The following is a 70,982-nucleotide window of genomic DNA, read 5'->3' as shown; positions in this document are numbered from 1 at the left end:
CTTGAAATTGCATATAATTTTAACTTAATGTGATTACAGTCTTTTTTAACATTTTCGTTAAACTTTAGATATTGTTTCTGATTGTATATAAATATAATAATTTTGTTTTGTAGTTTTAGCCCTAATAATTTTTGGCTTAGACATAAATACTATTATTTAGGTTAATATTAAAAAAAAAAAATGAAAATGGAAAATATTTTTTTTTTTTGTAATTTTAGCCCTAATTATTTTCAGCAGTTTAGACACAAATAATTTTAGTTCATTTGTTGATTGTACATATATAAAATATATGAAATTTGTACAACTTTTGTTTTACATATTTCTAAAATTGAAGATTTGAAGACTAAACACCAACTTTCTCTGGATGGTTAATATAAACAAAAATGTTTTTTGTTACTGAAGTTGCTTTTAAGTTATTAAAACAATCTTCTACAATTCAAAAAATGCCAGTAAGCCATAAATTGTAATATATTAATTTTATTCACATTAACATTAACATTTTTTAATTATAAGTATTAGTACTATTATTTTTTTTTAACAGTCGCACTATTTAAAAATTTTTCAAAAACTAAATTTTTAATGAGAGAGTAGACAATAATTGCTCGGAAATGAGTACAAGCAGAAGAAAATTCATTTTTGTGTATAATATAAATATTATTATATAATATATATTTCTAATATAATTTTTTTTTTAATACGGGCAATTCGCCGAGTTGAATATTTTTTGTGATTCCAGTTTAATATTAGCTCTGTCTTCTTGTTCTATAAGTGTTTTCCAAACATCTCTCAATAATACCAGTTCGAAGAAAATTGTAATATTCTCATTTTATATATATATTGTAAATTAATTATTATATATTGTATATATTTAGATTACTCGTTTTTAAAATGCGATAACTTTTACATACAGACAATTATATATGTACATATGTTAGTAATTAATTGTATTGCAAAGCAAACCAGAAATGTAAACTTTTTGTGCTTCTAATTTCAAATTTATTACAGCGCGTTATCTGCATAACAAGTTTTAAAAGCTAAATATTTTTGAACCCAAATAAATGAATTTCTACTTTCTACTTCGTCGCAATAATTGCTTATTTCATGTTTCTGTAAAAAATCTTAAAATCTGTTTTGAAATAAATGAATTTAAGCAAAATTAATTTTGTGCTCATTCTCTGCTTTATTGCTGTCGTATTTACACTCATAAAAAATATAATATTAATTACTTTATAATTATTAATACTCTTATTTTACTCGGGCAGGAAAAGATCATCGTATGGCCATTCATTAAAACATTTTGTCATGTATTCATGTACGACCACTGCAAAAACCTCTTGCATATTCGGACGCATGCCTTCGAATATTTCATCCGCATTGCCATTGAGGAAATCGTTCGCCGTTGCGCTCAATTCCGGGTTACCATGGTAGAGTCCATCAAGTTGGTAACGTACATTTTTCGGTTTCGACATCACCAATGATACATTATTGATGACTAAGTAATTCTTGCCACTTTTCTGCACCAATTTGGCATCTATTTTGCAAGTGAGGGTTATATCAGCTGGAATTTTAAGCAGAAAAATTTATACATACAGAAATATCATTAATAATGCTTTCTTTTATCAACATACATAGCTCTATTACGCAATTTCCTTTGCCTTGAAAATTCGCGCCAAGAATTTTGCCCTCGCCTTCATAGGCACCGCTAAATCTTGCTTTCGGGACGGTGCATGACAGTGATATCGGACTAGTGACATCGCGTGTGAAGCCTCTGCGTTGAGCAAAATGTAGTTTTTTTAAATACAAAGTAGTTTTAATTAAATTTGCTTTTTTAGGTAATAAATCTATGCTGTGCGCCTTGCTTAGTCTAGGCATTACTACAGACAGTAAACACATTTGCTTACTCGGTATTTCTTGCATTGCACTTACTCGACTTTGATGTTTTGTGCATTTGTCAAACCAGTTATGTCAACATTTGTGAAGGACAAGCGTGCATTTATGAGAGCTTTTGGATTCGGCGGCAATACAAGCGACTTAATACGCAATGGATCGAAGGGCGGTATATGTAGTGCACGTACACCAGTTGCGCCGTACTTTTTTATCAGTTCGTTGGTAATCTTTGTGTGGCACACCGAATCACCGTAGCGGCAGCGCTCAAAGTCCAGTGCTGTGGGGGAATAGAAGTATTTTAAGGGCTTACAAAATTCATAAAAGAAAATAGAAACACACCTTTTTGCGCCGTTGCTGATTGCATGTAAAGTACTGCACACGCGAATAAGGGTATCCAGCTAATCCGCGACATCCTGCTTGTGTTCACTTTGCTACCGAATTATTTTTGATTGACGAAATTTACTTTGTGGGAATGCGGTGTCTTGCAGCGCACTTGTTCGGTTAATGAATTTACAATGCGTTGGTGAATTTAACTTTTATATGATTTTCGTTTCGATTTTTGAACTGCGATTCGTTTTAATTAAACAAAAACAAGTTCAGCAGATCAGAGGCTATCTCACTTAATAGAACAGGGAGTTGCGCATGTTAATGAATTAACGAAGAAACGTGTCAACATGATAATATCTGTGATGGCAATTTGATCTCGAGCACATAAAGGCCTACAGGAGCTATTGCATTTTTTATTCGAGTAATCAGGAACGTGCTAAAATAATGTATGTATGTATGTATGTTTGTTTGGGAAATATATTTGCAACAAGATAATAAATTTTATACTTTCTTCATATGTACTATATATAAAAAGTGGCGCATGCATATATACATAGGTATGCATAAAAGCTATAAGCTATTCGATATATACATATATCTACACTGACTAATACCTGTATAGGCATTTTACAATATTCAGACAATTTGTATACTGATGTAACATGTTGCTTAAGAGTATAATGGCTTTGTTCATCTAAAGGTTGTTTGTATCACCTAGAACTAATTGAAATATACAGAGGCTGTCTGTCCGTGCGGTCACGGTCACAGCTGTAACTTGAGTAAGAATTGAGATACATATCTTGATGAAATTTGGTACACGTGTTTCTTGGCAAAAAGGAAGGATAAGTTTGTAGCTGGATGTAATATCAATGCCGCGCCCACAAAACGCCCGTAATCGGAATTGTCATAACTAAGACGCAAATTAAGATACCAAACTGTAATTTGTACATCGAATCGCAATAACGAAGGGCATCGTGCTTTGAAAATATATAAAAAGTGGGCGTGGTCTCCAAATTAGGTTATTGTATATACATGTCTGTCAAACCAATAAAGAAATGTCACCTAAATTTAAATGTCACCTTCTTACGATAGTGGGAAAATAATAATATAACGATTATGTTAAAAACTACTAAACATCAAGCACTAATTAATATAATATATTGCGATAAAAATTTACGCGAATATTGTATTTAACGTATGACATCTCAGGTTTAAAAATTGTCAAAATCGGGCCAAAATTATTCAAGCCTCCATATACCAGATGCTTGGACCCCTGTGCCTATGGCTGACTTTCTAACGAAAACAACTGAACTTTGCCCTTCCTTACTTCTTATTAAAATAATAATTTAAAGCCTGTACACTAATGTGTAAATAGATATGCTCATATATAAATACACATCTATTTATGGAATGTATGTATGTATCTTATGGAAGAAGGGTGTCAATGACTTGCAAACGCTTCTAATTATATAATTAATTTCTCTTATATTTATCTTTTTTAAAATCCAGTTGCAAAATTTGAGTACAAAATCGAATTTGGATAAATTAAATTAATTGTTTTAGATCGAATTTCTGTACAAATTTAAAAAAAAAACCAAGTCACGTTGCGAAACTTTATATTAAACAAGATAAAACGTTTACTCTAGTTGCACCAGAGTTACAGTCTTCTTTTTTATTGGCGTAGACACAGCTTATGAGGATGGAGTCATGTGTAGAAGTTCACGAAAGTGAGGAAAGTTCTCTGATCGTCATTCACTTGGGAGTGGCCAGAAACGATTCTTTTACATATGGCTCAAGCAGCTCACAACTTCCGGTCTTTGACCAAGTATCCTCTGGGTAGCCTAAGAACATCCGTTTGAAGGCGAGCTAAAGTGAGAAGTCGAAACATTCCCTACATAGGGTTGTGCGCTGGGTTTGGGACCCGCCACGTAAAAAACAGTACCAATGAAAAAGACAGAAAAGCCTCGGATGAGAGACCCCCCTTTTGAAGACGACCATGGCAAACGAAATAAGGACTACGAATTGAGGGCATGCACCAGGAATGTCCGGACCCTTAATTGGGAAGGTGCCGCTGCCCAGCTGGTTGATGTCCTCGTTAGAGTGAAGGCTGACATCACCGCCGTGCAAGAAATGCGATGGACGGGATAAGGACTGAGGGGAGTATATCCTTGTGGCATTTACTACAGTGGCCATATAAAGGAGAGCAAGTTTGGTGTGGGATTCGTGGTGGGAGAGCGACTCCATCGCCGAGTACTGTCATTCACACCGGTGGAGAAACGTCTAGCCACAATCCGCATCAAAGCGAAATTTTTCAACATATCGCTGATTTGCGCCGCGTGCGCTCAGAGGTTCTAACATCGTCTCGGACCACTAGCTTGTTGCAGCTAAGATACGTACCCGCCTCTGTGCTGCAAAAAAACGCACGTTAACAAATACAAGAAAGGTTCGACGTCGAGAAGCTACAATCACAACAGATAGCCGAACGATTTTCTACAACAACATCTGTCAACAACTCGGTATAAGAGAACTGTGAGACGGCATTTCAAACTCCTTACGTAGAGCTGCAACTGAAACCATTGGTTTCCTGAAAACGCAAAAGAATAGCTGGTACGACGAGAAGTGCCGTGTCACAGCAAAGAGAAAACAGACTACCAACCTTGCAAAGTTACGATAGACCACAACACATGCGGGTTGGGATAGTTACCGAGATTTGAAGAGGGAAGCAGACAGAAAAAGGAATAGGCCGAAATGCGTGAGTATGAAGAGCTTGACAAGCTGGCCATCAGGGGTAATGCTCGAAAATTCTACGAAAAAATGCGGCGACTAACAGAAGGTTTCAAGACCGGAACATACTCTTGTAGAACCCCCAAAGAGGGAACCCCATGGAGGAACACTTCTCCAGCCTGCTGAATGGCAGTGAAAGTACAACGCCAGGAGAAGGTGAACCCGATTCCCCAATCGATGGCGATAGAGCAGACGATCCTTTGCCCGAGCATGAAGTAGTTCGAATAGCAATTACCCGTCTGAAGAACAACAAAGCGGCGGGGGCCGATGGACTGTCGGCCAAGGTATTCAAACACGGCGGCGAAGAACTGATAAAGAGCATGCATCAGCTTCTTTGTAAAATATGGTCGGACGAAAGATTGCCCAACGATTGGAATTTAAGTGTGCTCTGCCCAATCCAAAAAAGGGAGACCCCATAATCTGCGCCAACTACCGTGGGATGAGCCTCCTAAACATCGCGAATAAGGTTCTATCGAGCTTATTGTGTGAAAGATTAAAGCCCACCGTCAACAAACTGATTGGACCTTATCAGTGTGGCTTTCTTCTTCTTCTTCTTAATTGGCGTAGACACCGCTTACGTGATTATAGCCGAGTTAACAACAGCGCGCCAGTCGTTTCTTCTCTTCGCTACGTGGCGCCGATTGGATATTCCAAGCGAAGTCAGGTCCTTCTCCACTTGGTCCTTGCAACGGTGGAGGTCTTCCTCTTCCTCTGCTTCCCCCGGCGGGTACTGCGTCGAATACTTTCAGAGCTGGAGTGTTTTCATCCATCCGGACAACGTGACCTAATCTGTCTTTTAATTCGCTGAACTATGTCAATGTCGTCGTATATCTCGTACAGCTCATCGTTCCATCGAATGCGATATTCGCCGTGGCCAATTCGCAACGGACCATAAATCTTTCGCAGAATTTTTCTCTCGAAAACTCGTAACGTCGACTCATCGGTTGTTGTCATCGCCCAAGCCTCTGCACCGTACAGCAGGACGGGAATTATGAGCGACTTATAGAGTTTAGCTTTTGTTCGTCGAGAGAGGACTTTACTTTTCAATTGCCTACTCAGTCCGAAGTAGCACCTGTTGGCAAGAGCAATCCTGCGTTGGATTTCCAGGCTGACATTGTTGGTGGTGTTAATGCTGGTTCCTAAATAGACGAAATTATCTACAACTTCAAAGTTATGACTGTCAACGGTGACGTGAGCGCCAAGTCGCGAGTGCGACGACTGTTTGTTTGATGACAGGAGATATTTCGTTTTGCCCTCGTTCACTGCCAGACCCATTTTCTGTGCTTCCTTGTCCAGCCTGAAGAAAGCAGAACTAACGGCGTGGGTGTTGAGGCCGATGATATCAATATCATCGGCATACACCAGCAGCTGTACACTCTTATAGAAGATGGTACCTTCTCTATTTTGTTCTGCAGCTCGAACTATTTTCACCAGAAGCAGGTTGAAGAAGTCGCACGATAGGGAGTCTCCTTGTCTGAAATCTCGTTTGGTATCGAACGGCTCGGAGAGGTCCTTCCCGATCCTGACGGAGCTTTTGGTGTTACTCAACGTCAGTTTACACAGCCCTATTAGTTTTGCGGGGATACCAAATTCAGACATCGCGGCATAAAGGCAGCTCCTTTTCGTGCTGTCGAAAGCAGCTTTGAAATCGACGAAGAGGTGGTGTGTGTCGATTCTTCTTTCACGGGTCTTTTCCAAGATTTGGCGCATGATGCATATCTGATCGGTTGTTGACTTTCCAGGTCTGAAGCCACACTGATAAGGTCCAATCAGTTTGTTGACGGTGGGCTTTAATCTTTCACACAATACGCTCGATAGAACCTTATATGCGATGTTTAGGAGGCTCATCCCACGGTAGTTGGCGCAGATTATGGGGTCTCCCTTTTTTGGATTGGGCAGAGCACACTTAAATTCCAATCGTTGGGCAATCTTTCGTCCGACCATATTTTACAAAGAAGCTGATGCATGCTCTTTATCAGTTCTTCGCCGCCGTGTTTGAATACCTTGGCCGACAGTCCATCGGCCCCTGCCGCTTTGTTGTTCTTCAGGCGGGCAATTGCTATTCGAACTTCTTCATGGTCGGGCAATGGAACGTCTGCTCCATCGTCATCGATTGGGGAGTCGGGTTCGCCTTCTCCTGGCGTTGTTGATGCTGATGCATGCTCCTTATCAGTTCTTCGCCTCCGTGTTTGAATAGCTCGGCCGGCAATCCGTCGGCCCCTGCCGCTTTGTTGTTCTTCAGGCGGGCAATTGCTATTCGAACTTCTTCATGGTCGGGCAATGGAACGTCTGCTCCATCGTCATCGATTGGGGAATCGGGTGTTCCCTCCATAATTTAAGTATGCTCTGGGCATCGATCACTAGATCACCTTTGGGGGTTCTACAAGAGTATGCTCCGGTCTTGAAACCTTCTGTAAGCCGCCGCATTTTTTCGTAGAATTTTCGAGCATTACCCCTACCCATTATTGTGGTCGATCGTAATTTTGCGAGGTAGGCAGTCTGTTTTCTCTCCACTGCGACACGGCACTCCTCGTCGGACCAGCTGTTCTTTTGTATTTTCCGAAAACCAATGGTTTGGTTGCAGCTGTACGTAAGGAGTTTGAAATGCCGTCCCACAGTTCCCTTATACCGAGTTGTTGACGAGTGCTCTCTGAGAGCAGGAGTGCAAGCTTGGTAGAAAATCGTTCGGCTGTCTGTTGTGATTGCAGCTTCTCGACGTCGAACCTTCCTTGTGTTTGTTGACGTGCGTTTTTTGCTGCACAGAGGCGAGTGCGAATCTTAGCTGCAACAAGATAGTGGTCCGAGTCGATGTTAGGACCTCGGAGCGCACGCACATCTAAAACACTGGAGACGTGTCTTCCGTCTATCACAACATGATCGATCTGGTTGGTGGTTTTCGATCCGGAGACAGCCAGGTAGCTTGATGTATTTTCTTGTGATGGAATCTAGTACCACAGATAACCATATTTCGGGCCCCGGCGAAGTCAATCAGCCTCAACCCATTTGGGGAAGTTTCGTCGTGGAGGCTGAATTTACCGACCGTAATGCCAAAGATACCTTCTTTGTCCACCCTGGCGTTAAAGTCGCCAAGCACGATTTTGACAACGTGGCGGGGGCAGCTCTCATAAGTGCGCTCCAAGCGCTCATAGAAGCGATATGTTGAAGAACCTCGCTTTGATGCGGATTGTGGCTAGAGGTTCATTCACCGGAGTGAATGATAGTACTCGGCGACGGAGTCTCTCTCCCACCACGAATCCCACACCAAACTTGCGCTCCTTTATATGGCCACTGTAGTAAATGCCACAAGGACCTACTCGTCTCTGTCCTTGTCCCGTCCATCGCATTTCTTGGACAGCGATGATGTCAGCCTTTATTTTCACGAGGAGATCAACCAGCTGAGCAGCGGCACCTTCCCAATTAAGGGACCGGGTATTCCAGGTGCATGCCTCAATTCGTAGTCCTTATTTCGGTTGGCATGGTCGTCATCAAAAGGGGGGTCACTCATCCGAGGCTTGTTGTTCCTTTTCATTGGTATGATTTTTTAAGTGGCGGGTCCCAAACTCTGCGCACAACCCTGCGGAGGGGAGGGGGGTTCCGCCTTCTCACTTTATCTCGCCTTCAAACGGATGTTCTTAGGCTACCCAGAGGATACTTGGTCAAAGACCGGAAGTCGTGAGCTGCTTGAGCCATATGTAAAAAAGGGCCACTCCCAAGTGAATGGCGATCAGAGAACTTTCCTCACTGGCGTGAACGTCTACACATGACTCCATCCTTCTTTTTGAAGATTATCTATTTCAAATGTTGGCCTCGAATACGTCTTAGACGGTCCATTCGTTGAGTCCAGTTTTTAATGACTCCTTCAATCATTTCGACTGGTAATTGGCGAATGAGACGCGTGATGTTTTTCTCCAAGGCCTGAATCGGAGCGAGATTGTTTTAGACTTTACATATCCCCACAGGAAAACGGTGTGATATCACACTAACTTGGTGGTCACTAACTTGGGAAGTGGCATCTTAAAATCACGAGCTTCAATCTCAGGAACAAATAGTCGGTTAGGATGGCGTGATAATGGTCGCCATTGATGGTTACGTTCTCACCGGCATCAATTTTGAAAAAATATGGACCGCAGAGATCGAACCGATGTAGCTTGGGAAGATCGGGCGGCTTCAGTTCCTGCACAAACAAAAGCTATATTTTATACGCTTTCAATTTAAGATATCGACGTAAAATGCGTCAGTCCTAGATGCTGCTACGGCTGCCATATTTTCTTCAGTGCGTGCTGGACGTGGCCTATTCGGTCGAATATTATGATTTAATGAATGCCGGGTCTCAAGATGGGTGATGGTGTTGTGAATAGTGCCCTCAGTAGGCTGATTATGTTGACCATAAGTTCAGCGAAGTTGGACGATTTGTAAATGTTGTTCAAGAGTAAGACTTTCCAAGATGAAATGCCAAACAATACTGTACAAGAATAACAGGACTGCTTGACACGAGTCACGCGTGATCTGTCAAAAAGAGACTTAGGGACAGCACAATTCATTGAAACACTGACGGCTCGAAAACATTTGAAGACATTGGTTCAATGGGAGAAATAAATCTCCAACGCTATTATCGTAATCAACGTATTGCCATACTTAGTGATAGTCAAGTGGCACTCAAAGCGATCTTAGTAGCCATGACCTTAAGGCTTTGGCACACGGCTATAAATTAATTTTACCTGGAGTGAATTATTTTTTAAAATACATTAGCGGCGCGGAGCAGCTGGAACTTTTAAAAATTAAAATCTTCATTATTTTTCGTCATTTCGTTTTAAGCTTATCGGCTTAAGAAGTCGAACCTACTTAACCCAATTTATATAAGAAAAAAGACTTGCAGCTATTTCCTCAAAACTGCATGCAGATAACAAAAGAACAATATACTAGATTTCTTAATTTTTATTCCGAAAAGTATTTGTCATAAGGATAAATGCTGAAAACATTATCAATGACGCTTGTGAAGATTTGAGAAAACGCGTTTGTAAAAGTTGCACGCACTTCTTGATATATCTCCTTCCAGTTTTCATTCAAGAAGACGTTCATCGTGTCACCCAGCTGTTTGTCACCATTGAAAAGATTGCCAAAATTGAAAATCATTCTTGACGGATCCACACTCAAACGCGCCGACTTCACACTCATATGGATGCCGTCCGGTTTTTCCACTGGAGTGCCAGCAAACTGAATCCGAATTTTAGAGTTAACTGCAGAAAAATGAGATGACGGGATACAATTTTTTTGTAATATTTTTTGTTAAATAACTTACGCATTGTAATATTGCTCGTGCCTGTGCCAGTGATAGGCAGTATTAATACGCGTCCCTTAATTGAGTAATCTCCTACCAAGCTGAGGATGGGAGCAGAAAAAATTAGATCGTGTTTTGTGGTCAAATCCTTGCCGAAACCCCTAAAAAGTGAATACAAGTAGATTTATTAACATGGATATTGCAGAAATTCATTGCCTTACTTCAAGTCAATCATTTTTACTCCACTAAAACCGTATAAGTCATTATTGGTGAAGGTGAGGTCAATATTAACGGGACTTTCAGCGCCTTGTTTCATAACGATTTTGGCAATTCTCAGTGGATCAGTCTTAGCCAAATTAAGCGAAGGAAACCCTAAATTGTAAGAACTGTGTGTTTAATTTATATGTACCGTTAGAAAGTACATAGTACCTTGGGATTTTTCTCGCATCAGGTATTCGATAGTGCTCATTATACAAGTTTTGTCGCCATATTTGCATGCCTTGGGATCCTCAGCTGAAATGAAAATACGCATTTATGTTTTACTCAGAGAATTTGAAATGCCTATCAGCGGAAGTAATCCTTATATATAGTATGTACATTTAATCTGATACTTTTTACCATATCTAACCATATCTTTGCAAAATTGAAGTGGATAGGTTAAGGGTAAAGAAACTTGGATTCTGCTTAATGGAGATCAACACAGTTTTCAAAAACGCACCATATATTTAACTCAGGTAAAAATAAATGCAATATTAAGCTGACCTTCTGGTCCAACAATATCATTGTACAATTGAACCATCTCCAGATCTCTGAACCTTGTGAATAAAAAATACCATAGAATTGGGACACAACATTTTATGAAGCAGAAGAACTGTTTAAAATGGGATCTAGACGTATTTGATACCCTAAGTCTATTTATACCATTTCAATCTGGAATTGAATAAGAAGGAGGGGTATCTGACTAGCAGATCTAGGTAAAGTTAAACAACGACGGAAAAGGATTAATAGTGAATATATTTCGAATGTATTAATAAGTTGGGAGTACAATCATTGTTTGAATGACGTTCGCGAACTTACATATGTACAAGTTGCGTTCCAAAGTAAACAGGACTTTTTGAATCTAGCGCCCCCTGTTGGCGCCATCTATATGTCGACTGGTGCGTTAGAATCTGCTATCTTCATCGATTGTCCAGTGAGAATTTCATGGCAAGTTTATGGCGATGATTGCCTATCTCGCAGCAGAGGGCACGAGTGGTTTCAACGTTTTCAAAGTGGTCGTGAGGACATAAATGACGATCAACATGTGGGCCAATCAAAATCCGTGATCACCGGAAATTCTATCGAAACTGTGCTTGAATTCATCAAAAATCAGCCGAAATCGTCATTGAAATTCATGGAAATGGAATTAAACATCTCCAAAACATCAATTTATCGCATTTTGACTGAACATTTGGGCTTACGAAAGGTGTATGCACGGTTTGTTCCGCCCAATTTGCTGACGACCAAAAATTGCTCAGAATCCAAAATTCGAAGGAAGATTATTGACCAAAAGTCACATTTTAACCATTAACCACGTCCCGTATTCACCTAATATGGCACCGTGCGACTTCTTCCTTTTCGGAAAAATTCATTTGCCCGTGAAAGGAAAGCGCCAACCGCCAACGAGCTAAAACACTCGTTCGACATGCTTTTGGACCGTGCAAAAAGCTGTATTGAAGCAGAAGGAGACTATTTTGAATAAAATAAATTGATTTTGCCAAAAAAAAAAAAACATTTTTTCCGCTTCTTTTTTAAGTCCTTTTTACTTTGGAACGCACCTCGTATATCCGTTCACGTTGATCAGAAATATCTGGGTGATAGATATCCTTATACTAAAGGAAGCATCATCCCCGTCCTTCTATGTGGAGCAGAGGCATCGGTGTGACGGTATTTCAGCGAATTAAGGGATAGCGGCTACGCTGGCTACGTCTTGTTGTCCAAATGGAGGAAAACACTTCAGCTCTGAAAGCATTGGACGCAGTGCCTGCCAAGCGAAGCAGAGAAAGAGGAAGACCTCCACTCCGTTGGAAAGACTAGGTGGAGAAGGGCCTAGTTACACTTGGAATCGCCAATTGGCGGCAAACAGCGAAAAAGTCGTTCATCCGTCGACGCGCTCTTGTAAACTGCATTATAATCGCAAAAGTGGTAACGAAGAAGAAAGGAAGCAGGACATCTTTTTCATTATTGTAAAAAGAAATAAATGAAGCCAAAAGAATATTGTAGATTTTTTTTGAATCTGATTTCGAGAATTAGATTATCACTACAAAAGGAGCGAACGGGCAAATAAGATTTTTGAACTTTTTAAGCTTTTCGTAGTCGTGTGTGTCATTTATGTACTTCCTTAAGTTTGGATCAGATCAGATTAATATACAAAAGCCTTAAAGCACTAATCTGCGTTATCAAAGAACATAGCTATCTCTGTGGATTGCTATCTAGAAATTACATAAATTTTTAAATTTTCCGTACATATTCACTTCAAAATCACGTATATTCTTGTACAATTATTTCACTTTGTTGTTAACTCGGCTATAACCGAAATTATAAATATAAAATTTCACTTCACCATCAATTATTTTGTCAACTTTTAAGACATTTTATAATATTTCTAAAAATTTTAGTATTTATCCTCAAATATTTTTATCAACACTTACGAAATTTAGCCAACACTTGATGTGCCAATAATGGCATTAAAGCTAGAAAAATTTTGTTTAACAGCAACATATCCACGAATATTTAACGAGTACAGACGGGGCAAACGGGTGCTGGAAGATACGTTAGCACGCTTTTCAGTTAGTCAACTAACTAAACTGTATTAAGTGTCGTGAGGCTTTATATCTGCTTAGTAAGTATGTATATTACTTCTTCAAGAAAAAAAAAAAAAAACAAAATAAAAATAGTAGGAATCTGAAAAAATTGCGCAACATTCGATATAAATTGTGTGTGGTATAAGATAGAAAAAATAAAAACATTCTGAAGTGTCAATTAAGTAGTAGTTAACTAAATGAAGGCGCTCAGACGACTTTTGTTACTAGTTGTTGTCATTTGTTGTTTATATTTTTCCAAATCCAGAATTTTATTTTGAATGAACAAATGAGATGAGTAATACTGAGGGCTACTGTATAAATATGATTATTTATATGTATGTTTATACTACAAATAAAGTGATTTATTTCACGATTTCGAAAACAGAGTGTAAACAGCGCTTTGTTACGAGGCCCCTTTGATATGGTAAAATAAATGACTTGTAAATCAGTCGAATTGCCTACAGATACTTCTAGTCTAATTTCATGGGAAGCATAGCGCTAATATACAACGTTTAGCCGCAAATATAAACTAAAGACTTTAAAGACTTTACTAAAGACACTCTCACTTATTGATTAACCCCTGTACTTTTACCTTTAGCAGCAATTAAGTGAACTCTCCTGTATGCCCATTAACGCGTGAGGTAATAAAAGTTGTTAATTGTTTGTATTTACGTATAATTAATTATTTGATGATATACTTGTATACATATAAATAAAATATTAAGTTTGAAATGTGATATAGAATGGTGTTAAAAAAGTTGGACATGGATTTTAATAAACTTCTAGTTAAATGCTGATAATTGATGCATAAATTATAAATTAACCAGCGACCGCGACAAAGTCTAATACTATAATATAAGTATTAGACTAAACGGAAGGTGACATTAACATTTGACAAATTCGGTCTTATACCAAGAATCATCCATCTAGCTCGGTATCACATTAGGGGTATTCTCTTGCTCTTGCAAGATTGCAGATTGCAAAAATACTATACCGAAATATACAAGAGCACGAGAGCACCCACTGCAGAATCTAGTGATATATGAACGGCTGATTCGGTCAATGTATTGTGAATGACTATTATGCATGGCTATTGTGAATTGACGCAGCTTCTGCATAAATTTTTAACAAAAAAACTGTAACAAATCTTTATAATTTAAATAGAAATTATAAAATCTATTTAAAACTTACCTTCCTCAAAAATTTAACGACGTAATATGTCTTTAAGTAAAATGACCTCAAAAACAGGGTTGCAATTATATTTTTGCGTGACATTGCACGCAAATATACATGGGTTTTGGTCTGACATATTTTACAGTTATTGGAAATAATTTTCTGCGTGTGTTTGTTGTTGTGCCGATGCACCAAGAGGAAATATATGCAATTCTTGCACCGTGCTAGGGTTTTGCAAGAGCAAGAGAATACCCCTATTATAACCAACGATCGGAACGAACAGAGGTAGCTCCATTAGGAATTAGTTACTTTATATATCTCTGATTGTGCTAATCAGACGAGTCACTGAGAATATTGAATTAAACGGAGTTATGAGCTTTAAAGTTCGCTGGACTTAGTTCAGCGAATTTGGTGACCATAATATTGGCTATTAGCTGCCCTCATAAAAGTTAAAGAAGAATATTTAATTAAATGTAAACATAATGCATTTATGAGAAAGATAAGATATTTGGAAGAGATTTAATCTCATTTATAAGAGCAAAGCCGTTCTAAGTAGTTCGACCCATGTAATCGAAAGGTATTCGGATTTAAAATTTTCCAAGGATTGCCAACGCGGCAGTATTCTGTCAAATTATTGAGGAAATATTACCTGCTATTTTAGCAATTACATTAAAACATACCATAGCTCGATACCTGGTCCGATACAGAAAAAAACAATTCTTTTAATCAAAAATCTTTCAGTCAAAAATCTGTAGGCTCAGAGTTTGAGGAAATGAAGTTGGTTTAAAGCTTGTAAGACCTTTCTATAAGGGGAGAAATTCGGTGAATAAACTGACAAGGTGAAAAAGCGATTTAAAGAAATAACCAATTGACCCCTGTCTTATAAGGTTATCAACTAAGGTGACGAAAACCAAATATCACATAAAAATATTGTACCATACCTAGAACAAGATAATATGTTGGCCACGAAGTTTGTAACACCCAGAAGGAAACTTCGGGGACCCTATAAATTACAAATATAAATCAGCATGACGATCAGAGTTGATTTAGCCATAGCCGTTTGTCTGTCTGTCCATCTGTCTGTATATAAGTGAACTAGCCCCTTCGATTTTGAGACATCGATGAGAAATTTTGCACACGCCACAAACTTATTTGACAAGATATTTTCACGAAATTTGACACGAATGCATTGTCCAAGGCAAGGGTACAATCTCCGAAGAAATTGTTCAGGTACTATACAGGTAGTTATAACCGTCATACAAGAGATCACTCAAAATGCAGTCCTTGTATGCAATTTTTTTTATTTGAGAAATCTTCTGAGATTTCGGTATGGATTATTGCCCAAGGAAATGATGCAATCTACGAAGGAATTGTTCAGATCGGATCATATAGCATATAACTACTACACAAACTGACCGGTCAAAATCAAGTTCTTTACGGAATCAAATATCTCTTGAACTTTTACCTATTAAAATTAGGAAGGACAATAAGAGTTATCCGAATTTTCTAATAAAGTAAAGTGGTTGCTTGATCTGACTGTTGAATTAACTTTTTTGAGCTCGGCTTTGACCCGATTAAAACAACAAGTAAATACCACATTTAAATTCCACATGTAGATGAAAAGGCCTATTTATAGTAGACCCACACTTCTACTCCGTATGTGGGTGTACGTAGGCCTCTTATATTTCGGAATTAGAGAGCATAAACAAATATTGAAAATCGAAAATCGCTTTATTGTTTTTAAAAATATTCTCCACTAGGTGCTAAATACTTCTGCATCTGTTTGAACCAAGTGTCGAAGCATTTTTGTCACTATGATTGAGAGGTCTCCTAAACATGCGTTCTGAAGAACGTTGATTTCCTAGTTTATTGTTTCCTTACGGAAATAAAAAGAAGTTCTTCGATTCCAAGTCAAGGAAAGACGGATGACCTATCAAATCGATGTTTTGAGTGCTCAAGATTGAAGTTGCTTTAGTCGATGAATGAAAACTCGCATTGTGAAGAGAGTCCATCTTCGGCGGTTGGTTTTCCTGATTTCTTGAATAACAACTTGCGAACAAACGGTTATGTATCACTAAGAATTTACTGTTCTGCATTCTTCTAGTGGTTTGGTTGCGATATATTCAGTTTTTCCAAAAAAAACCAGAAAAAACTGTTTTTGTGCGGGAACAACTCTTGTTGGATTCGGCTTATACCCATACAATTTACTGCTGTTTACTTTCGGTCTTATACAGTACGAGTAAATCCACGATTCATCCCCTGTTACGATGTGATAGACGTGTTTGAAGCACCGCAATCGTATTTTTTAACATTTCTCTCAACCAATCAACATGAGTCTTGTTTTGAGCGATTCACAAATGGTATGGAACCTAATGTGAACAAATTTTTTTTACAGTCAAATGCTCATGTAATATTGAATGTGTTTTGGTCCCACTAATGCTTATAGTTGTCTCAATCTCATGATAAGTCAGATGATGATCTTGCAATATCAGTTTGCACAGCATCAAAGTTTCCGAAAGTACAGCTGAATTTGAAATTTCATCTTCGAGTGATCGACGAACTTTAATGAAACTTCGTCGCCATATATTTAATTAAATTCTTCGATGTACTGTTGCTCAGTTAAACCACGTCGAAAGTTGTTAAACATATTCGAGCGGAAATGTTCGTGACTTAAATACACTTTTTGGCCATGATGAATATTTTACTGTAAACAACGTAAATAACACTCGTATGTCAAAACGTTCGGAATGTCTGTAACATCAAAATTATCAAATTTTGCGATAAAGTTTTGCTAGATTGAAAAACTCGGGTTGCCAAATCCCAAAATGTAAAAAGCGACCCACATATTTATAGCTAATCTCTGATTGGCAAATGTCTTTTTGTCTTGTCGATAAATCAGGCTAAATTCAATTTGGTTCAACTCATTTCTGAGGTATTGTAAATTCCAATTGTAATACATCTACCAGATTTTTGACTGACTTCTCAACAAATGTGGGTATGTGGGCATTTATGTTGGACCCGATACCAAAGAACCTGATTGGCTGATGAAGTTTATAATGAGAATCTGCTTGAATTGGAAATCACTTATCACAACCTTAACTCAATATCGCTGCACACTACACATTGTGTGAGATCTTCAATTTTGCAAAGTGTAGCTCAACTAGTTGTCTGCTATCGATACCTATGTATAACGATTTTTAGAATAGTAAAAAATCCATTCATACATATTTACACAAATAACTGCATTAGTTATTTCATATAGTTAAATTTAACAAAACTAGAACTTGATGAGTTACTTCACTGTCGGAACTTGTTTGAAAAAAAATCCGGTAAATCGTCGCATGTACCTATCAAACCACCGGCCGCCGACAATAATCGTACATATGTATATGTATTTTTGTATATATATGTATGTGTATACATATATGTACGTATGTATATTCGTATAATTTGATCTATATCTATATGTATGCCAGTATATTCTGATCTAAATGTACATATGTACATATGTATTAAAGTTGTATTTGACGATGTGTTACCTTGCAAACAGCTGTTAATTTACTTATGTACCATATGTGATCATTTATTTACGATTAATCGTTTACAGTTATTTTTCGACGGCAAACGAGTTTAAACATTCAATCATCACAAAGCATGATGGCAATTAACAAATAAGAGGCCGATATTGTCCATACTCGTATAATTAAAAACTCACACTGTGTGATCGGTAGCAATGATCATGAACATAACAATAAAGCATACACATACACACATACATACATAGGTCAATAAAAAGTTATTAAAAATTTAAATTAATGTTTACCGTGTAAGCACCGCATTGTATTTATGGTCTAATAATGCTAAATATATATATGTATAAGTATAATGGCAAACATTGGCGATCTAAGCTTACAAATGACGACTAGGCGGTTCTCGAGTCGAGTATTGGTAGTATTAGAATTAAATCTATTATATAATTTTAGTAAGCCTTAATCTTCGCGTGTATAAACAGAACATCCTTGGCCCCGGGCGCCCGAAGTTGTAGCTACGCCACTGGATCTGCCCCCCGTGACTATTTTCTGTTCTCATATCTCAAAAGAGTGCTTGTTGTAAGATATTTTCGTCAAATGAAGAGATGATTGCTGAAACTGAAGCCAATTATGAAGCAAAGGACAAATCGTACTACTCGTATAATGGTAGGGAACTATGTTGAATAAAAGAACCAAAAAATTGTATTTTAGTGTGGTATGCCGGGGCTTTTTCCATTGACCTCTTATAAATGCATATATCATAAAGTTCGATATTTCGCATACCAAAGCTTTGACGCATTTGAAACGATTACATATTTTATTTTAGAATATGAATCGCATGTTATTCTAGGAATGGATAGAGAAAACGAAAACGTTTATTTGGTAAGACAGATAGGACGAAGTGATGTTTAAAATACTAATGTAATGTACGAGGGCTGCTATATATATTCTGGCCTAGGGCAACACTAAGTGTTGTCAGGTGCAATCTGACATTTCCACTGGAAAGTTTGACATTTTTTAGCATAACATCACCCAGAACGTTTTGTCATTTAATCGTGAATTGTTTTATTTACAGGGAATTAAAAAATTCATCTCGGCAAAAAATGGAATTAACTCGTGAACATTTTCGTGCGATCATTTTTCACAACTTTCGACGTGGCTTATCACGACAAGAGTGCATCGATGAACTAAAATCTTTGTATGGCTATGAAGCACCATTCTATATCACTGTGAAAAACTGGTACAATGAATTCAATCGTGGCCGACGCTCGCTCAAAGACGAATACCTCGTCCAAAAACAGCCGTTGTGCCAGAAAACATCGATGCCGTACGTGAACTGATAATGCTAGACCGTCATGTAACATACCTTCAGATAGAGGCATGCCTATGCATTTCTCCCACCAGCATACATTCGATATTGCATGAACACCTGGCCGTAAAAAAGGTTTGTTCTCGTTTGATCCCGCACAATTTGACAATCGCTCAAAAAAAGGCTCGGATGGATTGGTGTAAAGAAATGCTGAAAAAATACGATCGCGGTGCTTCAAAAGACGTTTATAAGATCGTCACAGGTGACGAATCATGGATCTATGCGTATGAGCCCGAAGCAGAACAGCAATCGACAAAAAAAAAATAAAATAAAAAAAAAACATTTTCGTTGATAAATATGCCTATTTACATTATTAGGCCAGAAATATATGTATATAGCAACCTACGTACAATTTTGTGGTACGATGTATCAAATTCATATTCTGAGCTAAAGCGGCAACTGGGCATTGGCTATTTTAGTTGATTTCATTCCTTAAAATAAAAGTAAGAATAAACAAGTAAGAAAGCGCTAACTTCGGGTGCAACCGAACATTTTATACCATAGCAACTTGCTGTAATCAAAGCCAGGGAAATACTTTAGGATGTAAAACGTCAACCAGAGAATCGGAATCTAAGCAATTTTATATGTATATACATAGACCATATACATATAACTTTTACACTGACCCATATTCGGCATAAGATTTCTTAGAAAAACCAAAATCATTATACATACATACCCATACATAAAATTAGCAAAATACGTTCTGCAATTTTCATTGAGATAATTTAAATTCCTATAAAACCTTGTCATACCATCCCGGGGGAAATTACGTTTCTGGCGCATTCATTTATCGATTTATCGCGCTTTTAGTAGTTTTGAACAGTACCGTTATATGGGGAGTAAACGGGGTTTTCATCCGATTTCATTCATTTTCACACTATCGGTGAAGTTTTTGTAATAATCGTGATGGGCGAATTTGGTTGTTGTAGCTTTAGGAGATATGCACATTCAACTTATTAGAGGGCGGGGCCAAGCCAATTTTTTTTAAATTTTTTATGCACAGGTGCTCCTTAGTACTGCGTTGCCATGTGCCAAATTACAGTTTTATATCATAATTTAGTGCTTAGTTATGGCCCTTTTTAGGTTTTCGGTTATTGGCAATTTGTGGGCATTACAGTGGTCCGATTATACTCATCTACGAGCTCGAATTTTTTTTGTACTAAGGAACCAGCATACCAAGTTTTATCATGAAATCTCAATTTTCACTCAAGTTACAGCTTGCACGGACGGACGGTTGGACAGACAGACCCGGATTTCAACTTTTCTCGTCACCCTCATCATTTATATTTAGGAAACCCTAAATATATCTCGATTAGGTTTAGGTGATACCTACAACCGTTAGGTGAACAAAGCTATAACACTCTGTAGCAACTGGTTGCGAGAGTACAAAAATAGTTCTGAATTTGGTTTTATATATAAAAAATGAAGATATTCAACTTAATAGAAGTACACAAAAATGCTACATACAAATAGTTTATTAAAATATACCGATCCTACATTTAGGATTCATTTCTGTATTGATTATTTTAAGACTCCTAAAACTAACTAATTAACTAAATGAGAATGCAACATCTGAATATTTGAGATATTTTATAATACTTCTGATGATGGAGAAATTCGCAATCATGTCAGTGACCAGCTCGTCATAATTGTCAGCCCTAAGGTTTTCAAGGAAACCATGCACTACTGCCTTAAAAGTGTTCCGGGATTCTCCTCATTGCTAAGAAATTTCGGGAAAATATCACAAATCATAACTTTGTTTTCCTTAATTTTTGACACTGAAAGGTTTGGAAAAAAATCTCCATACATATCAATATTTCGGATTCATGATTAGAAGCCTTTACAAATTCTTTAATACAATTCCATTTTCCCAATTTGTATTTGATAAGTACGTACCGGTCAATGTTGATGGCGGTAGTAAGCAGCATCATTCCTACTCTATATCCCACAGGCAAAGCCTACCTTGCGTTCCAGTCAAAAAAGCCACCATCTTGAAGCCTCAAATAACTTCCCTCTTGTACACCATATATTTAATGGACGATGCCTTTGATGTCAGAAAGACAATGACCATCGTTTTCACTTTGGATTTACTAATTCTTCTGGTCTTCATCAGCGACCTCTTCCCGGCACTCCAAAAAGGAGTGGAGGTGTTCATCTTACTCTGCTTGCACCGGCGGGCACTGCCTACTCAGTCTAGCACCTGCTGGCAAGAGTTATTCTGCGTTGGATTTATAGGCTGGCACTGTTGTTGGTGTTAATGCTGGTTCTAACATAAACGAAATTATCTACGACTTCGAAGTTATGACTGTCAACAGTGACATATGAGCAAAATCTCGAACGGTTGTTTGATGACAGGAGATATTTCGTCTTGCCCTCGTTCACTACCAGACCCAGAACTAACGACGCGGTTATTATGGCCAATGATATCGAAGTCATCGGCGTACGCCAGCAGCTCGTACACTACTATAGAATATTGTACCTGCTCGATTAAGTTCTATCGAATTATTTTCTTCAACTGTAGATTGAAGGAGTCAAATGATAGAGAGTTGCCTTGTCTGAAATCACGTTAGGTATCGAACAGATTTAAGAGGTTCTTCTCGATCCTGACGGTCATATTATACAAAAAGCTGTGTTTTGCATTCACTACCATTCAGCAGCCTGGAGAAGTGTTCCCTCCATAACTTCAGTATGCTTTGGGCATCAGTCACTAGATCACCTGTGGGGGTTCTACAAGAATATGCTCCGGTCTTGAAACTTTCTGTTAGGCGCCGCATCTTTTTGTAGAATTTTCGAGCATTACACCTGTCGGCCAGCTTGTCAAGCTCTTCATACTCATGTATTTCGGCCCCTGTCTTTGTTTGTCTGTAAATGCGTCTCGCATCCCTCTTCAACTCTCGGTATCTATCCCATCCCACGTGTTGTGGTCGATTGTAACGTTGCTAGGTAGGCAGTCTGTTTTCTCTCCGCTACGGCACGGCACTCCACATTGTACCAGCTGTTCTTTCGCATTTTCCTGAAAACCAATGGCTTCGTTTGCAGCTGGACATAAGGAGCTTGAAATGCCGTTCCGCAGTTCGCTTTCATCGAGTTGCTGATGAGTGCTCTCAGAGAGTAGGAGTGCAAGTCGAGTAAAAAATCGTTCGGCTGTCTCTTGTGATTGGCACTTCACGACGTCGGACCTTTCTTGTGTTTGTTGACGTGCGTTTTTTGCTGCACAGTCCCGAATAAATGCTGATGTACTTACTTAGTGAGATATCGCACCTTTAGTAGTTTTCAACAAAACTATTATATAGGGAGTTGGCGTGGGTCAAAGTGAATTCCTGACTTACATCCACACAACTAAACAACAACAACATAGAGAAGAGATACACATATGCATATAACATCGTTCGCTCATTTTCTTCTGAACAGGTTTTCTTGGTGAGAAGCGTATTAGTAGACCGTTAGGCAGATTTGCTTATTCATCTTCTGAAAAACTATGAGCGTGATGAGAAATATTCCACTTTCATTTTTCTTGGAATTTCATTATTATATTTATTCGACCAGAATTTAAATGATATATTTATTTACTATTACACCTGAAACTCCGTTGACCACGAGATCGATGTTACCCTCATAAACACAACTGACTATAAAAAGGTAATTTACAATATAATGATTTTATTAAAATTCAATTTACTCTACGAATAATTTATTATATGGTGTTTTATCAAAAACAGAATCGATAATACTTGACATCAACTTAGATAGTTCCTTGGAAAAGGTTATATCAACTTCCTGATAAATTTCCTTCCAGTTTTCATTTAAAAACAAATTCATATTATCACCCAAAGCTTTGTCGCCATTGAAGAGATTTTGTAATTCGAAGAACACCCTACTGGGCTTAACAATGGCTCTGAATTTGTCGGTTTTCATATAAGTTTCGCCATCCTTCTCAACGGGCGCGCCCACCCATTGTAGTATGAATTCTGCATCAACTGAAAGCGAAAAGCATTTCATTATAAATATTTGCTCTAAGTGGATGTCGAAATTTTAATTTACTCATAGTGATATTGTTTTTGCCGGAACCGCTAATGGGCAATATCAGAATGCGGCCTTGTATTTTATAATCGCCGATCAAGCTGGCCACTGGCACTTTGAAGCGTAGCTCGTGTTTTTTCGTGAGATCCTTGCCGAAGCCTCTGTGCAGAAGAAAAAAACGAAATAAATGGAATAAATCAAATTTAATATTAGTTCAGTTTTTAAACGTCCACTTACCTAGCTTTGTACGCTGTGGCATTGGCGACACCATAAATTTTATTATTGCTAAAGGTTAAGTCAATATTTACGGGATTGTCAGCACCTTGCTTCAGTGTGAATGTGCCGGCATCAATAGGATCGATTTGTCGCAGATTTATCGAAGTATCTCCTAAACAAACAATAATATGTTATGGATATTTACATATTTATCTGTATGTACAGACTCACCTTGATTTTTTTCACGCAAATAAAAGTTGATCGCCTTCAGTAAACAATCTTCGTCTCCGAATTTACATGGCTTCGGATCATTGGCTGAAAGTCATAAAAACTATGTTCTTAGAAAACAGAATGGCAGAATATATTTATACACATGCATGTATGCGGTAGACATTCGATTCGCCTAGGGCCATGGAATAAAAATAATGATCAAGACCATTTTTTAAAATACCAGATAAGCACATGTATTTTGAGAATGTGGTTAGCAAATTTCTTTGCGAGTATTGCTGGCGTAAAACTTTTCTGATAAAATACCATAGCATGATCGGGGCGTTTTAAAATATGGCGGACGTTCCGTTTGTTGGTAAACTTCAATACATTATTTATAGATTATAAATGGACTCCCTTTTCTAATACTGAATTCTTTAAGCCACATAAATTTGACCTTATTCTTTTTTAAATTTTTGTTCGGTAATCTGTTTATGTTTAAACATTTGCACCTTGGGGAATAAATTGAAGAGGTCGGAAAAAGTAGCGTGTATCGTACCGCCTAGCGATGTATGAATACCGTCCCCAACGAAAATTGAAACAGTCATACTCGTAATAAATTTCTTACTAATATATATATATTACAAAGTTAGATTTTTGAAGATAAACATCAAAATACAAGAAGGTTCTATTCATTGAAATCTATTCAACAAAAGTGTAAGGGTAATTAAAATTTTATACTAGTTAATACAGATAGGTTTTTTTGGAGGAGCGCAATGTATACTTAATATTTAAAACTCAAAACTGATACGAAGGATTAAAGAGCACAAAATACTACAGAAGAACCCATATTAAAAACGGAAAAATGTTGCCCCGATCACAGAGTCTATATGGTGAATGGTTATAAGCCTCTACGGCAGTATAATTAGGATGTGGCGATATTTGCAATCTTAGGGCCGTTTCCTCAATGTCTGGTTAGCAATCATTTGTCAGAAAAGTTCTGGTTAACCTTGCCAAAAGAAAGAGGCGGTTCGCTTCGGACAGCCCTTAGTTTTATAGTGGACTTAAGGTTTGGAGAGACATTCTTGTCTAGAAATGTATGCTAGTCACGATAAATTACAAATAAGTAGAATATAAGGAGCTCTTATTCGATTTACAATGCAAAAACTTGAACTTGAGCTATTTTCACGCAAGTATAGTATTTGCTTGAAATGTTCAAACGATCCTGGTTAACAGGTCATAGTTATCGAAAAATCTAATAAAATATGTTTATAAATGGTATATGCCAGGTTCTGAATCGTATTTGTGAAGAGTGACAAAGTTTGAAGCCGTATTGGTTCGACATGTTATGCATAACAAAATGTTTCGACATACGAGCGCTAATTGTGTTGTTTGTAGTAACTTAAATATTCATCTCGGCCAAGGAAATGGAATTAGATCGCGAACATTTTCTCGCGGTTATTTTTTACAACTTTCGACGTGGATTATCTCAGCACAACGAGTACAGTACAACCATGCACTTAATTCAGTTTTAGCCCTAGATCAAGTCGTTCAAAATCAGTTGTTATTCCGGAAACCATTGATGCTGTGCGCAAAATGTTTTCACGTAGAATTCCACACAATTTGTCAAGTGCTTAAAAACAGACTCGTGTGGATTGGTCGAGATAAATTTAAAAAAATACGATAACGGTGATTTGAAAAAAATAGCAGTCGACTCTACAGTCGACTGTCTGTATTATCCACCGAAGAAGGATCTCTCTTCACCACGACAATGCGAGTTCTCATACATCGCATTTTTTAGCACTTAGAGCATCGATTTGATCCTCCGTATAGTCCTGATTTGGCATCGAAAGGCTTCTTTTTATTTCCGTACGAATAAAATAAACTAAGAGGTCATTGTTTTCCGACACCTGAAGAGACGGTTGATGCGCTCAGAGCGCATGTTTTGAAGATACCTTCGACAATTAATTCAAAACCATAGTAAAAGTGTATAGATTTTAATTCAGAATATTTTGAAAAACAATAAAGCAATTTTTGACTTGCTCTGATTCTGAAATATAAAACGGCAACTTTCGTAATTGCACAAAGATATGGAAGCTTCTAACTTTTTATCCTTTTGTAATTTGTTGCACAGATTATACGCTGTCTATCTTGAAGTAGTGACCCCTAATAGTGGGCTTCAAAGAGGTAAAAAAAAATAATATTTTCAACAAATTTTTAATTGAAATTCCATTTTCCTTTAGAATCAACTGTTACTTTTCAATTTTACAATTCCCTTTTTGCTTAATTTAATTTCTTTCAATATTTTTTATTGAACACTTACGAAAATCCGCATTATTAAATTGTAAAAAGGAGCAAACAAGCGCTGCAGTAAATGCAATTCGGATATACATTTTTCTTAACTAACGGTGTTTTTTTTTCAAATTTGTAATTGTTGACAATGACTTAATCCTTTCTCTTATTAGTTTTGAAAAGTTGTTGTAAGTTCTCCGCTACTTCCGTCCCGATATTGATGCGAAAATGTTTTAAATAAAACTAGGAGAATTGATGAAATCTCGCTGAGTTTTTATATGAGAGAAGCAATTATATTTTGCATTATATGTAAATGTATCTATACACACGTAATTATATAATCAATAGACAATAATGAGTGCAATTTACTTTTTAGCGTACTTCGAAACATTTACTTTTTCACTCAATATATTTTATTTCTTACGATCAGTTTACAACCCATTTACTTCCATAAGATATGTGTAAGGAAATACTATAGTGTTATGTATAGAAAAGCGTTTTTTACTACCAGTTTTGTAACTTGTACACACACGTGTATTAATGCCACTATATATGCAAACAAATAGTTGTAAATAGAATGCGCCGTTATATCATGTTATATAGGGTGCTTTTTTATATGTGAAGAGTTTCGTAGAGGATAGCTATCAAAACAGCTGTAAAAGTAAAGGTAGGTGTTTAACATTTGTAAAGGTAATATTTTTATTTAATTATTTAAAAATATTAGACATTTATACAAGGTGTTTTCCAAAGTAAACAGGACTTAAAAAAAACAGAACAAATGGTTTTTACGGCAAAATCAATTTATTTTATTCAAAATAGTCTCCTTCTGCTTCAATATAGCTTTTTGCACGGTCCAAAAGCATGTCGAATGAGTGTTTTAGCTCGTTGGCCGGTATGGCCGCCAGTATGCCGGTGCAAGCTTTCCTTTCATGGGCAAATGCATTTTTCCGAAAAGGAAGAAGTCGCACGGTGCCATATCAGGTGAATACGGGAAGTGGTTAATGGTTAAAATGTGATTTTTGTTTAAATAATCGGTCACAAGCGTCGATCAATGAGACGACGCATTATCGTGTAACAAACGCCAACTTTCATCTTCGCGATATTCGGGCCGAACACATCGAATACGGCGCACCAAACGCTCCAAAACTCCAAGGTAGAATACCGTTTCCATGAATTTCAATGATGATTTCGGCTGATTTTTGATGAATTCACGCACAGTTTCGATAGAATTTCCGGTGATCACGGATTTTGATTGGCCACCATGTTGATCGTCATTTATGTCCTCACGACCACTTTAAAAACGTTGAAACCACTCGTGCACTCTGCTGCGGGATAGGTAATCATCGACATAAACTTGTTTCATCAATTGAAACGTTTCAGTAAAAGTCTTACCAATTTTAAAACAAAATTTAATGTTGGCTCTTTGTTCGAAGCTCATTTTCGCACAGATAACACAAACATACTGACACTTAAAACGCAATAACTTCACTTCCAATCAATGAAATGTCATGAAATTCTCACTGGACAATCGATAAAGATAGCAGATTCTAACGCACCAGTCGACATATAGATAGCGCCACCAGGGGGCGCTAGATTCAAAAAGTCCGGTTTACTTTGGAATCCACCTTGTATTCTAATCTCACGTGCTGTGGGAAAAAAATTTCAATATATTTTAACTGCCATTTAATGCTTAGAGGTAAAGTACATTTCTGGCTGGGAATACATAAATGAAATAATTGGGTGTGCGAAAAGCTCTGCGCTATCCACGACTTGCATTCAGAAAATATTACTCCGTTTTTCTTGCCAATATTGGTCCATATTTTTTAAAACATATTAGTTTAGATTATCAAGCGTTTAAGTGCTAAATGGTTTTAGCAAAATCGTGCAACAAGTTTCATACAAGGCTACTTTATTGAACATCACTTTTGGTAATAGAATCATCCCAAGAAATCGGCGTGTTAATTAAACCCTCTCTGTTATTATGTTAAATCAGTCATATATACTGATGGACCAACTTTGACTGACCAATTGGAAATTTTCACATTGCGCGAATGTCAACGTTATTATTTATAACTTCGAGTTAAATCTGTTTTAGTAAACTAAGAAACTATTGATCCACGTTCATTAAGTAACAACGCGAAGGTTGCGGATTTAAAATTTATAGATATAGATTTTCTTATTCTAATTCATATATGCACCACATGCAAAGTACATACACATATCTTAATACTAATCTCCTGTACATATCAACAGTAACAAAAATATCTTATTTACAATTGTAGCCGTTAAGAACTGTTCAGAAATCTGAACACATGTTTAATTTCATTCCAATTAATGGCTTTATTTCTATATCAGTTTAATAATTCATCAAATCACAGCTGACGAAGCCTTGATAAACATACTTCCCTTTAAAAATTGCGTCTGAGACCTCCCCTTCTCAAATAATGTCGCGTAAGAGTAAATTAAGAAAGTTTTTTAGTACTCATATTTGCGAAAGAGGACAATGCGCTATTTATGCATTTAAGTAAGTTGTCAAATTAACTATCCCGTTATATCTCGGAGCGGCAAAAGTAACCAGTCTGCTGATTTTACAATAATACAAAAGTTTTTTGGTTTTGGTAGTTTTCGGAACTTAACGATTTTATGTATTTTGGAACACAGAAAGTTTAATCAGTGCCTTAACTCATTAAATCGCTTCAAGTCACTTCCCTTTGAAGACTATCACTATAGAAGCTGTAAGGGGTTACATCCATTTGCAAGCTAGAAAAAACGATTTTTTTGTGATATGTACATATATTATATATTTATATTTTTTTTAAGAGGCATGTTAATGAATATGTAAATTAAAAATTAACATTAACAGAAATTCAGGTAGTTTAATAATCGGCGATTAGTTAAAAAAATCTCCAGTAGTACTAGATGTCTAGCGGCGAAAAGGATTTTTCTATTTAAAATAATCTGAAAGTCAAAAATCGAGAAAACTTATTGTTATTGCAGATGAATACAGAAAATGCTCGAAGCACTAGTCAAAATTTTGATTTTTGACAAAATGCGGCTTCCATAAAATCATTTTTGTGACAGGTGATACTTTGCACAATCATATTTCTTCGATCATTACACGAAAAATATATCTAAGAAGCCGAGTAGTCCAGCCGCTTTGGTGAAATTCTGCTCACTGAACCTGAAAATATCGCTTCGAGAAAAACGCGGTAATAAATTGTATTTTCTGTTGGTCGAGTTCCATTGTGGCCATGTCCGGTTATTGATACGTACTCATGTCCGGTTATAGGAATTGCTTTTTTCACTGTGTAATTTTTTCACGTGTGTCTATTTTATTGTGTATAATATTCAAGACTATAGTAACCATCAATAATGATATAAACAATGAAATGAATTGTCAAAACTCAATTGTAAATCCTGTAGTCTATGATGCCACGAACAATTAAATTTTCTTGCAAACTCATTCTAAGAAAAGATGGGGGCGAAACTATAGTTATCTCTTCTTTTTGAGAGATCGTTTGGTATCGGGATAATTCAACCACAATCGAACTATAATTATACCATAGAACAAGAGCGCCATTATAATTCAATTTATGTCGAGCTATTGGGTACTTACATACAATTTTGGTGGTATACGTATTGTTCCGTTCGGAATTAGACAAAGTCTTACTCACAACCTATAATATTTGCATTAACACTCTTTCCAAAATTTCATTTGTCAATCTATGCTCGCAATGGTTAAGCTTTGCTTTTTACAAGAGAAAACAATTTTCTTATGAAAATAACAACAAAGTGACTAGGCAGAATTCAATGGGAGAGACCTCGTAAAAACCTTCTTTATTATTTGGATTTGATTCAGTTGTATTGTTCGAATCGCGTATCCAAGTGTAGGCGAATCAAATCAGGTGTTATTATATAAGAAATATCATACATGTAACTCTGGTGTATTGATGAACGATTTTTCTTCAGAGACTTCGTATTTCACCTACATACTTACATAAGTAAATGCAATATAGCAGGCAATTATAGAATCATGTAGACATAGTATGTACGTGATTAAGATTGTAATGATAGTGAAAAAAATAACATTTACATGCAACATATTTAATTGCTCAACTGTCAATATTATTGATTGCCTCATCATAATTAACAAACAAAAACAAATTACGTAGAAATTTTTACATTTGTATATCTAATGCAAAACAACTGGACTTAGCGTACTAGTATTTTATATTTGAAATATTTCATTATAAGGAATCGTTTTGAAGACTTGCTTTGCGGCCGCGTTCATTGCATTGGCGATCGCGTCATAAAAGGGTACTTTCAGCTCAGCATAAATCTCCTGCCAGTTTTCGTTCAAAAAACTATTGATGTTGTCACCCAGGGCTTTGTCACCGTTAAAAAGGTTATCGAACTGCATTATCATGCGTTTCACTTTGCATTCAATGCGAAATTCCTTAATATCCATAAATGTGTTGCCATTCTCATTGCGTGAGGTTGCGTCTATGCGGATTCGTATCACAGGTTGCACTAAACATAAAATAATTCAAATATATGTATGTATGTATATGGTTATAAGTAGTTTGTAGCGGCACTCACCTAATGTGATATTGCTTTTGCCCTCGCCTTGTATGGGCAGTATCAGTACTTTACCATCAATTTTGTAATCGGATAACAGCGTTAGCGCAGGTGCCGCTATTATGATTTCGTGACGGCCATCTGGATTTTTGCCGAAACCCCTGCGGAACAGCAGTGCTTGTGGCAATTCTTATTGTTATTTGGGGCAATATTATTTCATACTCACTTCACTTTTCTTGCTCTCAAGTCCTTGACGCCATACCCGAGGGGGTTACGCAGCGCGAGATGAATTGCTAAAGGACTCGTCGACTCTTGACTAATTATAATATCATCCATCTTGAAAGGTTCCAGCTTAGATAAACCGAAACTTTCATCGCCCTCATATTTTTTGGCGAGTACAGTGTTTATATTCTCAATAATACATTTATCATCCCCTGCAACACATGGTTTGATGTCATCGGCTGCAAATGATTGCGAATTCAATATTATTGAAACAAAAAAAAAACACAAAAAAAATAAAAATCCTTATCGATTTTTATAGTGCAGTGAGAATTGGAATTTATTTTACATGACATTTCATCGATTGGACTGGTGCGTTAGAATCTGCGAAACGTTTCAATTGATGAAACAAGTTTATGGCGATGAAAATTGCCTATGAAACAAGTTTATGTCGATGATTGCCGATCCCGCAGCAGAGTGCACGAGTGGTTTCAACGTTTTCAAAGTGGTCGTGAGGACATAAATGACGATCAAATCAATCATAAATGACGCCAATTAAAATCGGTGATCACCGGAAATTCTATCGAAACTGTGCGTGAATTCATCAAAAATCAGCCGAAATCATCATTGAAATTCATGGAAATGGAATTGAACATCTCCAAAACATCGATTTATTGCATTTTGACTGAACATTTGGGCTTACGAAAGGTGTGTGCTTGGTTTGTTCCGCACAAATTGACTGACGACCAAAAACTGCTCAGAATCCAAAATTCGAAGGACGATTATTTGGCCAAAAATCACATTTTAACCATAAACCACTCCCCGTATTCACCTGATATGGCACCGTGCGACTGTTTCTTTTTCGGAAAAATGCATTTGCCCATGAAAGGAAAGCGTTATGCAGACGTACAGGCCATTCAAAAGGCTTGCACCGGCATACTGGCGGCCATACCGGCCGAAAAAACCATTTGTTCTGTATTTTTTTAAAGGTCCTGTTTACTTTGGAACGCACCTTGTATTAATTAAATTATGAATTGTTGGCAACCCTTTTCGAAATATTTTCAACTTGAACCTTTTATAAACTATGTTAGTTTCATATTCAATCAAATTACTGAATAAAAAATTGTAATCAAGTAGCGACACACTTCGTAAAAATATAATAAATACTATATAGTATTTTAAACTTTTGGATTATGTATATTTTACACAACAGTTTGTCTGTATATACGCGAACTAGTCCCTCAGTTATTTAGATATCGATCTGAAATTCTGTACACGTCCTTTTCTCCCAAAGAAGCTGCTCATTTGATGTAACCGCCGATATCGCACCACTATAGCATATAGCTGCCATACAAACAGAATGATCAGAATCAAGTGCTTGTGTGGTGCTTCATTTGATGAAATATCTTTATGGAATTTGGTTAGGGTTATTATCTAAAGCAATGGTATAATCTCTGAAGATATTGTTCCGACTGGATCACTATAGCATATATCTACCATACAAACTGACCGATCGAAATCAAGTTCTTGTAAGGCAGCTTTTGTATCTGTGAAGAATATTATAGTTCCGAAAACTCCAACTTCTTTCCTTCACTCTTATTTCGTTTAGACTTTCGGGAATCTGAAAGAGAGAAACTCCTCTGTGGGGTATTTGAGGTGTCCTGATTACGAATTTGAGTTTAAAATTTTCCATCACGTGGAGCTATTTTTGTCATTTTAGTAAATGGTCTTGGTTTAACCCCTATTGACTATAATACCATAAGTCCAAGTGTTAGGAAATTTTTACTATAAATTTCGGTTTTAGCGTTTACGTGGGTTTACGGGTTAAAAAAAATCAATTTTTTATTGTCTTATTAAAGTCTGCAACACATCTAGAATATTTTCCTAAATTTTCAAGTTGATCCGAGTAATAGTTTCGGAGATACAGCCTTGAGAACTAGTGCGCTCGAGGCTAGCTAGACTAAGTGCGCCGCCTTTAAACGCGATTTTCTTCAAAGTGTGTTTTTGAGATACAATTCTTAAAGACTTGGAAGAAGATTTTTTTTCGATTACAACAATTTGAGAAAAAAAATTCGCGAAATTTTCACTGAACTCTCTACCAAAAATCCAATTTTCAGTTTTTTTCCTTCGTCCAAGTTAAAAGTTAACGTTTAAACTAAAACACGGGCGCATTTTTTTCCGAGGAGTCACCGTAAATGGCGTCGCAATGGCCGAGTTTAAAATATTTTTTTCCAAAAACTTCAGAATTTTTTTTGTTAATAGTGTATGTTTGTAACAATAAAAAATACGAATAAAATATTTACATAATTGTTTATATCAGAAAAAAATTGTTGAAAAAATGCTGAAAAGCTAGGCTTCATACTTATATGGAAGTCAAAATTAGAATTGCTCTTACCGTCTTTGATTACTACAACATTTAAGAAAAAATCTTCTTGAGCTTTCATAAACACTAGCTTTCCTATCTTCCACCTACTTTTCTATAAAACTTGTATATTTGTTTTAAGGCACAATTACAACAAAGATTGTTATGCGTCATAACTACTTCGGGAAATGCAAACAACATTTTATTCATACGTTGTTGAGAATATATAAAAGCGGGTGTGAGAAAGAGGAATCCAAGGGTCAATTATCATGTCATAAATGTGTTGCTCTATTAACTATGATTACATTTAATTACTATTTATTCTAAAGTATTTATCCAATATATTCCTCTATAAGTATTTAATAAGGTAATCGGTCAGGTTTTAAAGTAACATACAATAGATTTTTAAGAAGCGAAGATTAGCTTTTTGATTTTGAATTAGCACGCTATTTTGTTTAAAAATAATAATATTTTAAAGTAATTTCTCAGTTTAGGTAGAGTTCTCCAATTTGAACATGAAATGAATGAAAACAAATATAATGCTTAAACTACGTAAACTATTTTCAATTGAAAATCGTTGTGAAAAACTTAGTCTAACTTAAATGTATTTACTCCAAAAGATGTTTCTTTCTGACTAGCAAAAGATTGTACGGTAATTTTGTTGCAGATTTTATGGGAAAGCAAAATTCCAATATTTATCCAAGTTACGAGAGCAACTATAAATATGAAAGATTGTATTAGCAAATGGCAACAAAATATTTTGTAAATATTTTTTTTATCTCGAAATTTTTTAAAATTTTCTGCTTTACTCGTACATGGAGCGGGGAGACGAAAATCATTCCGATCACCCTAACATGTACTTTTGTGTATGCGTGTTTATAAAACCCATTAACTATTATCAGTGTGATTTTAATGATCCAATTAATAACTTGCCACAAATCATATTAAATTCTTAATAAGCTAATTCGCGCAATTTGATTAAGAATAATTTTATTTGCTTAAAGGTTAGCTTAGATGTTATTTAAAAGAGATAAATGTAAAAATAGAATATTCAAATTGTTTACTATTGATAAACATATTTAATTTTACTTTAATCTATTCAGTCCGGTCAAGAAGAATTATATTATGAAGTTTTTTTTAACTTTTCTGTGTCTCGAGCAGGAAGTAAACACAACAAGTAAGGTTGTCCTTAACCCTTTCGACCCCAATGTTGCCTGAGGGCAATTTCGCTAGTTCATAGGCCTACCACCGCGCGTTATTTTTGTTTTCCAGTTTATTGAACCGATATGATAACGGTTTCTTATGAGTCAACGTGGTTTGATCAAAAAATAAATCACTAGTAAATCATTTTGAAGTCATAGATAATTTGATAAAGACTGTAGCAGTAAAAACGAAAATTTATTTCTGCATGAAGGAGTACATTTTTAAAAGAGAGATTTTTTATATAATTGTAACAAAAATTATCAATCTGTAAATGAACTACTTTTCAGTGATTGTTAAAAAGTGAAATATTTTTGCAAGAAAATTTCTTTAGTTTTAAACCAACATCAGGTGAGTGATTTTTACATATATTTTTTGAGTTGCTTGTGCAAATTAATAAACAATTGTGGTATAAAATTTTGTATATAACTTTAACTGTTATGAGGCCTCAAGATAAAGGTTTGTCAAATGAGGACGTTTTCAACGAATTTTAAACTTTTTGCTTTTCAAAAAAAAAAGAAATATTGCTTATGAGAAAAAATAAGGATGTGTATGCAGCTTTCTGAGATAATTTTTCGCAATGTACATTATGGAAAAAAAAAGAATAAGAAATCGGAAATTTGAAATATAATTACATGATGACAAAGCATGAATCATCAAAAAGAAGGGTTTTGCATTTTTATAAAAATTGATTCGAAACATTAAAATGGTTTAAAAGTACTTTGAAGCTGCTGAAAGTTATGGAAATTGTTTATGTCGACTTGGAAATTCAAAAAAAATGATGAAAATTTGGAATATTTTTCACAATTACTGTCTGTTGCTATTGATTTTGATTTTTTCGCAAACACTCACGAAAGTTTCAGCTATGGACTTCAAGAACTGGGCCTTGAACTTAAATTTACCATTAGAAATAAACCTACGATATATTCACTGTTTGACTCTACTGTACTTAGGTGTTTTAAAACTACCCAAGAAAAATGGCATGGCTAAAATATTAAGCATTACCGCTATAACATGTGTTCAATACCTCGTATAGATTTGACAAAATTAAACAGTGTTTACATTTTAATGATAACAATCAAGCAGCCTAAAAAAGAATCTTAAATTATGACAAGCTATACAAGATACGATCGTTCACTGCTCAGATATCATCAGAGAAAACTTCAATAAACTTCCTCAAGAAGAACATCAAAGCGTTGATGAGCAAATAAAAACGTTCAAGGGAGGTATTCCTATATATACAGACGTTGTATCCGTATTTTTGTTGACATTAAGGATGATCAACGTACAAACAATATATATACTTTAAGCCTCCTTCTGGGGGTTATTTGGGAAAATGTTTAATGCTGGAACATAATATATGTATATATTTATTGTATTTGGTGAAGGTCACCAATGTCAATCAGACTAATGAAACTTTCCTCGGATATAGTTCTCTAAAATAATAAAATTACAATAAACAAGAGATAACTTAAACAAAAAACAGAATTATTTTGATAACTAGAGTGAGAAATCAGTAAGCCTTCTGATTGCATTGAAGGAAATGGGCATATTCGCAAAATGGTACTATACGTAATAAATCGAATAAGCAACTGCCAGTTTGAAATTTTTCCCTAAGCGGAACTCAAAAAACATTGTGGAAGAGGATCTTATGACATGAAATATGTAAACCAATCATAATATGTATACGATGGTTTGACAATGCCGCGTGAGACATATATCATCGCATTTAAGTCATCGAACCAGTTGGCATTTGCAAACGTTGGAACCCAAAAGAAAAAACACATGATGTCCAGTAATTTTACCTGTGTAAGGGTCGAAAGTAGAATTTCGACGGACAACTACAGAAAAAGATTTTGAAGGTGATCTAGCGGATGTGTTATGGAACTTTATAAAGTTAACCACCGCTCAAGGAAGTGGTATATACGAATTTTTGGTGTCTGGGAACGTCTGTCCCCTACAAATGCGTGGCTGCTTTATAGAAAACATTTAAATTTGCTTCATCCGAAACAGAAACACATTCTCCTAATAAAATTTCAACTGGAAATAGCTGATGCCCTTCTGCAATCTACGTCTTCTGCAGTTTCTATGCAAAGAAAGCGAGGCAGACCGTCCAATGCAGAGAGGAATGATAGCGATACAAACTCTCCATCGAGCAGTGTGTCGTCGCATAACACCATCAACAGTGACAGATTCCAGCCGAACCCTCCAGAAACGAAACGATATGATAAGACGGAACATTGGGTAGTATTCGGTGAAAAAGGGCGCAGCAGGTTGTGCAAGACAGGAACTTGTCCAAATGTCTTAAATGTAAGGTCCATCTTTGCTGCAATAACAATAAAAACTGTGTTTTGTCTTTTTTACTGCATACCTAATTTTTCCTTAATAAATAAAATAAAATGCGATTAGAAAAAAAAAGTTTAAAATATTAATAAATTCTATACCACCATTGCCCAACGTTGCTCACAGGCAACATTCTGTAGCGCTCAAACGGGTGGGAGTGGCGAGTTGAAAATTTTACTATACCTTTCTAGAATAAATATGAGATTAAAACTAAAAAAAAATTTTAAGATTACAGGAAGAAAATAGGGGTCGAAAGGGTTAATTAGGGAGCGACCGAACACGATCCTCAATCTTTTATAAGAGTATGCAGCTACTGCGGTATGCCGATGATATTGATATCATTGGCCTCAACAACCGCGCCGTTAGTTCTGCTTTCTCCAGACTGGATAAGGAAGCGAAGCAAACGGTTTCGGTAGTGAACGATGGTTTCTCTCGTTATCAAAGAAACAGGTACTCGCAACTTAGCTCCCACGTCACTGCTGACAGTCATAACTTTGAAGTCATAGATAATTTCGTCTATCTGAGAACCAGTATTAACACTAGAACAATGTTAGCCTCAACGGCATTGGCATAGTTCAGTGAAAAGATAGCGGCTACGCTGGCTGGGTCATGTCGTCCTTATGGACGCTGTACCCGCCAGGCGAAGCAGAGGAAGAGGAAGACCTCCACTCCGTTGGAGAGATCAGGTGGAGAAGGACCTGGCTGCACTGCAAACTCGGCTATAACAGCGTGAGCGGTGTCTACACCAATGAAGGAGAAGAACCGAAATATTTTTTTTTGAATTTTGTGCAAATTAATAAACTGTATTATTAAATATTTTGTATATAAAAACTTAAACGGTTATAAGATTAGCTTAAGCTATGTTATTAGGTATACTTAGTTCGATTAGTTGATCTTATTTAATATTCGAATAATCAAGCTTACTCATATATGGGTCATTCCATCCAAAACTTACATTAAACAATGTTTTTAGTACAAGCTATTTGTTTGTGTTTTTTGAAGCATATATTTTTTATTTCGGCCCATATGAAAATTTTTCGATTTATGAATTTTCAAAATTTTAGCTTTTGAAAAAAAAAATTCTAAATATTTGCTTATACGAAAAAAATAATTCCTACTCTTTACTATTTTTTGCAGCTTTCTGATGAGATATACGTTTTTCGACTTGATGCACATTTTTATTAAAAAAACTGAATAAGATTATTTCCAAATTTGAAAAAAAAAATTGTACATGATGTACAAAATGTACATTTCATCAAAATGCAAGAAAAAAATCGTTGTCATTTGGCCTACCAGTTATTTTTATAATGAAATTATTTTCTTCATAACTATAAGCAAGTGTTTAAAAGTACTTTTTTCAAGAGTTGACATTTTGAAAATTTATGCGTCGGAAATTGTTTATATTTAGTCGAAATAAAAAATACGTGCAAAAAATATATTTTGCATAAAAAAAATTTTGAATGAAAATTTAAATTTTACATTTTAGATGGGATGACCACATTTGTATAGTAGGGTGTCTGTTGTTTCCCAAGTTGATTTTTTTTCGCAAACACTCACGAAAGTTTCAGCTTTTGTCCGAAAATCAAGGATCCAACGTAAACAAGTTTTTTACTTACAATTTAAGCCATACCTAAGACATATTTCATTCTCAATTTATATAACATGGGATTTTGCATTTATTTTGCATTAAGCAAGTAAACCTACTGCTTTGAAAAAAATTGTATTCACTGTTTGAATTGAAGGGAACTGTGACTATAGCTGGCGTTTGCAAAAAACACAAGAAAAAACGTTAACTTTGGCTGCACCGAAGCTAATATACCCTTCACAGGTGCATTTCTTTTAGTAACTATGTGTTCAGTTTATATGGAAGCTATATGCTATAGTAAGTCGATCTGAACAATTTTTTCGGAGATTACATTGTTGCCTTAGAAAATAATCATTACCAAATTTCGTGAATATACATTATATTGTCCAATGTGAAAGTTTTCCATACAAGTACTTGATCCCGATCGTTCAGTTTGTTTGGCAGCTATATGTTATAGTGGTCCGATATCGGCAGTTCCGACAAATGAGCAGCTGCTTGAAGAGAAAATGACGTTAGCAAAATTGGAAAACGATATCTTAAAAACTGATGGCGACGCAGGCGGCGAGCGAATGGAATTCTATATATACAGACGGACGGACGGCATTTTTAGACACAAGAAATCTACATCTGCCTGTGATAGATTCACGCTCGACAAGTGATATTTGATATATTTATAACCAATCTATGGGTGAGCACGGTCAACTCTATGCCCGCAAACACACGGCATTAATAGGGAAATAATGAAAAAAAATACGTCAGTACACCACTCATATATATGTATACATATGTATGTATATATATGTAGGGGTTTTTAGAATATATTGACCATGCTCACAGCTTGTGTACTTATGGTATTTATAGTTCACCGAAAGTACTGTACTGTGTATCGAAAAGTACTGATTCGACCATCTTTGAATCAGATTTGAGAACCAACAACATGTCAAGAGCACTATTTGTGCTACGTCTGTTGTTATATGTAAAATTTTGGGCCCTTTTGGATATCAAAACACTGATTTTTATAACTAAAAACATTGTCATATTTATGTAGAGAGGTTATCAAAAATTAAAAATAATTTCTCACTTATTGTGAACAGCTATTTATTTTATTTAATTGTGGATAAATACTTTTGAATGTCGCCTAAATGTATGCAAAGTTCAATATATTTAGTCGTTACTATTTGCCTCCTGAATTAAATTATTTTATACCATGTATCTACTGTTATCTAATTGATACATCGTTAAACATTTCTATTATACTTGTACATATATGTATGTATGTACATAGATACTTATATTATAGATTTGCTTCTAAAGACATTTGCAACGCTACAGGAACAGATGAATTGCATACTGGGCAACCCGAATGCATAGTAAAAGCGGCGGTGGAGGAAAATGTGTCATAATTTTGAATTGAAAGCAAATTACTGAGGGGCCACTGCCACGCCCACAAAACGCCATTAACCGAAAACTTATAAGCTGCCATAACTAAGCATTAAATAAAGATATAGACCTGTAAATTGGCAGAGAGGATTGCAGTGGTAAGAACCACCTGTGGGCTGAAAATTTTGATGAAGTGGCCGCGACCCCGCTCTCTAATGGGTTTAATGAACATATCTTCTAGACCAAATTTGCTTGGGACAATTCTAATAAGAACTATTACCAACAGTGTGAAAAAGAATGAAATCGCATGTTAACACCGCTCTCTCCCCCTATAACGGTACTGTTAAAAACTACTTATAGCGCGATAAATCAATAACTAAATACGCCAGAGACATTAAATTTTACCCCGGAGATGTTATGAGAGCGCACTCTTAGGTGAAATCACATATCTCAGAACCTGCTCGATCGATTTCAACCAAATTTGGTATACTTGTATTGCATTTCTCTAACGCTTTAATTTCATAGCGCGAAAATGGGTGAAATCAAACTGCAACGCCAACTTACCATACAACACAATTTTAAATTTCATATGATTCTTTCACCTTCCGGTATACAAATCAAGCATAAATTAATAAAACGGCATAAAACAACGTAAACGCACGAATCTTTAGATTGTTCCACATTGTGGCCAAAAATTGTTCAAATCCAACAAAACTGTTCAAACCCCTAGGTACAGAATATTTGGACCCCAGTGTATGTACTTGACTTTTTACCGCAAAATCTGTCAATGTGTGAGATATATAATTGAAATTCAGGGATAATCTTTGCCTGACATTGGTATGGTATATATGTATATTAGGGTATTCAAAAAAATTTTTTTTTTTTTTTTCAATTGGTACTCGCAAAAATAGGTTCCTAGACACCTCTAAGAAAGCCTTTCCAAATATGAGTTTTTAATTGTAACGGGAAGGTCCTCCGCCTAACGGTTTTCTATTTTTTCTTATTATCAGATAGAAAAATTTATATCTCGCTTCCAACTACTTGAAAAAATATTTTGTTAATTAGGTTTTGTAGGAAATTGAATGCTCTAAAATATGGTCTCTTATGATTTTTTCGTAAACCCAACCGTTTAAAAGATATTAACGGTTGAAATTTGACTATTTTTGGAAAAATTCTTTTTTTCTTATTAATTTTATAACTCAATGAAAAAAAATTATTATGAATAGATTTTTGGAGAGGCTTACTTAGAGGTGTCTAGGAACCTATTTTTCAGAGTACCAAACGAAAAAAAAAAATTTTTTTTTGATCCACCCTTATACATATGTATGTATGCATTGATGTTTGACGATGAATATCTCGTAAACGCTTAACTTAATCGAAATATCGTAGTGGACCATTTTTATAGAGCAGTAAATTTCCTACAAAACTATGTGTATCATCATTCATAATAATTTTTTTTCATTGAGTTATAAAATTAATAAGAAAAAAATAATTTTTCCAAAAATAGTCAAATTTCAACCGTTAATATCTTTTAAACGGTTGGGTTTACGGAAAAATCATAAGAGACCATATTTTAGAGCATTCAATTTCCTACAAAACCTAATTAACAAAATATTTTTTCAAGTAGTTGGAAGAGAGATATAAATTTTTCTATCTGATAATAAGAAAAAATAGAAAACCGTTAGGCGGAGGACCTTCCCGTTACAATAAAAAACTCATATTTGGAGAGGCTTTCTTAGAGGTGTCTAGGAACCTATTTTTGCGAGTACCAATTGAAAAAAAAAAAAATTTTTTTTGAATCACCCTAATGTATATACAGTTGAACTTCCATAACTCGAATTCTTGAATTGCCAATAAAAGTTAAATTTCATACAAATTTCCTTCCATACCTCGAAGTCTTTCTAACTCAAAGTTTTTTTTTTTTAAAATTATGGTAATTCGAGTTAGGTAAGTTCAACTGTATATGTAATTGCTTGGATTCCGAACCTCTGGTCAACGTTTTACACCTTAAGGTATTTACCTGGCTTTAATCCTTTAAAGTTGCAAGAGTATAAAATGTTCGGTTGCTCCCGAACTTAGCCTTTCCTAAGTTGTTTATTATAATTTATATGTAGAGTTTATGTATGAAAGCCTACCGTCGATAAAATGGTCAACTTCTGAAAACGCGTTGGAGAAAATCAACGGCAATGAATGTATCATTTTTACTGATGAAAAAGCTTTCATTCTTGAAGAAATATTTAGTAAGCAAAACGACAAAATCTATGCAAAAACTTTTCCAAAGGAGAAAAAAATGTAATTTCATGGGCTCAAAATGATCACCATACAGTTGCTGTATTGATTTAATAGGAAGTTTCCTCTTCACTTCAATCAAAAAGTGTACCAGAAGGATGGTTTAAAAGGCAGGCAAAGTGATAAAGCAGTTCAATACAGAGCTTTAAATTCTAATCCAGCAAGCAAACCAAAAACCACATAGCAGTAACTTAATATTAATAGTTTTATTTACTTTGATGCAGATCTTTGGCGGTCTGGAAGTCCAGTTGTCAATAGAAATTGTAAATGCTGCCATTGATTAGTGCTCGAATCGTTTGTGAGCTTGTTAGAAATATGTATACTATATAAAATATAATTTAAGATATGCAAAACTGAGTATATGCAATTTAAAAAAAATTAACTTTATTAAAAAAAATTTATTTTAATTTAATTTTTTTATGTGCTGAACGTGTAGCAGAACTTAGGGCAGGACTAAGAATATACTTTCGGTACGACTTTTAAGAAGTTGCTTAGGTTGGAAGTTAACAATCTTTGGCTATGTCACCCGAATCACCATTGATGTCTAAGCACTTGAATTGGACACAAGAGATAATAATGTAGCTTCTCTTGCTTCTATTTGTTGCCCACTTGCAAGCAAAAAAGCAATGGTCGCGCACTTGGAATGAAGCTGTTATGACAGACATTCGTCACTTAGGCAGCTTTAACACCACTTTTTAAAGTCTTTTAGCCGAATACCAATTAACTCAGCAAACACTTTATTGGTAAAAATATTATATTTTTTTTTTGCACACGGCTCACACTACATGCAATTACCACTCCTTCAGTCAATTCACATTCCCCTATTTTAGAATATTTTCCCTTTTTCATACTTTTTCTTTCCACATCCTTTTAAAACACAGTCACTCAAAATTATCGAAACTTACGAAGTTTCGCTGCACTGCAGAACATCAAAATAAAAGCGCAGGTGGCTTGTAGCACGATTTCACAAAGTTTAGAAGAACGCATCCTTACAAAAACAACAATACTATAAATAAATCGCACCGCTTTACAAAGACTTAGCTCAACTTCGTCTAGTTGAAAATAAACATTTAACTTGCTTTTGTGAAACTTTTATATCGGCGGAGGCCGGCTAAAACCTTACCTTGGCGCTAATTGTCGCCTAATCATCTGAGTCGCATTTGATGCTAATCAAGGCAATAAATTATTGAAAGAATTCAATTATCGATTACATAGTCGGTAGCCGTAGGTGCAAAAAGCGATCGCGCACATGGGTGGCACGAGTATGACTCCGCAGGGAGCTAGCAAGTTCCCGGTGCAGAGGTGTTGTAGCAAAAAAAAAAAAAAAGCAGACAAGTACAATGTATGAATGAAGCATTGTCAACTATATGTTTGCCAACAATTCAGATAAATAATATAAATTCAGTCAGTTGATTTAATATTAATTTAACTCAAAGCAAAAAATTAATAGAGATTTTAATTCTCACACACATATTAATATATTTGCCCACATTTACATAAATGAACCGTTTTGTTCCATATAGATATGTTGCATAACACCGAGGTTGAACTAAGGTAATTAAGTGGTTATTGACGTGTATAAAGAAAAGCAATAATTCATAAAAAAGTTATTGAAAACGTTGGCATTCAGCACGTGAAAAGTTGAAGTGACATTTTGTACCTGGCTTTGTTTAACCCTTGTACAGGTATATTCACTTTCGATTGTATGCGCAAATATTGTTTAGATAATGCTTAGTTGTTGCTTAAGAGAGACTACTATAGATTTTAAGTAGTCGTATTATTGTGTTTTACATTTCATTCTCTAATGGATATGTTTTCGATTTGCTTTATCGAACAAGCAGGATTAGAAGTACGGCTACAGCTACTCTGCTGGCCCATCCTTATAGAAAAGTTAGGCAATTGCCTAGGGACACGAATTTTAGGGCGTCACAACTAAGCACTAAATAAAGTTATAGAACTGTAATTTGTCACAGGGGATGGCAGTAAAGAGTGATAACTGTCGACTAAAAATTTCGAAAAAAGTGGGAGTGGCCACGCCCTCTAATGGGTTTAAAATACATATCTCTGAAGACGCTTAGGCCGCAATAACCAAATTCGCTTGAGATAAATCCTAAAAGAACCCCTATCGACAGTGTGAAAATGGAATGATCGGGTCAATACTTCCCTGAGACCCCATATACCCAATATAAAGGTTTTCGAACTTCCGGGAGATTTTATACCGCATATACGGCCAATATTTGAGTTATCTCAATAAAAATGATAGAGCGTGTTATGCTTATAATATAGTATATTTGCGCTTAAAATAGATAAAATTGGGCGTAAGCTTTACCTAGCCCCCATATAACTAATATCACGATTTTCAACAACCGGGCACAGATATTTAAATAAAAGGAATGTAAAATAATAACACCAGATATTATTAATGGAAAATATTAGTGAAAACTGTCAAGAATAATTTAGAAACAAATATATAAAATCAGTTTAATCAATTCAATTCAGGTACAACAATAGTAATGATTAAACCAATCTTCTTCTCCTTCTTTACTGGCGTAGGCACCGCTTAGGCGGTTATAGTCGAGTTATCAACAGCGCGCCAATCATTTCTTCCTTTAGCAATTTGGCGCCATTTGAAGATACCAAGTGCAGCCACGCCTTTCGCCACCTGATCTCTTCAACAGAGTGGAGGTCTGTTTCCCCCGGCGAGTACTGCGTCGAATACTTTCAAGGCTGGAGTGTTTTCACCCATGCAGATGGCATGACCTAGCCCGCGCAGCCGCTGTCTCTTAATTCGCTGCACTATGTCAATGTCATCGTATAACTCGTACAGCTCATCGTTCCATCGAAAGCGATAAATCTTCCGCAGAACCTTTCTTAGGAAAACTCGTAACGTCCTTTTGTCATCGTCCATGCCTCTGCACCATATAGCAGGACGGGAGTAATGAGTGACTTATAGAGTTTTGCCATTGTTCGTCGAGAAAGGACTTTACTTCTCAAGTGCCTACTCAGTCCGAAGTAGCACCTGTTGGCAAGAGTTATTCTGCGATGGATTTCGAGACTGACGTTGTTGTTTGTTGTTAATACTGGTTCCAAGATAAACGAGATTATCTACATCTTCGAAATTATGAATGTGGAAGCCAAGTCGTGAGTGCGACGACTGTTTGTTTGTTGAGCCATTTGCTTTGCTTCCTTATCCATTCTGGAGAAAGCAGAACTAACAGCGCGGTAGTTGAGGCCAATGATATCAATATCATCGGCATACGCCAGCAGCTGTACACTCTTGTAGAGGATTGTACCTGCTCGACTAAGTTTGGCATCTCGAATTAGTTTCTCCAATAGCAGATTGAAGAAGTCGCACGATAGGTAGTCTGAAACTTCGTTTGGTATCGAACGGCTCGGAGATGTCCTTCCCGATCCTGACGGAGCTTTTGGTATTGCTCAACGTCAGTTTACACAGCCGTATTAGTTTTGCGGGGATACAAAATTCAGACATAGCGGCATAAAGGCAGCTTCTTTTCGCGCTGTCAAAAGCAGCTTTAAAATCGAAGAAGATGTGGTGTCAATCTTCTTTTCACGCGTATTTTAACGGATCGTAATTAAAAGGGGGTCACTTATCCGAGGCTGTTTTTTTCTTTTCATTGGTAGAGTTTTTTACGTAGCGGGTCCCAAACCCAGCGCACAACATTATGTAAATTTAATTTTCAATAATTGAAACTTATTTGAAACATAACACGATAACACACTATAGAATTTGAGCATTTTTTGAGATATTTAAACGTTTTAGCATTAGACAACTCGTACCGGATACCCATTTTTTTTTGGTTAATATGCATATGTATTAGTGGAGAATTTAGGGTTGATTACTTGTGGGTTTATACAATGGTATGTACATACAATCAAATCAGAAACGACAGCAATACTCGATTGAAGAAATAATAAAGACAATTCAATTATGAGGGGGAAAATGAGCCGATTCGCGATGTTAAGCAAAATTTTCAAATCAATTTCTACTTTACTCTTGCCATTATTGATACTGTATTGTCTTCAGTCTATGAAAGATACGATTCATTGAAGAAAGTTATTCAAACTTTAGGAATTTTGCTTAATGTTGACCAGTCATTATTGAACAATATAAAAAATTAGAAATGTCATTAACTCACGTTGGGTTGTCGGATATAAGTAGATGCAACGGAAAAGTTCCCCATTGAACTATGAAATTATATTTGTTCAGACGAATAAAATATAGTTATATCGTTCGAAATTTATTGACGACAATGTGTGTAAAAGGATTGACAAGCTTAGCAACGTTATCGATTGAAAATGGAGTGCTACAAATTCTTAAAACAGTTGTGTGTGATTTTTTCAAATTAAATAATAAAAAATAATTAAATAACAAATAATATAATGCATTATGACACCACTTAAACTTTGAACTGCACTTTTTGATTTTTTAGGGAATCTCTGACGAGGTTCGTGTTCTTTTGAAACATTAGTGGATCATCGATCTTTCTTGCCTTAAGTTCTCAACTGCTTGGAAATAATCTGTAGATTCATTGAAGTAGCACTAAAGTGTGGTCCCAGTGATCAGTATTATGCAATTATAATTAAATAGAAGTAAAAATCACCGTTTTCTTATATTTGAATATATCAATCATGAATTATAAATACTCAGGTTAAAGTGTTAATCCGCTACATTAATTACGACATGTGGATATACTTGTAAACTTGCTATGTAAACGTTGACATATCGATTAGCTTTAACTACCTTAATAGCCATGTATGGTAATTCTGTAATCCTAGTCATGTGACAAACGGCTTATAACGACATAAAAAACCTGTCATGAGTTAAACGGTAACAAGAACATAACTTCACGCATGACTATCCTCTGTGTGAAAATTAAGTTAAGTAAAGGCGTGACAATTTATTAACTTAGATATGAATATTTACTTAAGGCTGTGAAAAGTTTTCCGTCATTTTCTTAAATCCATGCTTCGTTATCAGAAATTATGCGTTTGATGAATGTTGGATCTTCAAACCCTTTGTTAAGCATTTTTCGTGAACCTTTACTCGACATCGTTTTTGCAAAAACTTCAGGTCTTTTGGTAAGGGTCTAGCATTGTCACGCTCTATACCCAAAACCTTAACCAAAATGTGCTGAGTCGATCCATAAGATCGATATCTTTCTGATGTAAACGCGACGATTTTCCAGTACCTTTTTTTTAACTTTTTCGATGTTATCGTCATTAACAGAGTTGGCATAAGTTAAGTTTTCGATGAGTTGATGATGATGAGCTCGGCTCGTTGTTAATCTTTTTATGATAAAAATCGCCAGACAAACATTACGCGTGGTAAAGAAATTGCTGGCAAATTGTAATGCCTGATATAAGGAGACCGAACTTGACACGAACATTAAAAGGTTGTATCAATTTTGGGAAACAATTATCGAATGGGTTTGCATGTGCAGTTTAAATGGACTCCCAGATTAGATGATCGCACCATTGCATTGTCATCAGTAAGGTCGCTCCTCATCATGGATGAATATAAGCACAAAGTCAGTAAAGATTGACGAACAATCTTCTGTCCTCCCAGTAAGAGTTAGTGTTACCTTTCTTAAATGTAGGCTAAAGTTCCAATCTCTGTAAAATTTAGCAGGTTCGAGCTCAGTTAAAATAATATTTGCGGCTGTTTCCGGCTCTGGACGACTAATTGCCGATATTATTTATGTAAACCTTTGAGTGAGTTTTATACATATAGGCTGCATATGTAAATGATCTTCATGGTTATATATATTAATCGTATCAAAGACTGAAATTTCAAATTGGAACAAATGTGTTCTGTAAATGTAAGATATTGCTCCAACTGACTAAGAATGTAACTCAGCAATCTGGCGATTGAAGTAGAAGGTTGTATTTATATTCCCTCATAGGTTTCTTATAAAATAAGGCGCAGAAAAAAATATGTATGTATGTAAAGGTGGTCCTAATACCCTCGAAACAATTATTAAATATATTGTAGGAAATGATTTCATTTATATGTATAGTTTATTATGATTTCCGGTTGTCCTTACTAATAATCCTTGCTGACATATATAGGCATATATATATTTTTAGTAGCTAACAACAAATGTCAATTTTGTTTTCATCCAATTATTTATTAACTTATAAATTTATAGTTGGTTTAAAATTTTAAAAAATTTTATATAATTTTAAGCCAAAATCACACGATATATTGTTTAAAGTTATTTTAAGATTAGGAATTCATAACAAATAGAACAACACACAAACAAAATTTTTCGTAAGCCAATTCTATCACGATAAAATTGTTGCTCTCTTCTATTACACCACATACATATAAAACGTTCAAATTCGACAACCACTTAATATGTAAATAAATTAAAATACCCATTTAATAATAAAACCGAAAGTGAAATACAGCATTAGGTTTCCTTCAGACCCACTTACTTATGCATACATATATATATAGTCAATGTGCTAACTTTAAGTGCTCATTTAGTCCTCATATAAATCATCGTAGGCGAAACGCTTGAAGAGTGTCTGCAATATACTCTTCACCACCTCAGCAATGGCCACGTGTACGGAGGGTTGCAGTTCAGTCCAAACCTCATTCCAGTTTTGATTCAAAAACTCATTCAGATTGCTACCGAGTGCTGGATCACCGTTAAACAGATTTGTCAGCTTGATACTCATTCTAAGGGTTAAATATGATGACAAATTATTTGAAATGCTTATGAAAACCAAATATTTTTGCTATTACCTCTCTGGTTCCACCAACACTTTCAGTTTGTCCACGCTAAGGTATGTCTTGCCATCCCTGGGATGAAGTGCTGGCTTGAATTTTACGGAGAATTTGGGGTTGTGCAGCACAATATCGGCGTCACCATCACCTTTGATGGGCAAAATCAGTATGCGTCCGTCGGCGACATATTTACCCCGTAGCGCGATTTTTGGGAATGAACCGTACATTTCAAATTTGCTTGTGGCAGGATCGCGTTCGAAACCACTGTAAAATATAAAATGAAAATAATGAATTCTTGTGAAATAAATATTTAAAAATCTAGAAAATGGAACACAATAAGGCACTGAATACTTAAGTGTAGGTAGTCATGTGTTTTTTCAATCTATCGTTTCAAAAAGTTTACCACCTAAGTAAAATCAAAAAAATCTTATCCTCGGCTTCACCGAAACCATAACATCCTTCACAGGTGCATGCTAATGGTTTGCCTCGAAGGGAAAACGTTTTGATAGTATTTTCGAAGCACTTTGTTTGATATAAGCAACCGTCAAGTCTAATTAAGGTTATTTAAAAAAAATATTTTTTATGAAGACCTTTATCTTGATTTTGATCGTTTGGTTTAAATGGAAGCTATATACTATAGCGGTCCAATAGCGGACAGCTTAGTGAAATGCGGAGTTCCGTAGAGAAAAGGATGTCCACAAAAACTCAGATATATATCTAAAAAAAAACTGTCGACTCAGTAACTGACATGCAGAATATATTTGGTTTAGGGATGCTCAAATTCGGAACTAGATGCATCAGATGATCTACCAAAAGAAGTAGAAATACCAAAGCCGGTGTTGATGCTTACTCCACTGAGTTATTTCGAAATGATGGAAAGAAATGGCTAGAAAGCAAAACGTGACAACGAAAGCGAATTCAATCTAACTTGATTCACTTTCAAGAACTGGCTGGAATTTATCAGTGTTTCCTGTCCGGAAAAGTCTATAATTCGCTCGATATTCACCCGCGTCAAAACTTGGACAAGACCTATGGGTATTTTCAAAAGCTCTATAAGACAATGTCTTTATTACAATCTCAGAAATTTTTACATAGGTATATTTTTTACTGTTATGTTGGCCAACAGCTTAGTCAGTGGGAAGAACATCCTTTAACTACTCGTTAATAATAGATACTTTAATCTAATATCGAAGAAAATTATACGAGCTGCAGGACTAAATCGCTCTGATACAGTCTTTCCAAAAACGTATGAGCGTATGCTGTATGCTGATTATCTTTAAAACACGCGCTGTTAGTTTCATTATAGAGCGATTACCTATTTCAATTGTGTACCAAACTCAATTTTTACTCTGTAAAGTATTAATTTATGATATATGTAGGGAGAAGGCAGTACCGAGGAAGTAATAACTTCTCTGCGTTATAGGGGTCAAAGAGGGTTCTCTCATTATTGTTTTAAAGTAGTTACAAGAACAACAAAGAAGCGACTTCTGAGCAAATATGGTTTCTACGAAAATTAATTTTTTAGGAAGTAATGAAAGCAAACATGAAGAAGAACAATAATTAAGAGAAGTAAAATATTAAAAAAAAAGCACAATAACTGTAAAATAAAAAATAAGAATAGAGAATATTGATATAACTTATTAAAATAAAGTTTATAAAAATATAGTTTTGACTAAAATAATATGCCACATAAAATTAATATATTTATACCCTGCACAGGGTATATTAAGTTTGTCACGAAGTTTGTAACACCCAGAAGGAAGCATCGGGATGTATATAAAGTATATACATAAATGATGCGTATGTTGAGCTGAGTCGATTTAGCCATGTCCGTTTGTCTGTCTGTTTGTCCGTCTGTCCGTCCGTCTGCTGCCTGTATATATACGAACTAGTCCCTCAGTTTTTAAGATATGGTTTGAAATTTTGCATTTTCTCCTCAAGAAGCTGCTCATTTGTTGGAACTGCCGATATCGGCCTACTATAGCTTATAGCTGCCATACAAACTGAACGATCGGAATTAAGTTATTGTATGGAAAACTTTCACATTTGACAATGTATCTTCACAAAAGTTCGCACAGGTTATTTTCTAAGATAATAATGTAATCTCCAGATCGATTAACTATAGCGTATAGCTGCCATACAAACTGAATGATCGGAATCAAATGCTTGCATGGGAAACTTCATCATTAACGATTTAATAGGTTGTCAAAAAAGTCTTGCGGTATTTTCGCTAGTTGGCGCTTAAAGCGCGTAGTTCTAGTTTCATTCGTCGCATCGGGTCATGCTATACTTTTTTGGAAAGCTCACGCGCTAACACGTGTTTGATTTATTGTCGTTTCTTTTAAGTCGCAAACAAGGAGCAAAATAAAGAGAAAATACGGCATGAAATGTATCTCAAGCCGCCAATAAAATTTGTGCAGTTTCGCACAACGATGGTTTCAACATTTTCGTTCTGGTGTAGAGGTGGTCGAAGATGCGCCACGCTCCGGAAGACCTGTCTTCGAAAATTGCGATAAAATCGCTGAATTGGTCGAAAGAGACCGGCATAGTAGCAGCCGTAGCATCAGTCAAGAGCTGGGCATGAGTCATCAAAAATTCATTTCAATTTCAATAAAAAAAAAATCCAATAAAAATACCGCAAGACTTTTTTGACAACCCATTATCTTCACGAAATTTGGTATGAGTTATTGCTTATAGAAATAATGTAATATCGAAAGAAATTGTTCAGATCGGCTCACCATATCGTATAGCTGCCATACAAACCGAACGATCGTAATCAAGGGCTTGTATCGAAAACTTTCGCATTTGACGTGGTATCTTCACGAAATTTTACATGGATTACTGCTTAGTATATAATAATTGTAGCATATAGCTTCCATACAAACTGGACACATAGTTACTAAAAGAAATGCACCTGTGAAGGGTATATTAGCTTCGGTGCAGCCGAAGTTAACGTTTTTTCTTGTTTTATTAATAAGTTGGCCTTGCAAAAATGCGTTCGTCATAGCTCAAATAGAGGGGAATGGCAATATTACAGTTATTGTTTTTGTCGCTAAACTTTTTCAAAAATATTCGCTCATGCCCAGAAAATCAAGTAAAAAAAGAAATATAAAACAAATAACGCATAAGATTAAAATAAATTAAATAAAAGTGAATACTGTGTACTCAAAATACATGTGAAAATGTCAAATAAGTGTACATATGTTTGTCTGTATGTGCGTTGACAAATAGCTGAAAATCAGTTAGCAAACAAATCAATGTTAAATAAAACAACACATTAGGTTAATGAACCGCGTGTGGATAAATTCAAAGCGAAGAAGAATTTTTTAATAAAAATAATTTATGCAAATAGTTTTCGAAAATGTTAGGCGCAGATTTTTTGCAGCATTATATATAATAACAATAAAACAGCAGTTCATACTATCCAAAAAGTTGGAGAATGGTGGCAATTTTTTATCCACAATTGGAATTCTGAGGGACTTTGTACAAATATGCGAATGTGTAAATATGAGTATTTGTAAAAAAGTAGAATATTCTCTGATTTTCAAAATATGCGCCGTAGACTTTGAACCTACAGCAACTAAATAGTGGTTTCACTGGTATTCTAACAAACAGCATTAAGAAGATTTCAGAACTTAATATCAAAGTAAGCATGATATGACATAAATGAGCATTATTATTATTAGTTGTTGTAATCGCATTCTTAAATTTCTTATTTACGTAAACATTAGGGTGTCTAGGTGCTACAAAATACTTTAGAAAATGTATGGTTCTTATGGCACATTTTTAACTTTTTTGGAAATACTAATAATACAAAACACTAAAGTAACAACATCAACTCGATTATTTCTTTCCGTGCTCATATTGGTGATTTAAAAAATAAACGACTTCAAAATAGTAATTTCATTAAATTATTCAAACAATTACTAACGAAGTCAATAATACGTATACACTGAATAGAGCATTACTTTGAGAGCTGAGCCAGTTTTAAATTCTATGAAATTTTTATCTGAGTGGAGCGTCAGTTTGCCATGCCACTTGGAGGGAGGACCTCATATAAACGATGAGTTGTGAACATCAAACTTTGAATATTATTAGATTCAATTCCGAAGACGACCGCACCGTGGCGCACGTGATGTAATTTTTTATGTGATGTTTTTACCTCTTGAGTTACATAATTAACGCTTTAGAAAAGATAACTTTTCTCTTTAAAATGGAATATAGCAACGATTTAGGAATTTTTAAAATTTATCAAGTAGTTTCGGAGCCTTTCTATTCAAAAAAACAAGCCATCAGATCTTTCCATTTATAATATTAGTATAGATTTATCACAGGTTCAAATAAGGCTGCTCCTACTGTTCGAAGTACTTTTGAAAGATGGCTTCAAAATTAATACCGTTAGGCAAGGCCTCAAAGAGAAAACCGTGCACCCTAGAAACATATCTGCAAAACATTGTTGCAGAGCACCAGGGCTCTTGAAAACTCTAGGCCTGGGAGAAATTGTCTCCGATCTCCCGTCCTCTATTCTTTACTGCCGTTAAAAATAATAAAGGAACATGTAGGTTTTGCGTACTTCACGAATTATTTGTGATCAATAGAAATAACAGTTTAAACTATTTAAAATTTATTAAAATTGCTTAAGTTTGGTAGTGTATCTTGAGTGAAACTCGCTTGGTTAATCAACAGATTTCCGGTATAAGCGAATGTTGAAATAATTGAAAACGTTTGCTTATGATGATTTCCCATTAGAAACTTATGCGATTTCGGAGGTGTTTTTGACATAAAAAAGCTTTATATATTACACAGTACAACAGCTAATCTGGAGGGTGAGAAATTTCAAGTCAGGGTGATGATACTAAGTCAGTATAGTAAAACCCCCAAAGGGTTTGGCGTTCGTATGTGTCAGTTTTTTTTTATGACCTTTTAAATTTTTTCTCATGTTATAGTGAACGAAAATTGGGTACAGCTGCTACAACCGTCTAATGGATTGGAAAAATAGATAGTAGTGGTTCACGAGTTATGTTAAACTACGTTTTTGCCAAAATGTTACAACTAAGCGAAAAAACATCAAGATAAGGAAAAAATTTAAAAGGTCATAAAAAAAACTACTACTACATACGAACGCCAAACCCTTTGAGGGTTTTGCTATATTGACTTAGTACCATCACCCTGACTTGGAATTTCTCACCACCCAGACAATAATCCGAAAAATGTTCCACAGTGTTATTAGTATCTTGGAGATGGCAGCAAAATCATAACATACCCAAGGTAGGATTAGAAACTCGGTAATTTATATGTATGCATAGCTCTGCTGTTTTACTGCCCAAATAGTATTATAAACCCGATTACTTTTACATTTTACTTTTCCGCCCAGTTATATAATAGTCTTCATTCTTTAAAGTAAAACCAAAGGCAAAGCTTCGTAATTTTTTTCGAGTTGATATTGAATTGTCTCGAACATAGTCACGGCGAGTGTGCTGAACAAAGCGGAAGAATACTTTTGGCGCACAAGTACACCGCGTACGAAATTTCAATGAGGACTCCAAATAAAAAATTTTGACGCCGCTCATACATACAAATTAAGTTTGTACTTTAACAAATTGTTGAAAAAAAAATCAAAAAATCAACTCACACAGAACGATCAAACTTGACGGCGGACAATCCCTCAACATGCACATCACGGAAATTCAATTTCAAATTCAGCGAGCCGGTGCGGCCATCCGAAATGTCGAAGCGCTTCACAATGAAGGGTTCAATGATTGGAAAGCCCGCCGATGGGTAGCCGGTGCGCGCATACTGATGCACCAAACTCGCCGATGTGCGCGTTATGCAGTCTGTGTCGCCTGCGCGGCAGCGCGGTATGTCAGCGGCTAAAAGTGAAAACAACAAAATACAAACAAACAGACATGAGTATAAAGCGAAATGTTGTGGCAAACATAACTGCAATTATAAATCAAATGTGCCGCGGAGGCTGCGAGAACGCAGTCAATGTCGCAGCAAATTAACACAACAATAACAAAATATGTAGCTGGTTAAAGGGAACGTACGAAAATTGCTGCTGGCCGCCGAGATGAGCAACAGACAGTTGCTGATGACGGTCGCAAGGACCAAACATTGTTGCGCAGCGCACATTTTATTTATTTGTGGATTTTTTGACAATCGGTTGCTATGCGCCGCCTGACAACAAACGCTCGTGTTACTGATTTGATTTGCGCACAAAATAAGTTGAGTGGAATCACTTAGCTGTTGCGCGCACTCGATTTAGGTAGACGCGGCGTACAAAATAAAAGACTTTAGCGACGAACTTGCTGATTTATTATAAGCGCGTTCTGTATGTAAGGACGCGATCCTGTGCGTATTTTTGACTGAACTCGCTACGCGACGGTTTTTATCGTAAACTGCTCGATGAAAAAAAAAAACAAAAATTTATTTTTCCTTGTTTATTTTGGAATTCCTATAAACGAAAAATTGCAATGCCTAACGGCCACTGTATTGTTGCTACAATTAATTTTTCAAATTTAGTCAACTCATCAATAGCCACTGCGTTAAATTGACGTTACGTAGCGGCCTTACGCGGCACGGTCGCGCACTCGTGTTGTGTTCAGCAAATATTGGCGTTGGAATAAGTTTTTGCGAACTCTTGGCCGAGTTCAATGCTAAACTGTAAAACAGTTCTGGACAAACGCAGGCATTTATAATCTTTTTCGGTGGCTCCGCGCGGCCACAAAGCCTTTGCGCTTTTGTTTCATTACTGCTTGTACGCTAGTGTGTGTGTGCGCATATGTGTGTATTTTTAGACTCGCTGTTATTATTGTTGTAGTTCTTAACGTTCGCTTGTGGTATTTACTTTTAAGTCGCCTATTCAACGATTCTACGTCGCCAATAGCAATTTGCAAGCGCTTGCTATAAGCACTCACAAGCAAGCTTACACAAACACTCACACATGTGAATATAGTTACACACACATACATATATACAGTTAATATCAGCTAACTTATTTGTTTGTGTGCGTAAAATTGTTCATCCAAATGACTAAACGGACAGTTTGCCTATACTCCCATACATTCTGTCCGTCCGTACGTCTATCCAGCACGTTGACGCCACTGGCAGACGTCAACTGTATGCGCGGCGCGCGCGTCTTCACAACACTATCCATGTTCAAAATCATAAATAATTAGTATTATTAACAGGTCTAGAAACGCACAAAAAATTCTATAAATTTTTAATTGGCTCCTATCAAGTTTTTGTTTTCACTTGATTGTGTTTTGCTCTTTTGTTTCGTCATCGTCGAAATCGTCTTACATATGGCAACAACGAACCACATACATACATACACACTTTCTTAGTAACTTCATCGTCCATACCAAAGTATTTACTAGGAGTGCGCGCGTAATGCTGATTTTAACGCAGAGATATTTCAGGAGGTACACATATGTGTGTGTGTGCTGTTATTGGCCTTAAGCTGCTGCTCCTACCAATGCTATTATTTCGCCCCTTCAGCTCCACAACTACTCATTACGCTCCACTTGCGCGCGCATATTTAGTAATGCGATTATATTCCTTTAGCGAAATGACTTGTAGAAAATGGCAAGAAGAAACGTCTGAAAATGAAAAGAATAACGCTTTGTCTGCTAAAGAGTTTTATGGACTTTGTTCTTTTTATATTTGCTTTTTGCTCTTCCAGATAAAATTCCTTTCCATTTCAAGGTCAAATTAATTAATTTTGAGCACAATTTTAACCCACATTATTAGCAGCGATATACGAGTGTACCGACGATATAAAGCGGAGATTTATTACACTGTTCTAAATTATTCCGCGAATATGAGATCTGATAAAGAACAACTCATCAAAGGCCAGATTTTTACCTGTACTTTTCAGATTTTTTAGGAGATAGTTATTATAACTGAGTCTGTTGTGTGCGCGACAATCACTCGATCGATCGCGAGTTCAAATTTAATCTGCTTGCTGAGGTTTAATTTAATACTTATTATGTATAGCAGATTAATATTATTATTAATGTTTATTAATTAAAAACGTACGTAAATACGTTACGTATGTAACATAGATTGACTTGGTATCAAACATGAATGAAAGCGGGGAATCCTACATTTAAAAAATTCATCTCACATATTTTCCTAGGTGTCCCATGACTGGTATAAAGACTTACGTGCTTCCTTTTGACTTTCTGCTACATATTATATTTCGGTTAATATGAACATTGATACCTTTCTTCCATCACTTTCGGACCCTAGCTGAATCGTTCTCCTTCCGTCTCACTATAATTTCCAAAATTGTATAAAAATGCATCAATTTTTTTATGGAGATAATTTAACTTGATACACAAATTCGCACTCAAATTTAAATAGTTTGCATAGGAAATTTTCCATTATAAACACAAACCTTTTCCAAACTTCAATTTCTGGAGCAGTTATAACTTTGATGTAATCGGTATCTTTCAATAATTGAGGTATTTAAGAATCATCAAATATTCCACCTTTCAACTTTTCCATACTATGTTCCGAAATTTTTTTCATATACATACCACTAAAATAATATGCTTTGATGGAATAGATGTTTCACGCTCTTACTAACATCCATTGCTAGATTGCACCGACATCTGGATATTTAACGACTTCATTGTTTCTGAGTACTCTATGCGTACTACTTTTGGAACGTAAGCGAGATTTTCATTGAGTAAAATAGAACATTTTGTAGACTGTAATTGTAGATAACTCCTTGTTTGATTTTTAGTAAAGCCGTATAGTTCCGTATAATTTGCCGCATAGGCGGATAGCCCACGTTGCTTGTGCTTTTAAAGTGTTATATATGTAATTATTTATAATTATCTTCCTGTTACATAAATAAATAAATACATTTTTCGCATATTTTGAAAGGCCTGAGAGTGAGGATCACGTGATGTTTGTATGCAAGAAAAAGGTGCGCAGAACCCTTATCCTGACTGAAAAACTAGATTTTTATTACCAACAAGCAGATATTCATCGAAATATTAGATATTCAATTATCTTAAAAACCAGAGCACATTCAATATTTTCATGAATGGAGTCATAATCTGGACATTTTAAAGCATCAAAACTTGCTGAGATATCCTGGATTTTGTAGAGGTGTGTTATAAGTAAGTGAACGATGTAAAAATGTGTTGTTGATAAGTTAGTTTTACAAGGTACCGTGAATAGGAATATTTGGAAATTATTTTGCTGGTTTTGAGCAAAAAGAAATTAATTATAATTGTGTGTGTGTAATTATAGTTTGTGCTATATAGGATTCGGTTTAACTTCTTCTACTCCTCATTAGAAGCAATTGTGTGATTCTGATGTCTATATTATAGAATGATCTCTGTATTTTCTTCTTAGGCCTACAGCTCTGATGAGGCAACATCATTATTGCTGGAAAGATATACAATATGTGGTTTCGACTAGAATTAGCTCATCCTTACTTGCAATAGGGAGATGAAAATGAAATTACCATTTTCTATCAGTAAATGAATACACATATTCCACACATTGTAACCGCTAAATAAATGTAAATCTCTCACATTTCTCATCTTTCAAGTGCGAGTAAATACGAATTATTCTCTTAATCAAATGTCACTTTTACTAATTAAATCCACATGTCAAACAATCTGATAGTGTAGGTGAATTAATTAGAGAAATTAACACATGCAAATGAAAAAAAAAATGCAAGTGATTATAAAGAAACACCGAGAACGTGAAAACGAGAAAGTGGAATTATAATTTTGCGTGAAAAGCAAATTGCAATCAAGTGAAATATTTTAAGCCTTTTACTAAGAAAAGCAGAATTAATGGAAGCTCTATAATAATTCAAGTTTGAAATCTTATAATTAAGATTTAATTGAAATTAATATTTATTTGTAAGAGGTTTGTAGCGGTTAGTTGCAACTCTATTTCTATACTTTCACAACATTTTGTTACAGAGTATGACAGTTTTGTAATCTAACGGTTGTTTGTATCATCTAAAACCAATCGAGATAGCTATATGTTATATATATATATAAATGATCAGGATGAAGAGCCGAATTGAAATCCGGGTGATTGTCTGTCCATCCGTCCGTCTATGCAAGCTGTAACTTGAGTAGAAAATGATATATCTTGATGAAACTTGGTACATACATATATTTCCCGGCACCGAAATTCTTTAAAATGTCAACTGAGCATTTAATAAATGAATAATATGATTTGCTACAGAGGATCGTAGTAGCAAGGACCACCTGTGGGCTGAAAATGCCTGCGGTCCCACCCCCTAAATAGTTTAATCAACTTATCTTTCAAACCGCTAAAGCTAAATTAACCAAACTTGTTGAAAGGAAGGATTTTAGCCCCTCTTTATTTATAACAGTTATGTCTAAAACTACTATTAGTCCGATAATTTACTAAATAAATGCGCTACATGCCTTAAATTTCACAAGCAATATGTATGTAAAGCAAGGGCTTTATATGAGTCTGTGCAAAAATTGGCCTTCTTTTAGGTGGAATGCTACAGGTATATCCGGAATTACTTGTTCAATTTCAAACAAATTTGGTGTGTGATGTTATCAAATCATGCTTATCGTAAACACTGACAATGGTCGAAATCTGTTAACAACCACGCCTACTTCCCATATAACACATTTTTATATTCCATGTGATTCTTTCACTTTGCAGTACACAAATCAAACATCATTGAAGTAATGAACATAACTTGGCAGAAATATTGCCCTCTTCATTTCATCCTACGCCTAAAATTTGCATTTCGACTATAACTTTTCAAGAACCCAGCACCAAATATGTGGGCCGTAGTGCATTTGACTTTTTTTTCCGAACATATCGGTTAATCTGTGAGTGCTAGTATTAAAATTCAGGGAGAATATTAATGACAGCGTGCCCTTGTAACAAACGGTTGACACTACAACGCATCTATGGTTCAATTTCTAACGAACCTTAATGAGATTAAAAACAAATTCCCTTATAATACTAATGTACATTCTTCCTATTTTTAATTAAAATATATCACTTTACTTAGCGAGAGTGTCAAATGGTCGGTTACACTCGAAATTTGCCCTTCCTTACTTATTAATTAAAATAGTTCTCTGCAGTAAATATCTAAAAAAGCTTTCAGTTGAGATTCTTTAACTCTTTAAGCTTCCAAGAAGTTTTATTTAGTGAATTATCATTTTCAACTCGACATTGTTGGAAAAAAGGCTTTTACTGCAGGATCTAACCTACCTTGTATTACGACCGGGTGACCGGAACCATTGTTACCTTTTCATTTTCTCCAAACAATTTTGGGTAGAGTAGGCATAATTGAAGAACAAAAAGAGAAGCTCGTAAGTCGTGATCAGACCCATCCTAATACATACATATATGACACAAATCATTTCACTATAATTTCTGAGGATAAGACTTTTGGTGCTAGAACTTTTGGTAAAGATTAATCAAAGTATTGCAATTTTGTTTGTTTTTTCCATTGTGGTATTTGTAGAAAAGGACAGAATAAATTTTTTAAAATGAATTAATGGTATTTTTTTCAAAAAAAGTCACATTAGCAACAGTCGATGAGGTATTTAATAATAATGACAGTCAGTGGGGTACTTACATATGTTAACCTCTCAGAGGGTGAGATTGAAGCAGATGAGTATTTAAAACCACTAATTCACAAAAATTTTTAATTATTGTTCCTAAATAATATAAGTAATTCAGTAGAAATAAAGAGTTCATCTGATAATCTGTTTTTAGCTGAATAAAGTCACTAATTATTCACATAAGATCCTAGATTCGCAGAAAAAAGATAAACAATCATCAGATCAATTCCAACGTATTGTCGAATACTATAGCGGCTTTAATAACATTTGGACGTTAAAAGTAGAAAATTTCTATAAAAATTTTCTAAGTATAATTGATACTATATCTACTCTTACTTCAGGATTTAGTCCAACAAGATACCCAGCTATTTTTCCCAATCTTAGACCACAAGAATATAGTCACTGTAAAGTAATCCCGGGTTTACAGAATACAAAAACATTTATATTAAAAATTTGATAAAAACGCCCTCGATTGCACTTATTAAAAAAAATCAAACTTATCAATAGCTTTATTGAAAAGAAATGAAACTTTATACATAGCATGCTTGTTAGCATTGCCTTACTTGTCCAAAAACCAAGAACAACCAGCTGCACTGGAGTTATAATACCATTCACAGGTGCATTGCTTATAGTTATTATACTTATAACTAAACCTGAAAACGTAATTGGTTAGTTTAGATCTTAATAGCTTCGGTGCATTTTTCTCATTTTGACTAATTTCTTCAATTTGACTCAAATTGCTCAAACAAAATAATCGGGAAGCGCTAAAACGGAACTATTGAGTAGTCAACAGTGCGAAATTTGTGTTTAATAGTGCGTTCCGCCATATTATTATTTCTCTGTTATTGTAATTATGTGCTATTTATAAGGAAGCTTCGAATAGCTGCTGACCGGACATCTACAATTAAACACTTATTGTTGTTAAGATTGATGTATACATACATATATACATATGTATGTTGTCCCCTGTAGGAGCACTCTGAATTTACTTCGAGTATTTTAACCGATTAGATATCTACCTTTATTTCTCGTTTTTAATATGACAATTAATAATGTGTTGTCAAAAAAGTCTTGCGGTATTTTTATTGAATTTTTTTTTTTTATTGAAATTGAAATGAATTTTTGATGACTCATGCCCAGCTCTTGACTGATGCTACGGCTGCTACTATGCCGGTCTCTTTCGACCAATTCAGCGATTTTATCGCAATTTTTGACGATAGGCCTTCCGGAGCGTGGTGCATCTTCGACCACCTCTACACCAGAACGAAAACGTTGAAACCATCGTTGTGCAGTGGAAATGGAAACTGTATCGGATCCATAAACTGCACAAATTTTATTGGCGGCTTGAGATGCATTTTTGCTTTTATCGTAGTAGTACTGTTATTTTACAGCCGTATTTTCTCTTTATTTTGCACCATGTTTGCGACGCTATAACTCACGAACGACTTAAAAGAAACGACAATCAATCAAACACGTGTTAGCGCGTGAAATGAGCTGTCCAAAAAGGTATAGCATGACCCGATGCGAAGAATAAAACTAGAACTAGGCGCTTTCAGCACCAACTAGCGAAAATACCGCAAGACTTTTTTGACAAACTATTATTTGTTTAAATTTCAATATTTTATTTTACTATTGTTCTATTATTATAAACTTTCCACTAAAAATAATTCGTATAAAATCTTCATTACATGTACATATATCATACTAATGGATCTGGCAACGCGTTGCTATGGTTATCGTATACAATACATAGTATTATAATAAAGTTAGTGGAAGAAATTATGAATTTTCTATTTGGCATTTTACACAAAATTATAATAATTATAATTATATACATATATATAATATATAATATTATTAGTTTTTTTTTATTTTTTTATGGATTGTTCTTTTATGAGCCTATTTAAGATAAAAACTATTATATCTTTTAAGTTGGATCAAACTGGATACAGTGTACTCAATTCTATGTACTTAAACTGGTTCAATAGTTTATTAGTTAATCCCAGAGAAAACGTGGCATGTTATTATATATTTTTTAAATTATTTTAATACGAACTGTATAGCTCCTGAATAACGTTTCATCGTCATTGAATAATCTTTGAATGCAAAATTTTTATATTCGCTTTCATTTGTCTTCATTTCTTAAGATCTTCACAATTTTGAAAAAAATATAATAATACTATGTTAAGCCTATATTTTTTCCAATACTTCGATACGCATTGGATTTGTTTTCAGTGCAATTTTAGTTGCAAAAACTATTTAAATTTCTATTGAATATGATATACCGAATGTAGAATCTCTTTCTTGATTTAAATATTGATTAAGTAATTACCAATAATTACATAAAAATAGTTCGTCTCACATATTAGTTTTTCTTCATCTAGTATTGCTAATATTCAAAGTAATAACAATACATTGGCATACTTATTAATCCCTATATCTGAAATATTTCCTACAGGGTCTAAGGGGTGTACACATAAACACGATTGAATATTTATTTTAATATATACGCACTACCGGCGATCAATCAATCATTGCAATTTGTAACTGCTCAACAATTGACAAGCTGAAATGCGTCTGCCGGTGAAGTGGTTTGGCCAATTTCTTGCTGCTTGTTTAACTGTTTTTATCAACAACGGAAATGTTGTTTGGCAAATTCTGAACACAATATATGTATGTAGGTGTCCAGTTTTTTTTAAATAATCACCAATGAAACTTATCAAGCAAATATTAAGCCATTATATACAGAGTGAGTCATAACTATGCATTTAAACGAATATTATTGGTGTCATATTAATAATATATTAAGGTAGCAGAAAACTATATTTTTTAAAAATTTAGGAGGGAACATTTCTCCAGGCTGCTGAAGCATAACACCAAGAGATGGCGAACCCGATTCCACAATCGATGACGATGGATCAGACGTTCCATTGCCCGACCATAAAGAAGTTCGAATTGGAATTACCCGTCTGCAGAACAACAAAGCAGCGGAGGCCGATGGATTGACGGCCGAGCTATTCAAGCATGGCGGCGAAGCACTAATAAGGAGCATGCATCAGCTTCTTTGAAGAATATGGTCGGATGAAAGCATGCCCGGCAATTGGAATTTGCTCTGCCCAATCCTCAAAAGGGAGACCACACAATCTGCGCCAACTACCGTGGGATAAGTCTCCTCGACATTACATATAAGGTTCTATCGAGCGTACTGTGTGAAAAATTAAAGCCCACCGTCAACAAACTGATTGGACCTTATCAGTGTGGCTTTAGACATGGAAAACAACAACTGACATACATTCACAATGCGTCAAATTTTGGTAAATACGCGTAAAAAGACGATCGACACATCACCTCTTCGTCGATTTTAAAGCAGCTTTTGACAGCACGAAATGAAGCTGCCTTTATGCCGCTATGTCTGAGTTTGGTATCCCCGCAAAACTGCGGCTGTGTAAACTGACGTTGGGCAGTATCAAAAGCTCCGCCAGGATAGGGAAAGACCTCTCCGATCCATTCGATACCAAACGAGGTTTCTGACAAGGCGACTCCCTATCGTGCGACTACTTCAACCTGCTGCAGGAGAAAATAATTCGAGCTGACAAACTGAATCGGGCAGGTAAAATCTTTTATAAGAGTGTACAGCTGCTGGCCTCAACCGCCGCGCCGTTAGTTCTGCTTTCTCCAGACTGGATAAAAAGGCGAATCAAATGGATGTGGTAGTGAACGAGGCCAAGACGAATTATTTCCTGTCATCAAACAAATAGTCGTCGCTCTCGCCACTTGGCTCTCACATCACTGTTGATTGTCATAACTTCGAATTCGTAGATAATTTCGTCTATCTTGGAATCAGTATTAACAGCAACAACAATGTCAGCATCAATATCCAACGCATAATAACTCTTGCCAACAGGTGCTACTTCGGCCTGAGCAGGCAATTGACAATTAAAGCCCTCCCTCGACGAAAAAAGACCAAACTCTATAAGTCACTCATTATTCCCGTCCTGCTATATGGTGCAGAGGCATGAACGATGACAACGTCTGATGAGGAGAGCAAGACCACCACTCTGTTGGAAAGACCACGAACCGAAAACGTAGCGTTGACATTTGTATTTGCCTAAACTCATTTGTGGATGTACTCGCACAAGATTTATTTTCAATAAATGTAAAAATTTATGATTTTACGATGCGTTATGACAAGTTGTGAGCATCCTCACCCTGTATACAAGGGGTAAGAAGATTAGTTAAAATGGCAAAACAAAGAATTGCAAAGCAGGATGACGTTTACTTATTTTGTGCGACATATTAGTTTGTTCTTTAATACTAAGATATAAGTATGTGTATATATGTACATAAATAATTATGCTTGTATATACTGTATATATATTTATCGTGGGTAATTAAGGGGTAATATATCTGAATGTATACAGAAGCTAAACTAGCCAGCGGCACTATGTGAAATAAACAGACAGTTTCACCTTGAAGACAGAGCACCTGACACATCGGCCGATCGGTCGTCGGTGGCACGTTTTTGCGTTGTTTTCACCGGTCTGTGTAGTTGGTCGCTGGGACTTGTCAATGATGATACAACTTTGGATCTCTGTAGACTTTTTTTCAAGTTGTATTGGAAAGACGATAATAAATTCCATATACATAAATACATTGTCATAGTTTGACTAGACTGACAAGTTTTTTTGTTTTGTTTTTTGCTGAATCGAATGACGATATTTGCGAGGAAACAAACAATTTGTATATATTTATGCTTTGATGAGTCCATATTGCTTAGTTCTGGAATGTTCTACATTCGTTTAAGATGACATGATATAAAGGAACAAGAAATTTGGTAAACATCCATTATCAGCATAATTCTTTATACATGGATGTATGTATGTATGCAAATTACTTATGTATTTAAATATGTTTAAGTATCATGATTCGACACTTTTTTGCCATAACTATACAACAACAAGTACAGTTCGTTGTATTGCTATAAATTGGTCCGGTTTGTAGAATGAGTTATTTAGTAGCCTTTGCGAGTTTCGGGTGGCAAGATCTTTACTATGAAAACAATTAACTTTTACAACTTTTGGTCACTTCGGGATCAGTTCTTTTGAAAACATTCAGAACATTTCAAAAACAACATACTATCGGGTCTGTAAATTTTTTTTTATAAAATATTGGCTTTTTATTACTTATTTGTCTTCTTTCATACTTCATTGAAAGTGACAAGAATCAGTTCTATTGAAAACCGCTAAAGAATTCCGAAGCTATTTGCAATATTTACAAAAGTAATCGGAATATTGCACTAATGTTGAACCACACAGAATCGTTTCTTTGTTCCGAACCATGTCACAAGATAGTTTTTTCTTATAGTTTCCGTCTCTCGTTTAAGGATTCGAACCATGTTTCATCAAAATCACATACATACATATAGTTTCTTTATAATTTCGAACACCCATCGGCAGATTAAGACATACCTCCAAGATCAGCTGACATAAAAAGTACCCCATCAAGTACTTTAGTGGTCCGGAGTCACCCCAAAATTGAGTTAAATATCAAACTTCATCGACAAGTCATTTGATAACAGGCTCGTCGGTTTGATTAAAAGTGAAAATTGAATTGATGTAAGTGCGAAAAGGCTGAATTCGGACGGAAACGAAACATCAGTCAAACACTTACACCGAATTATTTTGAAATTTTTTTTACAAAAATTGTATTTAAAATCTAGAACCCGGAAATCAACATAAACTATTTAACGAAGTATAAATTCATCTTATGCTAAGGCAACATGTGAGCGAACTTATTTAAAATCATTTTCAAATCTGGTTTATTATTGGAATGAAAAGTTTGCAGGGGATTATATGTAGATTTTATTAACTTTTATTATCGAAAATTTATTAAAATATCTTACAACACAAAGAATTATATTCATTATAAATCTTTATCATTATAATGGATTAATTAATTAATTAATAAGAGAGAATCTTTTCCTGATAGTAGTATGTCTGTGTGTTACTAATGGTTTGAACTATAACCGCGAAATGTAAAGATTTTCGAATTTCCGTATATATCGGCCGATATGTTAGTTATCTTAATAAAATTTAGAGATTTATAACTGTGTATATTTGTGATTAGAGTGAATAAAAACGGATGAAACTCGCCCTAGTACTGCCCTGGTTTTAATCCTTGCAAGTTGCAAGAGTATTTAATGCCCGGTTATACCCGAACTTAGCTCTTCCTTACTTTCTTATTATTAAATATCAATTTTCGAACACACCTTATGCTATACATATAAACAATGAAGTTAGTCCACCAATTAAAATGTCAAAAATGTTTCCTTACCAAAATTTGCCAACGATTACTAAGCGGTTAGCTGTTTAAAATATTTTCGGTAAATAATTACATTGTTTGTATTTACTATTAGTAGCTGCCCCAAAGTGGTGTGAAAAGTCATAAACGCTACTTGTCAATTGCCCTTGCGTTTGCGCTATCAATTTGCGCTTAATAAAACCCGTGAACAGACGAAAAATGTGCGCTTATAACATTCGACATACAAGTATGTATGTATGTACATACATCTACAACAGTTTTTGTTTTTTGTTATTCGTACAGGAGTTCGTTATTATAGGTAGTGTGTGTTTTTTATGTTCTACCTGATGGCTGCCTCTAAACGAATCTTGTGTGGCCCGACGGGCGACTGCGCAAATTATTAAAATACTTCGTTTGCTACATCATCGTTTGGGAAAAGTAAAAGTTTTGTTTATTTACATTTATTCAAACACACACTGAATAGTTTTTTGGGATGAAAGAATTATTTGATTATTTGCATAGCAGCACTAGTTTAGACTTAAGTTGAAGCCTAAAAGTGAATGAAGAAATAAATAATATTTACATTTCGGCGAAATTTTTTTTAAATTAAGTATACAAAATTCATTAATCATCAATAACTCATTAAAATTTACTAAACATTTATGTAAATATTACTGTGTTTAACATTATCTTAAATAAACATTACAATATATAAAAAAGTTTAATATTATTTGCTCACCAAAAATATTTTTCATCTATCTTCTTCTATTTATAATTTTTTTAAAGCTAAATTTTAATGAAAAATCAAAAATCTACTTTTTTCTTGACTGTTATGAGTTTCCGTGTTTCGTGTTCCTATAGCTTAGTCTAGTATATTTTAGGGATCTTTCTTGCAAAATCACTTCCCTGCAGTGTTTGCTCTCTGTTTGTTTAAATGTTTCCACAATCTATCCAGTGGCGTAGCTAGGTAACCAAGAGCCCTGGGGCCCCATGCTATGTAAACTGATTAGATTTTATCAAATAAAAATATGAAATATACAAATACCTTAAAAATGCTAAGCTACTTAAGCTCTTTTTTATGCACTGCATGGCAAATTACAAATAAATAAATTAAACGAAATAGAGAATTTATTATATAACGGTCGGGCTTACAACTGACTAAATAACAATTATATTTACAATTTTTCCTAGCTTCAGTTTTCGCAAAAGTATCAATGACTTCTTTTAAATCCAGGCTTGATGCGGTTTTATTTTCAACTTGCTTTCAGCGATAAATGTCCGAGTTGAGTTTGGCCCGTATTATTTCTTAAATAATTTTTTATTATTTTTAAATTGCTAAATGACCTTTCAGCTATAAAAATTTCCGCTATATAAATATTTTGTTAATTATTTCCTTACATAATTGGTGAACAGTCGATGCTTCAGTTAGTTGCGGTAAAACTAGGCGGTAAATAATAATAAATTATATCTGAATATTTCTGAAAAATGAAGTTGCTTTATCAACATGTTGGTGTTAGAAAATCAAATAAATATTTTTTCTCGGTTTGGAAATCGGTGATCAGCTGCTAATCCAGCAAAATGCTTTTTTTTTAATTTTTTTTGTCTTTTTTTCTTGAAAATGGGTTTTAATGCCATATTTTCTTGCAGTGTCTGTAATTCGAAATCATTTCTATAAATTTGCAACTTTGCTTGGTCTCTGCTAAAACTTTATTCGCCTAGCCCAAATTGAAGGTCGCATTTTTTGCAAAGTTTTGGCTGTATTATTGATGTTCAATACACGGTGCATGAATTCGCAAAACAACACGAACTTGAAGTTAAGCATTTTTGTTTTAATACTCTCTGCTTCACCACGCCCATCTTTATTAGGCCCCGGGGCAATGCTCCGCCTAGCCCCTAGGTAGCTATGCCACTGAATCTACCATTTTTATTTATTATTCCAGTTTTCTCGCCGGAACTGCGTTCTTAATAATCCTCAACAGATTCTCTATGGGCTTAAGTCCCGGCTTTAGGCAGACCTCTAGAAACACTTTGCTCTGGGTCGTTATCCTCCTGAAAAATCCAATCCATTCATAAAACATTGGCGTAGTTTCCATTTCAATGTTCTGTTAAACTGTCTCTGTAAATACTGCCAGTCATTTTGCTTCATCATGTGCAAGTGATCCTAGGTCGAATGGAGTAAAGCACCCCCATACCATGACTGCAGATCCACCATGTTTCACAGTGCTGGTGTTCCCTCGCAAACGGTAGACTTTATTTGATGTTCTTCTTTCATACGTTCGATTCGCGTTGTGCGATTCGCCTACTTAGGTGGTTTTCCTGCAATCTATTACGTACTATCAGTTCTGATATTCGTACACTTACACCTTGCTTATGCTCCATTTGGACACTAATTTCAGGTGGCATTTAAAAAGGATCCACCAACTCCACTACTTGTCTATTGTCATTAAATATTGTATTTCGCGATTTTTTACCGGAACTATTTTCAATGGTCTTTTGTTTCCTGAAATATTATAAAGTATTCTTAACCCTTGAAGGATGGAGCCATGTGTAGAAGTTCACGAAAGTGAGGCAAGTTCTCTGAGCGCCATTCACTTGGGAGTGGCCAGAAATCATTCTCTTACACATAGCTCAAGCATATTACGAACTCCGGTCTTAGACCAAATACCCTCTGGGTAGCCAAAAACATCCGTTTGAAGGCGAGCTAAAGTGAGAAGGCGAAACATCCCTCCCTAGGGTTGTGCGCTGGGTTAGAGACCCGGCTCGTAAAAAAAACCCTCGTAAAAAACCCCCCATGATAGACCCTCCTTTTGATGATGACCACTGCAAACGCGTTAAGGATTACGATTTAAGGGCATGCACCTGGAATGCAGCTGCCCAGCTGGTTACTGTTCTCATAAGACTAAAGATTGCCATCACCGCCGTCCAAGAAGTGCCATGGATGGGACAAGGACTGAGACGAGTAGGTTCTTGTGGCATTTCCTACAGTGGCCATATAAGGAGCGCAAATTGTGATAGACGGAAGACACGTCTCTTGTGTTTTAGACGTGTGTACGCTCCGAGGTTTTGCAGCCAAGATACGCACTCGCCTCTGTGCAGCAAAAAACGGACGTCAACAAACATAAGGAAGGTTGGACGACGGGAAGCTGCAATCGCAAAGACATCCGAACGATTTCCTACTCGACTTGCACTTCTGCTCTCTGAGGGCACTAATCAGCAACTCGGTATAAGGGAACTGTGGGTCGGCATTCAAGCTCCATTGATTTTCGGAAAATGCAAAAGAACAGCTGGTACGATGAGGAGTGCCGTGTCGTAGCGGAGAGAAAACAGACTGACTGCCTAAATCGCAACGTTACAATAGACCCCAACACGTGCGGGATGGGATAGATACAGAGAGTTGAAGAGGGAAACGAGACGCATGCTCGAAAATTCTACAAAAAATATGCAGTGACTAACAGAAGGTTCCAGACCGGAGCATACTCTTGTAGAACCCCCAGAGATGATGATTTAGTGACTGATGCCCAGAGCATACTGATTATTTAGGAAATACCGTATATAAGGTTCTATCGAGCGTACTGTGTGAAAGATTTAAGTGCACCGTCAGCAAACTGATTGGACCTTCTCAGTGTGGCTTCAGGCCTGGAAAATCAACAACTGACTACGTATTCACCATGCATCAAATCTTGGAAAAGACCCATGATCGACACACACCACTTCTTCGTCGATTTGAAAGCTGCTTTTGACAGCACAAAAATAAGCTTTTTTTATGCCGCGACGTATGAGTTTGGTATCCCCGCAAAATTGCGGCTGTGTAAACTGACGTTGAGTAACACCTAAAGCTCCGTGAGGATAAGCAAGCGTTTCATGCGAGATTTCAGACAAGCTGACTCTCTCTCGTGCGACTTTTGGAGAAAATAATTTGAGCTGCAGAGCTAAATGGAAAAGGTATAATCTTATACAAGAGTGTATAGCTGCTGGCGTATACCAATCGCATCGATATCATTGGTGGAACCAGAATTAACACCAACAACAACAAGAATTAACAGCCTCGAAATCCAACGCAGAATAACACTTGCTAGTAGGTGCTACTTCGGACTGGGTTTGCATTTGAGAATTAAAGTCTTCTTTCGACGAACAAAAGCAAAACTCTATAAGTCACTCATTATTCCCGTCCTGGTATATGGTGCAGCGGCACGGAGGATGACAATCGATGGAACGATGAGCTGTATGAGATATACGACGTCATAGACACAGTTCAGCGAGGAAGAGGAAGACATCTACTCCATTGGAAAGACCAGGTGGATTAGGACCTGGCTGCACATGGAATCTCCATTAGGTGCCAAACAAATGCAAAGCTACTTCCATGACTTTATATTTTGAATTTATAGTTTTGTCTTCCAGTGGCTTAATTACACAGTACAACAGCTAATCTGGGGGGTGGGAAATTCC

General features: G+C 35.7%; 4 protein-coding genes across 4 annotated transcripts; all 4 read right to left on the bottom strand.

Annotated features, from left to right (window-relative positions):
* Nucleotides 1-1,173: 1,173 nt before the first annotated feature.
* On the bottom strand, nt 1,174-2,546 carry LOC126767995 (protein takeout-like). The gene is made up of 4 exons (XM_050485839.1): nt 2,227-2,546; nt 1,927-2,164; nt 1,629-1,768; nt 1,174-1,558 (listed from the first exon to the last, which is right to left on the bottom strand). The coding sequence occupies exons 1-4, from the start codon at nt 2,297-2,299 to the stop codon at nt 1,251-1,253; spliced, it is 759 nt and encodes a 252-aa protein (XP_050341796.1). The 5' UTR covers nt 2,300-2,546; the 3' UTR covers nt 1,174-1,250.
* A 7,369-nt stretch (nt 2,547-9,915) lies between these two features.
* On the bottom strand, nt 9,916-13,135 carry LOC126767977 (protein takeout-like). Its single transcript, XM_050485813.1, has 5 exons — nt 12,967-13,135; nt 10,706-10,789; nt 10,498-10,648; nt 10,298-10,437; nt 9,916-10,235 (listed from the first exon to the last, which is right to left on the bottom strand). The coding sequence occupies exons 1-5, from the start codon at nt 13,034-13,036 to the stop codon at nt 9,934-9,936; spliced, it is 747 nt and encodes a 248-aa protein (XP_050341770.1). The 5' UTR covers nt 13,037-13,135; the 3' UTR covers nt 9,916-9,933.
* Nucleotides 13,136-22,834: 9,699 nt separating this feature from the next.
* Nucleotides 22,835-42,895, bottom strand: LOC126751347 (uncharacterized). The gene is made up of 9 exons (XM_050461545.1): nt 42,791-42,895; nt 30,734-30,968; nt 30,529-30,668; nt 30,161-30,459; nt 25,961-26,039; nt 23,662-23,745; nt 23,452-23,602; nt 23,236-23,375; nt 22,835-23,171 (listed from the first exon to the last, which is right to left on the bottom strand). Exons 1-9 carry the CDS (start codon nt 42,870-42,872, stop codon nt 22,870-22,872), a joined length of 1,512 nt encoding a protein of 503 aa, XP_050317502.1. The 5' UTR covers nt 42,873-42,895; the 3' UTR covers nt 22,835-22,869.
* Nucleotides 42,896-47,910: 5,015 nt separating this feature from the next.
* LOC126767973 (protein takeout-like) lies at nt 47,911-55,317 on the bottom strand. The gene is made up of 4 exons (XM_050485809.1): nt 54,687-55,317; nt 54,272-54,509; nt 48,658-48,903; nt 47,911-48,591 (listed from the first exon to the last, which is right to left on the bottom strand). Exons 1-4 carry the CDS (start codon nt 54,769-54,771, stop codon nt 48,393-48,395), a joined length of 768 nt encoding a protein of 255 aa, XP_050341766.1. The 5' UTR covers nt 54,772-55,317; the 3' UTR covers nt 47,911-48,392.
* Between the last annotated feature and the right edge of the window lie 15,665 nt (nt 55,318-70,982).

This window comes from Bactrocera neohumeralis, chromosome 2, assembly GCF_024586455.1.
Source record: "Bactrocera neohumeralis isolate Rockhampton chromosome 2, APGP_CSIRO_Bneo_wtdbg2-racon-allhic-juicebox.fasta_v2, whole genome shotgun sequence".
Lineage (NCBI taxonomy): Eukaryota > Metazoa > Arthropoda > Insecta > Diptera > Tephritidae > Bactrocera > Bactrocera neohumeralis.
The sequence above is the reverse complement of the archived record's forward strand: the minus strand, read 5'-3'. Positions and strand labels throughout refer to the sequence as shown.

Bases quoted from the DNA above. Each gene is read 5' to 3' on its own strand.
- LOC126767973 (XM_050485809.1), bottom strand. From the start codon at position 54,771: ATGTGCGCTGCGCAACAATGTTTGGTCCTTGCGACCGTCATCAGCAAC. The intron at 54,510-54,686 runs GTACGTTCCCTT...TTTCACTTTTAG, and splicing joins GGCGGCCAGCAGCAATTTTC to CCGCTGACATACCGCGCTGC. The intron at 48,904-54,271 runs GTGAGTTGATTT...TATATTTTACAG, and splicing joins GTCAAGTTTGATCGTTCTGT to TGGTTTCGAACGCGATCCTG.
- LOC126751347 (XM_050461545.1), bottom strand. From the start codon at position 42,872: ATGCGTTCTTCTAAACTTTGTGAAATCGTGCTACAAGCCACCTGCGCT. The intron at 30,969-42,790 runs GTAAGTTTCGAT...AATCATTTGCAG, and splicing joins CTGCAGTGCAGCGAAACTTC to CCGATGACATCAAACCATGT. The intron at 23,603-23,661 runs GTGAGTCTGTAC...TTGTTTGTTTAG, and splicing joins TTTGCGTGAAAAAAATCAAG to GAGATACTTCGATAAATCTG.
- LOC126767995 (XM_050485839.1), bottom strand. From the start codon at position 2,299: ATGTCGCGGATTAGCTGGATACCCTTATTCGCGTGTGCAGTACTTTAC. The intron at 2,165-2,226 runs GTGTGTTTCTAT...ATTCCCCCACAG, and splicing joins ATCAGCAACGGCGCAAAAAG to CACTGGACTTTGAGCGCTGC. The intron at 1,559-1,628 runs GTATGTTGATAA...TTAAAATTCCAG, and splicing joins AAATTGCGTAATAGAGCTAT to CTGATATAACCCTCACTTGC.
- LOC126767977 (XM_050485813.1), bottom strand. From the start codon at position 13,036: ATGTTGCTGTTAAACAAAATTTTTCTAGCTTTAATGCCATTATTGGCA. The intron at 10,790-12,966 runs GTAAGTGTTGAT...TTTTCATTTCAG, and splicing joins TCAAGTGTTGGCTAAATTTC to CTGAGGATCCCAAGGCATGC. The intron at 10,649-10,705 runs GTACTATGTACT...CTTACAATTTAG, and splicing joins GATGCGAGAAAAATCCCAAG to GGTTTCCTTCGCTTAATTTG.